This window comes from Arachis ipaensis, chromosome B3 (assembly GCF_059453495.1).
Source record: "Arachis ipaensis isolate K30076 ecotype BB chromosome B3, ASM5945349v1, whole genome shotgun sequence".
NCBI classification, from domain to species: Eukaryota; Viridiplantae; Streptophyta; class Magnoliopsida; order Fabales; family Fabaceae; genus Arachis; species Arachis ipaensis.
Genome location: NC_142438.1, coordinates 116,287,060 through 116,348,007, shown reverse-complemented (window position 1 = coordinate 116,348,007; position 60,948 = coordinate 116,287,060). Strand labels below are relative to the sequence as shown.

Sequence of the window (60,948 nt, the reverse complement as noted above, 5' to 3'; positions counted from 1 at the left end):
AGAGAAGGTCGGCTTGACAGATATCTCATAGAAAGGTCGGACATTCATGGAAAAAGAAAGCGAGATGATATGGATAAAAGAGACCCACCACCACAAACTCTGGAGAGACATATCCATATGATCTCAGGAGGGTTTGCGGGAGGGGGACTCACAAAATCTTCTCGTAAAAGACATCTCAAGAGAGTTTACCAGGTCAGAGAGGAGTCATCCGACCTCCCTACCATTTCATTCACAAAGGAGGATGGGCAAGGAATAATCCCGGGGCACGATGACCCAGTGGTAATTACCATGATCCTGGCAAATGCCCATCTCCACAAAACACTAGTAGACCAAGGAAGTTCAGCGGACATCCTCTTTAAGCCCGCTTTCGACAAACTGGGATTGGATGAGAAAGATTTAAGAGCCTACCCCGACACCTTGTACGGATTAGGCGACACGCCAATAAAGCCACTAGGATTTTTGCCCCTCCACACCACCTTTGGAAAAGGGGAAAAATCAAAGACTCTGAGCGTAGACTTCATAGTCATCGACGTGGGGTCAGCCTATAATGCTTTGATTGGCAGAGCTACCCTTAATCGACTCGGAGCGGTGGTATCGACGCCCCACCTCTGCATGAAATTCCCGACCTCAGCGGGGATAGCAACGGTGAGGGGAGATCAGAAGTTGGCAAGGAAATGCTACAATGAAAGCCTAAACCTGAGAGGAAAGAACAAAGAAATCCACACAATAGAGCTCGGTGGAGCAAGGATTAAAGAAGAGTTGCGACCACAGCCCGGGGGAAAAACCGAGGAGATTCAGGTCGGCGAAGAGGAAGGAAAAACCACCCACATAGGAGCCAACCTAGGGGAAACCCTAAGACAAGGGTTGACTAAGCTCCTAAGAGATAATTCCGATCTCTTCGCCTGGAAGGCCTCCGACATGCCTGGGATAGATCCCGAGCTCATGTCCCACAAACTCTCGGTCTACTCGGGGTCCCGACCTGTGCAACAAAGAAGACACAAGCTCGGCCCAGAGCGAGCCCTAGTAGTGGAAGAGCAAGTACAGGCGCTCCTGGAAGCTGGCTTCATCAGAGAAGTCAAATACCCAACATGGCTAGCCAATGTAGTGCTAGTCAAAAAACAAAATGGCAAATGGAGGATGTGCGTCGACTATACCGACTTAAATAAGGCATGTCCCAAGGACCCTTATCCACTACCAAACATCGATGCCCTAGTAGACTCTAGCTCGGGGTATCAATACTTGTCGTTCATGGACGCCTACTCGGGGTATAACCAAATCCCGATGTACGAGCCAGAACAAGAGAAGACATCATTCATCACACCCAGAGCCAACTTTTGCTACGTGGTCATGCCATTCGGATTAAAAAATGCAGGAGCCACCTACCAGAGGTTGATGAATAAGGTGTTTGCCTCTCACCTAGGGAGCTTAATGGAAGTGTAGGTCGACGATAGGCTGGTAAAGACCAAGAAAGAAGTCGACCTCTTGCCTGACCTTTCACAAGTCTTTGACACCATAAGGTCGCACGGGATGAGACTAAATCCTGCAAAGTGCGCCTTCGCGGTGGGGGCAGGAAAATTTCTGGGATTCATGCTAACGCAAAGGGGGATTGAAGCCAATCCCGATAAGTGTAGAGCTATCCTGGAAATGAGAAGTCCGACTTGTTTAAGAGAAGTCCAACAACTTAACGGCCGACTTGCAGCTCTCTCCAGGTTTTTGGGAGGATCAGCACTAAGATCCTTTCCACTGTTCTCCCTATTGAGAAAGGGACGCCAGTTTGAATGGACTCCCGAATGCGAGGAGGCGTTCAAGGAGTTCAAAAAGTTTTTGAGCCAACCTCCTATTTTGACCCGACCTGTAGCCGGAAAAGACCTCGTCCTATACCTATCCGTGGCAGACAAGGCTGTCTCAGCAGCCTTGATAAGAGAAGACGAGGACGGTCAACACCCAATCTATTTCATCAGTAAAGTTCTACAGGGCCCTGAGCTAAGATACCACAAACTAGAGAAATTTGCCTACTCCTTAGTGGTAGCCTCACGAAGATTACGGCCTTACTTTCAAGCTCACACAATAAGAGTCCGCACGAACCAACCCATGAAGCAAATCCTCCAAAAGACGGATGTTGCAGGAAGAATGGTTCAATGGGCAATAGAGCTCTCCGAGTTCGACTTGAAGTATGAAACTCGGACGGCGATTAAAGCCCAGTACCTCACCGACTTCATTGCAGAATACGCAGGAGATCAAGAGGATAAACCAACTACATGGGAACTCTATGCAGATGGATCCTCCAACAAAACAGGAAGTGGTGCAGGCATAATATTGGTAGATGAAAGGGGAACCCAGATAGAGGTTTCCCTTAAGTTCGAATTCCCAGCTTCAAATAATCAGGCAGAGTATGAAGCCTTGATCGCAGGACTGAAGCTGGCAGAAGAAGTCGGTGCTACAAAGGTGATGATATACAGCGACTCCCAAGTGGTGACCTCCCAAATAAGTGGAAAATATCAGGCAAAGGACCCAAACATGAAGAGGTACTTGGAAAAAACTTTGGAGCACCTTGGGCGCTTTGCAGAAACCGAGGTGAAACACATAACTCGGGATCTAAACAGCAGAGCAGATGCCCTATCCAAGTTAGCAAGTACCAAGCCAGGAGGAAATAATAGAAGCCTGATTCAAGAGACTCTCCAGGACCCTTCAGTGGTAAAAATAGAAGACAAACAAGAAGTCTTCGAAGTGGTCGGATTAAACCTCGGATGGATGAACCCCTTAGTCGAATACCTGAAATTCGACATCCTCCCCAAGGAGGAAAAGGAGGCCAAGAAAATTCGAAGGGAAGCACAATACTACACCTTGGCAAGAAATATCCTCTACAGAAGAGGGATATCAACGCCATTATTAAAATGTGTACCGACCTCCAGAACCACCGAGGTATTAGAGGAACTACATAGTGGAATCTGCGAAAACCATCTCGGAGCAAGGTCATTAGCTAGGAAAGTAATCCGAGCTGGATTCTATTGGCCGACCTTGCAGAAAGATGCCACAGAGTTTGTGAAAAAGTGCCAACCATGTCAAATGCACGCAAATTTCCACGTGGCTCCTCCAGAGGAGCTCATTAGCATCACTTCTCCGTGGCCCTTTGCAAAATGGGGAATGGATTTGTTAGGTCCTTTCCCTCAGGCGCCAGGACAAGTCAGGTACCTAATAGTGGGAATAGATTATTTCACAAAGTGGATAGAAGCAGAACCACTGGCCACTATCACTGCACAAAGAAGTCGGAGGTTCCTTTACAAAAATATCATCACAAGGTATGGGATACCTTATTCCATTACCACAGACAATGGAACCCAGTTCACTGACTCCACCTTTAGAAGCCTAGTAGCCGGTATGAACATCAAACACCAGTTCACCTCGGTGGAACACCCACAAGCCAATGGGCAAGCCGAAGCAGCCAACAAAGTCATACTGGCAGGGTTGAAGAAAAGATTACAAGATGCGAAAGGAGCTTGGGCTGAAGAGCTCCCACAAGTACTATGGGCTTACAGAACAACCCCCCAATCCGCCACTGGAGAAACACCTTTCCGACTAGTTTATGGCGTAGAAGTCATGATCCCAATAGAGGTCAATGAGCAAAGCCCAAGAGTAATCTTCCACGACGAGATCGGGAATATACAGGGGCACAAAGAGGAGCTCGACTTGCTCTCCGAAGTCCGAGAAGAAGCCCAGATATGAGAAGCAGTGTTGAAGCAAAGGATGACCGCAAGATACAACAAAAAAGTCATTCGAAGGAGTTTCACCCCAGATGACTTGGTCCTAATCAGAAACGACATTGGAGTCAACAAATCTGGGGAAGGAAAGCTCGCTGCTAACTGGAAAGGACCATACAAGATCAACGAGGTCTTAGGAAAAGGCTATTATAGGGTAACCGACTTTGACGGCAACGAGTTACCAAGATCATGGCATGCTTGTAATATGAAAAGGTACTACAACTAAAAAGCGAACCCTACTCCCTGATGTACTCTTTTCCTAACTTCATGATTTTTTCCCAAAATCAAAGGGTTTTTTCTGAGAAGGGTTTTTAACGAGGCATCACAGTAGGGGCTAAGGGAAAATAGATTGTCAAAAGCCCTTAGTAGCAATAAGGTACCTCCTCAATTAATAAAGATCTCTTTCATTTTAATATCTCTTTTAAAATTCCCTTTTTTTATTCTCTTTCTACGAAACGCGCCGATTTAAGCTCGACAAAACGTGAAAATCCCATGAACCGACCTAGATGGTCGTCAGGATAAAACGACGAGGTATAAGTCGGCGTAAAGAGGCTATGGAAGTCGATCATGATAAACTCGGGAGCAGTCCGACTCATAAGTCGGAATGCGAAACCGAGTAAAACTAAAATGAATTGCAAAAGTAGCCTAAGTCACGAAAAGCTCAATGAAACGAAATTGAGTACTAGGAATAACAAAAAAAGATAGGAAAAAACTAAGAAAAGATTATAAGGCTGCCCTGAAGATTAAAAAGATTCAGAAAAGCAGACAAGCCCAAAGAAAAGGTTTTTTCCAGAAAAGATCAAAAGTCAAAAAGAACTACGAATAGAAAAGCATGCGCGCACAAGGTAACTCAAAACCCTTATCCAAAAAAAAAAGGGTATTTATTTAATCGTTAAAATTAAACCCTTATCAAAAAGGGTATGATAAAACTATTTTGTTTACGGCCTTAAAAGGCCAAAAATTGTTCAAACATCAACAAATAAATATAAAGAGTTTAAAAAAGGGGGGCCACAGGCCGGACCCCCAATAGCCAACAAATTACTTCTTTGCAAGAGGAGTAGAAGGATCACCACCACCAGGACCAGGAGTTGGAGAGAAAGCCGGAGGAGCGGTAGAAGAGCTCGGAGCGTCCTTAGAGCGAGAAGGGGACTCTATGATCCTCTGCCCCCGAGTCTTCAAATCGGACTCGGACTCCACCACGGGGACAGGAGGATCCACGATGGCACCATCAATAACAATCTTATCAGGGTCTAAAGGAGAAAGGTCCAAGTCAGGAACAATGACTCCGACCTGCTCCTTAAAAACCCTCCAAGCCTCATTAGCACCATCCGCAATAGAATCCTCCAACTCGGTATAGGCCTTCCGGGCATTCAGCAAGTCATTCTTTACAGACACAAGATCATCAAATAAACTGTTGTAGCTGGCTTGCGCTGCCTTCCTCAAATCCACCTCCATGTTGCATTGGGCTTGCAACTTCTTCTCCTTCTCCCGGAGGCTATCCCTCTCCTCCTTCAGCTTGGCGACTTTCCCCTCCAACTCCCTCTCGTGCTCCTGATATATGCGAAGCCTGCCTTCCAGCTCCTCGACCCTCGAGGTCATCCCTAAAGAGCTGAGAGGAGTCTTCTCAAATATATCTAAGAGTTTGCCACAAACTCCCGCCGTCTTGAGACTCTCCTCAACCACAGCAGTGAGGTAGTGCCGAACAGAAACATCATCCATGCTCATACGAGCATGGGATAAATGTTCTTTCGGACGAACGCAAGAGCGTCCGCCTCACCAGAAGCGCCAGACTCTAAGGTCTTACGCTTCCTCTTCTCTGGTTCAGGAGTAGGTCGGACGGAGGGGGGTGGCAGAGAGGAAGCAGAAGAGGAAATCACAATAGGTTGGGAGGGAGTCCCGACGTTCCGAGGAGGAGGAGGAGGAGAGGCAACCGCCCTAGCACCACCAGACCTGGCACGAGACCTCGCCTTGGCCTCCTGAACTCTTTGGTAAGACTCCTGGGCATTTGTTTTTGCCATCTCTGAAAAAAGCAACAATTGATAGATTAGACAAGTCGGAAGAATTAATCAGACAAGTCGGAAAACCAAATGAAAGCTACCTATTTGCGCCTGGATAAAACTCGGAGACCCCTGGAGAAACTTTTTCGTGTCCAAGTATGGAGACCTCCCCCAAGCTTCTCGGAGGAACCCCACAATGGCTGCCTCCACATCATCCAGGTCGTCAAGACCATATTTTTCACAAGGGGAGGCCTCCAACCAGTATAAAGGAAAGTGGGGGGAAGAGTTATCATCCAGGAAAAAGGGGTGGTGACCCTCTACAGCTTGCACTTTGAAAAAATAGTTTTTGAAGTCGTGGAAGGATTCGTCAAAAAGGGTGAAAATTCTCCTACCTTGTATGGCTCGAAACGATACCCACTGTTGTTTATTGTTTAGCCCACTAAAGGGTTTTGTCATATGAAAAAGATGGAAAAAAATCTTTAAAGAAGTCGGGAACTCTAAAGCCTGGCTGATGAATTGATAAATTTTCAAAAAACCCCAAGAGTTGGGGTGAAGCTGGGTAGGAGCGACTCGGCAATGACGTAAAACAGACATCTCAAAGTCTGAAAAAGGAAGAAAAACACCCAAACGAGTGATCATACACTCATACATAAAGAAAAAATAGGAGGCCGCCTCATTAACCCTCCCAAAGCAAATCCGGTCTTCTGGACCCGGGGCCACTAACTCATACTTCGGCTCGTCCTCCTCAGAAGAACAAATTCTGTGGCGAGTACGAAGATGGGTGATAAACTCAGAATCGACTGAGGGTTCCTCCCCTAGGACTGTGACATCAACCCAGTGAGAGAGAGCATCTACAGAAGCCATTTCTTTTTCTAAAAAAGGGGTGACAAAACCTACAAGGGGAAAAGAAAAATCACCAACACGGTCTCTAAAGGGAGGGAGATGCGAAACTAAAGTCTGCAAATCAAATTTATCTACAAATGCATATTAAAGAACTAACCTTTATCTGGAAATAAGGGTTGGAAGCAAAAGCCTTCGAAAGCACAAGAATGCAGTACGAACGAATGCAAGGGAAATTTGAAAGATCGCAGAAACGAAACAATGAAAGAGAGGGAAAGTATTTATAAGAACGTTAGGGGCATAATGGTAAAATAGGGGCAGTCATTAATGAAGATGCACCGTTACCAAGGCTATTGAATCCCTACGCACACCCCTAACGGACACGATGCTTGATTAGACGTAACTGTCAGAACCAAAAGGTCACGAAAGGTCACGTCGGTTTCAAACCATCACGTCGGTCCTCTTACAAATCGGCTACGACCCCGAGTAGAATACTCGAACCCAAATCTTAAAAAGAAATTGGGCTCGAGTAGGGGCACTGTTCATACCCTGACCCAATAATAAAGGCCCAGGATCCAAGCAAAGAAGCCCAACTCAAAGGGTTGGCCCTCACCCAGTATCAGCCTTCATCCCAAGAAGTCGGTACTGAACACGACCTGCTCCAAAGAAGTCGGATACGAGGGTTAGCTGGCAGATAACACTCATTCGAATGAGTAACTGCCCCTAGAAACTCTCTAATCACTTCATAGAGCCATATCTTAACCTCCCTAAGATATGGGAACGGTTATCCACCTAAAAAGGTGGCACTACTTCAGCGGTGGTTATTGGTTCACCACTATAAATACACTGACACCATTCAGGTATCTCTAAGTTCCAATACTCTCTAACCTGCTCACACTCTTGCTAACTTAGGCATCGGAGTGTCTTTGCAGGTACCACCCCCCATTCATTCACACGAACAAGTCGGACGGAGGAACACCGAGTAACGGATTCACTCGAAAGCCACCTCCTTCATACGTTTGGGCCAACCAACGCCATCCAGCCCATTAATCTCCGGTTACCCACCGTAACAACAATAAAGATCAAAATTTAGATTTAAATTTTCGCTTATATCTATTATTGGGTATTAACGTCGAGTAAGGGGAAAAAAAGACGAAAAAAAAAAATTAAAGTGGAAAAAATAGATGCAAGATGGAGAGGGAAAAAGGCAAGTGTTCATTACCAATTTATAAAGCAAACAAAACCCACAGCAAATTCAAGAAATCTGCATAAATACCAAACTGAAAAAGCCACATCGAGTTGAACTTGAACCCTTCCTGGGAAGGAAATTCACATAAACTAGGAAACCACTCACATTTATAACAAATACATGGTCCAAATCATATGTACCTTTCAACTTTATGAATGCCAACCCCAGCAGCGATATAATAAATACACATAACACCACCACCACTTCCTCCTAATTTTCACCATGCCATAACCATAAGCATAACCATATAGAGAGTATACTATAAATTACCATGACAAATTAATGAGCCTTCATGACCTCATTCTTCTCATGCAGCTAGTCCTTCATCTTCATCAAACTCCTCTTCCTCATCATCCATAGCTGCTGCATCTTGATACTGCTGATACTCAGCAACCAAATCATTCATATTGCTCTCAGCCTCGGTGAACTCCATCTCATCCATGCCCTCACCAGTGTACCAATGCAAGAAAGCCTTCCTCTTGAACATGACCGTAAACTGCTCCGAGACGCGCCTAAACATCTCTTGAATGGAAGTGGAATTCCCCATGAACGTTGAGGACATTGACAAACCAGTAGGAGGGATGTCACACACACTGGACTTGACATTGTTTGGTATCCACTCGACAAAGTAGGAGGAGTTCTTGTTCTGCACATTGATCATTTGTTCATCCACTTCTTTAGTGCTCATCTTGCCGCGGAACATGGCGGACGCCGTTAGGTACCTTCCATGTCTGGGATCTGCGGCACACATCATGTTTCTTGCGTCCCACATTTGCTGAGTCAACTCCGGTATGGTGAGTGCTCTGTACTGCTGCGACCCTCGCGACGTCAAAGGCGCGAAACCAACCATGAAGAAGTGGAGCCGCGGGAACGGGATGAGGTTCACCGCCAGTTTTCGCAGATCGGAGTTGAGTTGACCTGGGAACCGGAGGCAGCATGTCACTCCGCTCATCGTTGTTGAGATCAAATGGTTCAGATCGCCAACTGCACCGATTCATATCACGCGTGTTTAATTAATAAATAAACAAATAAGTGAATCAATATGAATACACTTACAGCTAGGGTTAGTGAGCTTGAGGGTGCGGAAGCAGATATCATAGAGTGCCTCATTATCAAGGACCATACACTCGTCGGCATTCTCAACCAATTGATGAACGGAGAGTGTGGCGTTGTAGGGTTCAACCACCGTGTCTGAAACCTTTGGAGATGGGAACACAGAGAATGTCAACATCATCCGATCAGGGTACTCTTCTCTGATCTTCGATATCAGCAACGTCCCCATTCCTGATCCCGTTCCTCCTCCCAGCGAATGACACACTTGGAACCCTGTCATCATCATCAAAGTCAAACAATTTCAGTTTAATTATTGAAGCAATATATATCAACAACAGATAAACACATACCTTGCAAGCAATCGCAATTCTCAGCTTCTTTGCGAACAACATCAAGAACAGAATCAATAAGCTCTGCTCCCTCTGTGTAATGGCCTTTAGCCCAGTTGTTACCAGCACCGTTCTGACCAAACACGAAGTTATCAGGCCTAAAGATCTTTCCAAAAGGACCAGAACGCAAGCTGTCCATGGTTCCTGGCTCAAGGTCCATGAGCACCGCTCGAGGGACATAGCGTCCCCCACTCGCTTCATTGTAGTACACGTTCACCCTTTCAAGTTGAAGATGAGACTTTCCAACATAATTTCCAGTGGCATCTATCCCATGTTCGTCACACATAACCTCCCAAAACTTTCCTCCAATTTGGTTCCCACATTGACCAGCTTGAATGTGCAAGATTTCTCTCATTTTTCAACAAGTGAGAGAACAGATTTCTCAATGGGAAAATACTCAAAAGGATTGCTGAAACACTTGAGAAAGATCAAGTATATGATGCACTGAAGAGGAGGAGAGAAATGGATGGCCTTTTGTAGAAGAAATAAATGCAGAGGGGATATTATATGATAAGACTTGTAAAATTGGTATTTCACTCTCTTTTTCTCCATATATAAAATCATAATTATTAGGTAAAAAACCATATCAACTAGAAACCTGTGTAAAATTATTTTTGTTTTTTACAGATTTTTATGACAATATCTAACTACAAAAAGTTACTTTCATTACAAGTGTTATTAAACGAAGAGAAATATTAAACCTATCTTAAGAGTGAGTATTTTTACCAATGTGTCATCTTTTTAAAAAAATTTATCAAAATTCTACTATTACTTTCGTTTATTAGTGTGACATTGTGCCAGAAGTTTTAAAAACGATGGCACGTTAGTAAAAATGCCCATGTTGATTAAATAAAAATAAATATAAAAGAATTTTATTTTAATGCACTTTCAATGTAAGTGTAAAATAGTATGTGATTGCACAACTGTTAGTGCATCAAAATTAAACTCAAATATAAAATGAGTCATATTATATAAAATTAATGTTAGTGTTCAATTAATAGGTTCATGTGGGTTTGTTGGGGGAGGGGGCCATGTCAAACTCAGCCAAAGAGGGGGGACTAATGAGTAATGAGCTGGATATGGAAGGTGACAAGAAGAGATGTATGATTGTTCTTTTTGGCCATATGATAGAAAGCTATCTGAATATCAGTCCTTCCTACCACTACCACTTGATATCCCATCTGTCAATATGGTTCCCATTTCCCAACTTGTCCACTTCTAGTTTTTCATTTGGTCACCACTCACCACGCAGTCATTAACACAACGAATTTTCACCTTATTTTGCTGTTTCAACCATGAATCATGGGACATACTGATACTGTAATAGTTTGGGATAAAGAGTAGATGCCAATGAATAAATCAAATTTTGGCACTATTCTTAATGGTTTGGAGGTTAATATCACATGTTTACACGCTTTTTGTTTGTGTTTTTGACAAGCATTACAACCCTATCCTTAAACTCAAATACTAACATTCAGTAGTTATTATGTACTTTCTCATGTAAGGCCAAAGACCCTAGCGAATTTGAATCAATTATTAAGGGTATCATAGTTCCCCTGCAACCTGTATCCTTCTCAAGACAACTATTATCACAATACTAACTAAAGCGGTAGTTGGCTATTGGTGAGGGAATCCTCCTCGGGTTCCTTCAAAGAAATTAATTAACTAGTAACATCTCTTTGTTCCCATGAAAAACTTTAATTTTCTTTGGTTGGTGTTTATACAGAAGAAAAGAGCTGTATACACAAATGAACAAGTCTTAATTTAGTAGCAAAGAGATTTGGTCGCATGTGGTTTCTACATAAAAATATTAATATATGTCTAGATACTTAATAGAACGAGACAAAATATAAAAGTGTAGAAAAATCATGAAAGCAGTTGCAAATGTATTATATCATATCATATCACATAATTTCATTTCAGCTAGCTACCATACGATGAGTGATGCTGGTGGATAGATATTTGTTAGGTGTTAGCTATAGAAGAGGAACATAGGTTTAAGGAGGTAATTAACTCATGTTACATGATAGTTTTCAAGTCAGTGTATGGAGTAAATAAGGTCCAACATCAATTCTAATTTAGTAAGAACAAGCTTGAGATAGAATGTTCTATCCATGGCAACCACCCACCTCTCTCAAGCCTATCCAACCAGTTGCATTAAAGATGTTCACGTTCGCATTCAAAATCCACATGAAATGGTTCGCGATCTGTCTCTATAACATTTCAATAAGTGAAAAATTGCTTGAACAAAGAATATACCACTGAGTTGTAATATCAACTAACTCAAAAATCAAATGAAGTTAATGTCTCGGTTGGTTAAGATGTCACCCCTCTCTCCAAAATATTAACGTTACTTTCTATTTCTAATATAACATGGATAACATGGGAAAATTTTTTATTTTTACTCTCTAAAAATAATCCTCATCTTATGAAGCAATTTATATCACTTCGAGCCTAGAACTAGAGGGAAAAACCTCGATTGCCTCTTCTGTTAAATTGATTACGTAGATGAGATTCTCAAATTTGTGACATGAATTAAAGACCAGCTTGGTCACATCACGTTTCCACAGAAGAGTACATGAGAAGCCTCGAGGCAAAAAAATTATATCAGAAATTATTTCCTATATCTAAAAGCAGAGGACAACAAAGATTACCAGGAATACAACCAAAGGTTTTACACACAAGTAACCTCCACTTAAAAAGTGAAAGAGAAGCAAGTATTTATGTGAATACAGCTCAATAAAGCAATTCCTCAAACACATGATCTACAGATTGCCCCCACTTTCCATGATACAATTCCAGAAGCTTCTCAGCTGGAGTGATACCTACCATCACAAAAAATCATTAGAAATTTATTAATGAATTATTACAAAAGCCATGCATAATTTTCAGATAGTACTGTATTTGTTACTAGATTAACTTATTGCCATTTGCTTTGTGATAGAACCCATAAATCAAGTACCTGTTCTAACCACCTCGGCTACCTCGTTCAAAAATCCTGTTTCTTTAAAGCCTCTTCTTTCCAAGCCATCCTGCAAGACAGCATGCTCTAAGCAACTTTGATTTGATGATAATATCAATAGAAATTTAGAAAGAAAAGATAATAGCAGCCAACTTACCCTTGCTAACTGTAGAACTTCTTCAGCAACATGCTTCAGCAGACCGTCTCTAAATGGTGTCTTTAGGCCAGTTATGGGAACCTGCAAAATAGAGCCTATAATAGTCAGTAAACTAACATATCCTACTGGGTCTATGGCACGTATAAGTATAATCCTTAGGAGGAAAACAGAAGAGAACATCTCAGTATCTCACAGACTGAAATCCTATCATGATTATACTGTATATTTGCTTGTGTAATGTCTGTCTGTGCATTACAAGGGTGCGGAACTTCCAATTCTATTCCTAGGAGGGTGAAGATTTACCCACTGCCTTTTCACTATAGTAAAAGGACTAGAGCCGAGGGTAGAATGGGAAAGGGTAGCTGCAAGAAGATTCTCGTAACTAACTCTCCACCCGGCAGAGTGTGAGGGACATGACCCTAGGGGTGCAGAGGAGTGATTTCACATGATTGGAGAGAGAAGAGGAGAGGATATATAAGTAGCAAAGAGGGAGAGAGTGAGGTAGAAAATTGGTGAGAATCTATATTTGGATTTAGGAGAAAGACTGACTCTACCATAACAACCATTGTCATTTTCTATTTCTACCTATTTGTGTTTCTGTTACAATAATAGAGTACAGGGGAGATCATTCTGATCTACTTCATTGTTATTCATTGCTGCTGTAAGTTCCAGTTAAGTGCAGGTACCAGTGTAACAGAAACAGATATTTCTTTTTCCAGATCCCAAATAATGTCTCGAGAATCAACTAGCAGAGCATGAGGACATAAGAAAAAATATTGCCCTCTTTGATCCTTCGTTCAAGGTTTGCACCTAACTTATAACAGATGCAGAAATGATGAACTATTACTTGAGGAATTCAGAGCCACTTTGAAAGTGTGGTTTGAATTCAATCCTCTCTCTCCTTGAGGGAGCTAGTTGCCAATTAAATGGAAAGAAACGTCATTTTTGACACTGTATCTAACAACTTAAGTTTTGGGTTTGAATAGTACATAGGATAATTACCTTGTTCCTTAGCATTTGCCTTTCTTCCGGAGTCCAATCTGCTGTCATATCTAAAATGTTTTGTAGAGAAACCTCATCGTATAATAGCCCTACCTGGCACCATCAGGAAAATTACAATGAGCTTATGATACAGAAAAGCAAATTATAACTTATAAGTGAAGAAATACATTCTGCAGGCAAACAGAAAAGGCTTGAATATCTAAATAAACACGTTAAAAAGCTTTATGGCAATATATTAAAAACATGATTCCTGCTTGTCTAAGCTAATGCTTAAAATATTTTTGTATAGATAATTGGAGTAGTATGTTTAATGCCACTCACCCAAAGTGCTGGTAAGGCACATAACCTTCTCCATGGCCCTCCATCAGCACCTCTCATCTCCAAATACCTCTTCAGCCTGACCTGAAAGGAATAATGGTAAAAACAGTAGCATAACTAGAAAATGCTTTAAAACCACTGCAAAAGCAACAGTACCAACTAAATAGAGAAATCAAAAATTAGTTAAGAACAAACCTCAGGAAATATAGTCGTCAAGTGATTCTCCCAATCATTGAGGGTTGGTAATTCACCAGGAAGACAAGGAAGTTTTCCAGCCAAAAAGTCCTGCAATAATACAATAATTGATTCTCTACACACGTTCCAAAATAAATGATGGCAGGGCATAAATGACAAGAAAAATAAAGATAGATGGGAACCCTAAAGGTCATTCCAGTGCAGTCGACATATTTCTTTTTCCGATAGACAAAATACATTGGAACATCAAGAGCATAATCGACGTACTGCTCAAACCTGAAACCATAGAGTAGGAGAGAAACAAGTGGTGGGAGAAATAAATAAATCAGTGAATGAAATAACAGTACTTTAATATTAATGCCTCCTTTTGAATTAAAAGAAACCATAAAGGGAGAGTCAGAATACTCAGGTATAACAGATTATCACTTAAACCTTCATAATTCAAAAACACTCTTACCCGAACGAGTCATCAAAAACAAAGGGGAGCATGCCTGTGCGATCCTTATCAGTATCGGTCCAAATTTGGCTGTTGAAAGCACATGAAAACCAAATAGGTTACCTTAACATTGCAAAGTGCAAAAAGAGATAACTTCACAAAAAGTTTCAACTTTCGAGTACCTTCTCATACTGACAAAACCATTCGGCTTTCCTTCTGTGAAGGGTGAATTTGCAAAAAGAGCTGTTGCTATCTGTTGTAACAAGAAAAGATATTATATTCCATAGCACTGAATTTTTTCCCAAAGGGGAAAAGATTATATGTCAATATCTCTTAATTCTTACGGGCTGCAAAGCTAGGCCAGCGCGAAATTTCCTGATCATATCAGCTTCAGAACTGAAGTCCAGATTGACCTATAAGAGCAAAAGTTCAAAATTATTACTACCAATACAAGAGCTTTATTTGTCATGAATTGAACTGATTAATTTTCTTTCAGAAGATATTCATTTCACCATGTTCAAATCAGCATTGCTCAAGGATAAATCAGCTCAATGATCGTCACACATCTCACCTGTACAGTACATGTTCTGAACATCATGTCAAGACCAAGGGAACCAACTTTGGGCATGTAATTCCTCATGATATCATATCTTCCCTAAGCCATCAAGATCCAGTCAAAAAGCAAGTAATTAAAGCACTAAACATAAGAAAGAAGCATGGTCACTGTTCAATTACTATATCAAATAGGCCCAACTATTTTGCCTCCCTTAATATGAGTTGCTAAGCTATGAAGAAAAGGCTGGTTATCAATGGTGATTAAGGAATCAATTAGTAATCTCTTGTATAAAGATATTTCAGGAATAAAAGCTTATATGCCCTGAAACTTGAACTAGCAAGGTAAAAGTCATTCTAGCATGTTACACAATGTGAGGTTATGGTGGAACAAGTATATACATTTCCAAATCCACTCACCCAACCAACAACAACCCCCCCCCCCCCCCCGCCCTCTCTCTGGCCCCTGCCCCTCAACACACACAAAAAAGAAAAAGAAAAAAAACCATGTGCAAATTAAGTTATGAAGCCATGTGGGCAAATTCCCCTGAACAAAAATAGCAGTTTACATATTCGAGTCTACATGAATTAAGGTTGTTTCAGTAATTTCATTGCTCAATAAGCTAATGAATATATGCAGCTGCAAAATACGACAGCTATTATATACTAATTACTAAAATGAATAAACCCTACCAAACTCAGTGACAAGTTGACTATGACAGACCCCAGGCCATTCCATTACATAAATTAGCTGGGTCGTTCATGTGCTCAAAAAATGTCATCACAGGAAGGTTTTCATTCTAGAGAAAGCTGAGAAAGTTTTGCATTTTCAGCCAGTTCATGCACTTAAAAAGATGGGGAGAAAGAGAAACTACCTTTGGCATTATAGGTATGTCTTTGATTCCCCACTTTGGCTGGAAGCCAATCCCCAAAAATCCAATGCCCATTTCCTCCGCAACAGCTTTAACCTAGACATACAAGTTTTCAGAAATAATTAACAGACCTGAAAGAAATATCAAGGTCACTTGCCTGATTACAAGAAAATCAAACACAATGAACTAAACAAAACATGTGGCTGTCAATTATGTTACAATAAAAACTATGCATAGTTAAGATGACAACAGCCAAAAAAATATCAGGCCAATTTCTCCAATGAAAATAACAGCAGATTACTTTAGATGTATCCCATAACAAGAATGCACAATTAACCTGATAGAGGTGTGAATTAACTTCAGCACAAGTCTGATGCAAGGTTTCAAGAGGGGCTCCACTAAGCTCAAACTGACCACCTGGCTCCAATGATATGCTCTGCTTCCCCTGATTCACAAACAGCAAACCAAAGCATAGCATCAAGTCTCCAACAGTAAAGAAAAACATTGGGTTGGATGCTTGAATGGATAGCCATGTTAACAAACAAATGACATTTTAAATCTCCCAAAGAGGAAAAACAAGAAGATAGAAGTTTAACATTCTCATTCGCTCAAATAATAGCTTACCTGTTTGAGTCCAATAATTTTATCACCTTCCATTATTTTATCCCACTCAAATCTCTCAGCAATGCCGTTCAACAACTCTGCTATTTGCTCGTACTTCATTGGACGCAAGTTTCCAAACTCAAAGCCGAACTTCTCATGTTCAGTACCTATCCTGCAAGACTACACAAATAAATTATCTCCGATAAAAACACAAACCACTTATCCCATAAGGCTGTAACATACAGTTCACGTTTGGTAACTTCAAGAACTAAAGAAACTTAATAAGGTGCCATAAAAATTGCAAAATGACCAGTTGGGACTCAGCCTCCTAATCCCTACAAGCGAAGAGGCTATTTTCATGATTTGAACATGCGACATTCCGGCCACAATGCGGCAAACTTACCATAGCACTAACCCTCTACAACCACAGTCCACAGAGAAAAAAAGAACTACCTAATATGGCTACTCAAAAAACAAAACAAGATTTTAAATTTAAAAAAAAAAAAAGCCCGAACAAGTACAAATATACACTAACACGGGAAAAAATTAAGTAATGATTGTTCACAACATCTTCGAGAAATGAAAATGAATTCAAATTCAATTCCACATGAATACAAATAAAAATTGGCACCTCCATTTATCCTTGGTCTTGCAACCAGAGGCAAGATAATCCACAAGATCCTTCTTTGTGAGTGGCTCCGCAGCAACCACGGCATCTTCGGTGGGAGGGCTAGCTGCAACAATCATACTACGACCACGCCAAGCCTTCTTAGCAGAATCCCAGGAAGAAGGAGAGACAGCAAAGCAAGGTCTCCTCCTAACATTGGACCCATCGAAGCTGTGCCGAAATATGGTGTCATGGCGAATACAGTATGACGGTGTAGCAGCTCGCGAAACAAAAACCATTGTGCTACCTCTGTTGAAGCAGAAAAAATATAAAGAGTGCGAGGATAGGAATCGGAATTGGAAATTAACGGATTACGAAATGGATGGAATACATATAAATCAGAGGTGAGAAGGAGGTAATTACTTTATGTTATTGTTTGAAGGGAATTAGGGTTCTGTGGATTGGCGTTTGTGTTGTGTGGTAAAGTGGAAACAGAGTAGAAGCAAATGGAAGAGGAAGAAGAAGAAGAAGAAGAAGAATAAAGGAATAAGCGAAAAAGGGTCTTTGTGTGTTGCAGCTCGTGAATTCTGAACTGAAAAGCTTGTGTTTTGTTACTTGATACAAGCTGCACTGATAAAATAGCAATTAAATATATAAGGTAGTATTATTGTGTACGAAAATATAAATATGGGAATCATCCATTGTTTGTAAATTGTAGGATTGAGCGATAAATAAATTTATGAGAATTTATATTTTGGGTAAATTAATTTTAAAAAAAAATATCAACAAAGTTTGTTAAAATGATAGATGTGAATATATTATTTTTAAATTTATTTTTGTAATTAGAATAAAATGTCTTAATTTAAATTAATTTATTTATGTTTGTTATTTTAAAAAATTTTATTAGTATGTTTTTTTTTAAATTAATCTATCTAAATCTAAATTTTTAGGAATTTATTTGTTATTTTATTTTAAATGGTGATAATTGGAAAAATAAAAAAAAAAGTTAATTTTATAGTATAATTACGATTATTTTATACAACTTGAATACTCACAAACATTTTTTTATTATTCTCTTTTTCCTTGTATCAGAGTTATTATATCATTCTTGAGGAGGATAAGTTAATTTTCTTCGGATGAAATCACCATACTTTTCATACTTTTTTTCAGTGTTTTTTTTTTTTCTTATCTTTTGTCAATACTTTGATGCTTTTCTAACCTCACCGATTAGCTCATTCACTACTTACTTATTCTCACGGAGAAACTATATGTTTTTCGTCACCTTCCGATAGTTTGTCATCTCTTCGCATTTTGTCACTTTTCAACAGTTTTCGACAGTTTGCCATCTTTTCAGCAGTTTTTCGGCAGTTGACCACTCTTTCGGCAGTTTCGTCTGTGTTTTCTTCTGACAATTCCGTATGCGTTACCTTTCAACTAGGGGTGTCCGCGGATCGGATTGGATCGGATATGGCCGAAAATTCGATCCGATCCACACAATTTTTATCGGATCGGATCGGATATGATATCCGCACTTTTTAGTGCCGGATCCGATCGGATCGGATATCGGATATCGGATATATCCGCATAATTAAACCTTCTCTTTTTAATCATATTTCTATGTAAAAGAATTCGATAAAAATATTTCTTTCATACTTTTAAACTTATTTATTCCTAAAATATTTTTAATCAAACTCTCTCTAAATAACAAAAATAAAATAATACAATATATGAATAATAATTACTAACTAAAACATACAAACAAGTAAATATAATACCAAACATATATTTATTTATTTATTTATTAATTATTATAGTGCGGATCTGCGGATCCGCGGATGTAGAGCAGATATCTGCGATCCGATCCGCAAAGGGTGCGGATCGGATCGGATCCGATCCGATCAATTTGCGGATCGGGTCGTATCCGCAATTTTCAGATCGGATGCGTATATTTACCGCGGATCTGCGGATACGATCCGATCCATGGACACCCCTACTTTCAACAGTTCCGTCTACACTTTCTTCCAGCAATTCTATCTGCATTTCCTTGTGGCAGTTCCGTCTGCACTTTCTTCAGGCAATTCCATCTACACTCGTTCTATCAGTTTATGCATTTTTTTTTTATTTAGTTGTTTCAAACTCAAGTTGTCACTTGAGTTTGAGGAAGGATGTTAGAGTATAATTAGGATCAATTAGATCAATTAGCATTATTTAACATATCTAAATATTTATTATAGGATATTATATCTTTATTAATTTGATTTTCTTAACACGCGTATAAATACTCTTCTATATTATATCATTAGGCTCACAAATATTTTTCTTATTGCTCTCTCTTTTCTTTCTAACAAGGTGAGTTATATAGTAAAGATGTAAGTTTACAGATTTTTCTTTTAATAGAATGAAAGAGAGATTAATAAAAGTAGGACTCACATTTTAAATAATAATAAAATAATAAAAAATAACTATAAAAGGAATTATATTCTCTCTATACCACTTCAATCTGTACAGTAGAGTGCCCCTTCTAACAATTATCATTTGATGATACAAATGATGTGTTAATAAAAAACTTTTTCTCTTAAATTTTCCTAATCATAGCCAAACGCACTCTTGGAAGAAGAAAATAAATTAAAAAATAATTAATTATAACAGTGAAAGGAGCAAATTGTCTTTAGATTTTATTCAGAATTGTAATACGTATATAATAACCTATTTGTATCGACATTATTAATTCTGATGGAAGTAATGTCATGCATGACAATTGATAAACTTTAACCTATTTGTATCGTCTATCGACATTATTAATTCTGATGGAAGTAATGTCATGCATGACAATTGATAAACTTTCTTCTTGAGCCACCAAGGCACTAAACATCTCAAAAGTGATATATATCATTATTAGCTGCAAGTCGAGAGAGTTTGTTTGGGTGGTTTTCTATGAGAAAAAATTTTTAAATAATTTTTTTAAAATTTTTTTTAAAAAAATAAAAATAATTTTATATTTAATATTTTATGTAAAAATATCTTTTATTTAATAATTATATTTAAGTATAAAATATAAAAATATTTTTATTTATTTATTATGTTAAAAATATTTTTTAAGCATTTTAAATTAAAAAAATTTAAAAAAATATAAATGATAACTTTTAAAAAAAGATATTTTTTATTTTTTTAATATTTTTATTTTTACTATTAAAATTTTGCCACACACTAAAAAAAAATTTATCTTTTTCTATCAACTTAATAACATCTAAACAAATACTTTAGAAACCCCACTTTAATCACGAAACATAATAAATTAAAAATAATGTTAAGTGAATAAATTATTTTATAATTAAGTTCAATTAAATTTTTTTATTCAATAAAATTTTTTTGTTATTAATATTTAAATTATGAACTAATTCAATTAACAAAATAACTTAATCACATAATATTACCAACAACCTCATCCTTGTCATTTTCTTGAGCCAAATTATATAAGCATAATAGTATCAAATTAATAATTTATTAACAGTTCGTATCAAATTAGACAACGTTCTCTTCATAGCAGCCTACTCGTAAAGCAAAAATATTGTCGAAGAGCAGTAGGAACATTTCAACTTAGATTGCAATGCTTTTGGCCGCCGAGTGCTAAGATTAGTAGAATATAGACAGTGCCGGGTTATGAAAAGTTTTTTAGTGCACGTACGTGTCTTCGTGAATAGCCATTCTTTTTTGTTGTTGACAGTGAAGTTAAAGGATAGCGTAGGATTCGCAAATACTTTATTTGGAATTAATTGAAAAAAAAAAATTTTTTTCTTTGGTCGTAAGAATAATAGAATATATTTTATCTGAATTCTGAACACTCTCAACTTGGGCCCTCATGGTCATCAAAATCTCTAACTTTGATTGTATATTAATCAGGTCTGGCTATTCTCTTTGGGTTTCGGCCCTTCTATTGTGGAAAAAAATGGGCTGTGTGTGTCATTACTTTGTGCTTCAGATTCTGTTATGCTAATTCCGCTTCTGCAACAGGAACACTTCTTGATTATCCTCTTCAAACAGCACGAGATATCAGGCATCGGGTCATAAATTGTAGTTTTGTGTTCATCAACAAGTCATTACTAGAGACAAACTTATATTTTACAATACCACTCAAATTGTGTTAAATGCAGCATAGCACCTGTACATGATCCCTGAAAGCCATGCTCCTTCGGAGCATTTTAATAGTATTTGTGTAACCTGAAAACATCTAGGTGAATATGGGAACATCCTAACTAGGTGAAAGTGAAATGATAGAACATCCTAACTAGCGTGCAAAAGAATCTTCCATTGTGAAAGTTTCAACATATGCCATTGTAAGTAGAATTTTGAGTTATGAACATTGTAATCAGCATTAAATTCTGAGTTTTACTAACTTTTAACACGGCAAACAAACATGGCCAGTTAGCTAGGTGATGTACAAGGCGTCGTCTGATACTCGCTGTTAGATATAACATATTACATCTTATTTAACCGTTTCATTGTTCAGCAACAAAATATTAAGAGTGGGGAAATACATCCAAAAAAGAACTTTATATAACAAACGAAGACACAGCAGTATTTTACCCTTTCTAATAATTTGGTCTTTTACCTTATAGAAGAAAGACCACCAAATCAAATTTGAAATTCCATGCATGTATGTAGTAAAGAAAATACAGCAGTAATAACATGATGATGGTTCAATGCATACCACCTATCATTTTTTTTTTTTAGTTTTTCATTTATTCTGTTTTTTCAATATACACAAGTAACTAATCTCTAACTAATATCATCAAGAATAGATGAAGTTCAATCAACTGTACATTTATAGAATTGACCAATTACCAGAAATTTTCATCAACCGATGATATGTCTGAATCTTCTTCCAGCTCCATCTCCATCATAGGTTCGAATTCAGGTGATTCAATGTCAGCAAGATTCTTCAGATCAACAATTGAAAGCTCGTTTAGGCGCTTGACAACCAAGTCTGCAGCCCCCAATTCATAGACAGGATGCTTGCTAGCCACTGCAACACACTTCATCCGAGCATCATGTGCTGCCTCCACTGTTTGATTTGAGTTTCCAAACACAATGCACCTCTCAGGTATGAAATTTAGGAGCTGAGCTGCGTAAACAAACATCTCTGGATCAGGCTTCCCCCTGTGAACATCCTCTGAGGCTACAATCACACTGAAATTGTCTTCAATACCAATTTGCCCCACAGCAGACTCAAGAGTTTTTCTAGGACGCGTTGAAACCAATGCCATTGGTATCTTATGATGCATCAGAACGCTCACAAACTCCTTGGACTCAGGCATTAGACTATATATCCCTCCTTGCAAGGCTTGGTAGATTTCTTCCTTTCTGTTAGCCATTCTTCTCATCTGCGCAGGGTCCCTAGACCAGCAAAGAACCTCGGAAATCGCCTGTTCATTCTTCATGCCTTCAATTCTCTTTAGGATGAATGCAGGAGGCGGGGATTTGCCTTCTTCTTGAGAGAGGACCAGCCAAGCTTGCTTCTCAAGATCAGGGTTGTCTTCAATGAGAACCCCCTCCCACTCAAATATGACACCCAACCAGCCACACCCCATCCTCTCTTGTCGAAGCAACGGATTCCGAAGCGAAGGGTTATCCGCTCTATTTGCAGGAGGCCACAAACCAGGCCTTGGATCAAATCCACTATCAAACTTATAATTATCCTTCTTGGGTAATTTGTCTTCCCTATATGAATATGCTTCTCTTGTGAGCTCCACAGCAAGCGCCCTAATTGATGATGACCAGAATCCATGTCCCTTGGATTTTGGCACAGGCAGAGAAACAGCAATCCTTCCACCAAGAAATTCAGTAGTTGGGAACCTACAAGTACTCAAAGATTTGCGTTTACCAGAAACATCTCTTATCAAATTTCCTCCACAGACAGGAAGGTGGCCAAGGAGTGAAGTGGTAGCAATTGATTCAACCATTTTAGCACTTTCCTCTATTCCCTAACCAATTGGAATTGGGTTCAATGCTGACACAGACCCTCTATGGGTCACAGTGATCTTGCACCAAAAAGGAGCCAACGTGGACCGATTCAACTCCAAAGAAACCTACCAAACCAATTATTCAACGCCGAATTCGACTTCGATTTCCAGAACAAGGAGCAACGAGAAACCCAAACTATAATAACGAAAAATACTCCATCTTGGGAACAAGAAAGTCAAGGAAGAGCAGATTTTCACAGCGAAATCGCAACTTTCTCTTTGTACAAATCCCTTAACAAAAGAAAACCAAGCATATTCATTACTCAAAACACCCAATTAGAAAAGAAAATAACCAAAGGAAAACGGACGTAACAGTAGAAAGTTGAACCAAGAAATAGAACCAAAAAAAAGAACGAAGAAAAAAATGCAAAGAAATGTACAATTATAGATGGAATAGAAGCTTCGGAACCACGAATCAACCAAAGATTGAAAAAGGTGTTGCAAATAGAGAGAAAACTAACCTGAGAACGAAAGGAAGTGGAAAAGGATCAGAAGAAACTTGAGGGCCACGAAGAGATGAATTTTGATATTAATTTGGAGAAGCTTTTTTTCTACGTTTCCTTTTTCTTTATTTTCTCTGGGATTTGTGTTTGTTTATGATTTTTTTTTTTTTTTTTGAGACAAAAGTGTGGCTTGTATATTTTACCGAAAAAAAAAAACAGAAGGGAAGAGAAAATGTATAAGGAAATAGAGAAAGGAGGAGACACGCAAGGTATCAGAAATTGCATACGGAACCGTCCACGATGGCTATATCCAGCGGTCGTTACATACACGTGTCGGTCATACAGTGGGATCATCTTTCCCCATTTTGTGTCACTCCTCCCGGTGCTCTTATCACGGCTTCTTTTTCAGTTATTTTGTTAAGTTAAATAGTTAATAATGGGTTAATGGTTCTAATTATCTTCCAAAAATTAAATAAAATATTTTAAAGAGTTTATTAGAAGGATTTAATTATCGTGTGATTCGTGTCTTTAGAATATATATTTAGATTACTATTAATAAAAATTTTTAAATTGCTTATCTTATACACACTAAATATAGTAAAAACTAAATTTTATACTTTTCCTGAAAATTTTAATTAATAATATTAAAACACATATTAATTAAATCTTTATTAAAAATATTCATGTCACTATATGTATTTTATAATTAAATTTTATATTTTCAGTTATAATTAACTTTTATATAATATAAAATTCACATTAAAATAAAATAATTTTTTGTATTCATTACGTAAATAGTTATCAATTGAATAAATGTAATTAAAAGTGTATTGTGAACATATAAAATCAAAATTTTAATTAGTTTATAAATGAGAAAAGTGATAGATATTATAATTTGGAGTAAGAAAAAAAAATATATATATATACAAGTATTTTTTTGGAATTAGTTTTCTTACCATTTCTGGAAATAGATTATTATTATTATTATTATTATTATTATTATTATTATTATTATTATTATTATTATTATTTCTAAACGACTGATAAAAAATAATCTTTGTCTTAAATGCTACTTTATCATAAATTATTTTGAGAAAACGAGGGAGAAAATCAATTTTTTTTAATTAATCTCTATGTTAAAAAAATACACCCAACCTACTCATAATAATGGATAACACACCGTACTCATTCATTTTTAAAAAAATTACCGAAAATATATATCACTTGTTGACTCTACAGTCTACACTCTACAAATAGATTTATTCAAAGTGGCTAAAAAAACAAATAAATAAAGAGAAAATTTCACTTTTATTTTTGAGAAGTACTAAAATGATTTTTTCTTCTTTATTTATAAAATGTATATTTTTTATAATTTTTTAAAAAATAATTAATTTATTTTAAATTTTTTGTATTAATTAATGTTAACTTTATCTATTTTTTAAAAAAAAAATTATTTTTTACAAAAATATCTTTTAACAAAAATTTATATTTTGTCATTAAATTTTACTTATCAAAATATTCTTTAATAAATTTTTTTATTGATTAAATTATATTTTTTTAAGATACTCTTCAATAATTTTTTAATTATTAAATTGTGATTTTATTAAAATTTTTGTTAACAATTATAGTTATATTTTACTATTAATTTTTTGATATCAATATATATTATTTTAACAATAATAAAAAAAATCTTGGTAAGATTATTTTTCAATACTAATATATATTAATTGTTATACATATTAATAGTGGTGAAAAAATTTTTATTTTAGGAAGTAAAATTTAATGACAAAAAAATAAAATTTTTATTAAAAAATATTTTTATAAAAAATAATTTATTTTTTCTTAAAAAATAGATAAATTTAATATTAGTTAACATAAAAAATTTAAAATAAATTAAAAATAAGATTTTTTTAAAATTATAAAAAATATATATATTTTATAAATAAAAAAAATAAAAATACCATTTTAGAATCTCTTATAAGAGAAAAGTGGAATTTTCTCATAAATAAATAAAGATTATCACATTAGGCACTTGTAATTTAGAATGGCCAAAATGTGCCTTATACAGTTATACCAGAGGTGAGCTGCGATTGTTAGAGCAGTAGAATTTGCAAGTTGCTGTTGGGAATAAGACACCATTCCCCCTTGAGAAAACACCTTTGACAGAGAAATAAAATAGACACAATCACAACACAAGAATTTAACGTGAAAACTCCAATTACCGGAGAAAAACCACGGCCGTTGTCAAATGACAACCAGAGAATATCACTATGTGAAAATTGTTACAACACATAGACTTCTTTCTCTCACCGGCACCCCAGTACACCCACACTCTCTCAAAGCAAATATCTAACTACACCTCACAACACTCTCTAATAAAAGAGTACAGAGGAAAAGAAAAATCAGATACAAGCTTAAAGTGTTTCTGACTGGTGCAAAAACAAATGGAGAACTTAGCCTCATATTTATAGCCTAGGCCACCCACTCCATTTGCTATCTTGAGCAATGTGGGACTAATTCAACCAAATCCTAACAATCTCCACCTTGATTGAAATAGTCACACATCTTCAGCTTCCATTGTCAACACCGACAATTCTTTGCTGCCATTGTCTATACCGACAATCATAGTTCAGAGAACTATCATACTCCACCATGAAAGTATACTCACTTGGAATTAGACCACTCCAAGCATTTCACCTTGGTACAGATCGAAACCTTGCTGAAAATTCATGGTGCAACTTCCAAATTGGCTTTTCCTGGAAGTTCTTCAGCTATCGACCTAACTCCGCCACACACCTTGCATCTCAACGCCAACCAATGCCCGTGTGCAATTGTGGACCCGATTGCCACAACTCATCCTTATCCATGGCAGTGCGGTAATACCATGAGGATACTTCTTGTCTTCTAGAGAACATCATCTTCTCTCATAGAGAGAGCAACCAGAGATCTTCTCCTTCAACGCCTTGTGCAAACCTGATTGTATCAACACATCCTTGACTTGTATTTGCCACAAGCCAAAATTGATTCTTCCATCAAATTTCTCTATTTCAAGCTTCACAGCACTTGAATATCCTAACATTGTTGCAACCGTATACTGGAATAGTATAACTCAACCGTGCACTAGGAAGGGTCCCCAGGAAAGAGAGGTGGGTCACAATGGACACACTTAAATACCAAGTCTTTCCTTAGCCAGAACCTTTCCAAACAGCACTCTCACAGTGTCACACTGCCTTCCAGCAACAACAACAGCAACCAAAGATCAACCTCAAGCCACAGGACAAAATTCTTTTCTAATGTGAAAGGTCAGACTAGGCTGCAACCACAGAGCATACTAAGAATAAATCCCACCAAACCGAAGCTCTTGATACCACTTGTTGGGAATAAGACACCATTCCCCCTTGAGAAAATACCTTTGACAGAGAAATAAAATAGACACAATCACAACACAAGAATTTAACGTGGAAACTCCAATTACCGGAGAAAAAACCACGGCCGTTGTCAAATGACAACCAGAGAATATCACTATGTGAAAATTGTTACAACACATAGACTTCTTTCTCTCACCGGTACTCCAGTACACCCACACTCTCTCAAAGCAAATATCTAACTACACCTCACAACACTCTCTAATCAAAGAGTACAGAGGAAAAGAAAAATCAGATACAAGCTTAAAGTGTTTCTGACTGGTGCAAAAACAAATGGAGAACTTAGCCTCATATTTATAGCCTAGGCCACCCACTCCATTTGCTATCCTGAGCAATGTGGGACTAATTCAACCAAATTCTAACAGTTGCAACTTGGCAACTCATTTCATAATCTTCTCCATTGAAACGTGGAATCAGTGATTAGATGTTAGTTTTGGAAATATCACTGCGTTTGTTTAGTAAATAAGATATAGAATTATATACGGACATTGTATCTAAAAATATTAAATTTGTATATTTTATATTTTTTATTGATAAAATTAATATAAAGACATAAATTTTTTATTATTTTATTAAATTTTTATAATTATATTTTTTATTATTATATATTTTTAAATTTTTTTATATAAAATAAAAAGAAATATTAAATTTTTATAATTTATTTAATTTATTATTAAATAAAATATAATAATATTAATTTTTATATTTTTATTTGTTTTTTTTTTTAATTTTAGTGTCCTATTTTATTCCATTTTTTTTTATCAAATGCAGCCTATATGGAAACGATGATTATTGTATTTGTATTTATATTTATATTTTTATTTTAAAACATCAAACTTATTAAGAAGGGACTCGTTTAGATTTTAAGTTTTTAAATTAGGAGTTGCGACTCTCATAGTCTCATTAGATATTTTTTGTTTTTGTATAGATATATCCTTTTATGTATGTGTCTTAAAAAGTGTTTTTTTATGTATGTGTCTTCTAATAGAAATATCTTTTATAGATGTGTCTTTTAAATGGATATGTTTTTTACGAATATATTTTCTACAAGAGGTATTTTTCTATGATTATATCTTGTATAAAAAGTATCTTTTTGTAATTGTATCTTATATAAGAGGTGTCTTTTTATGCATATGTCTTGTACAATAATGACGGCACTCAAATACACTTCCAAGACTAATGGTTGCTCGCCGATGAAAGCGCGAGCGGCGTTGACTACCGTTAACGTGGCGATGAAAACGCATCCAAGGATGGAGGAGAGAGGTCTAGAAGGGGCAGCCGTCGGGATTGGGGATGAGGCTAGACTTGAACGATGAAAGACAAGGTTAATTGTGTTTACCAGTGATAATTGAGGGTGAATTAAGTTTACAATGGGTGATTGGACATGTATTTTTTTATCTGAAATAGACTCTGGAGTCCAACCCAATAAAAGTTGATAGAGGTTGACAAGATCCATCTTGATTATCTAACAGGATTGTTCTTGTATAGGTAGTTAACTTGAAGCATTTAGGTTTTAGACAAAAAATATGTTAATAGTCAAATTAGTCCTTAAAAAATAATATATTCTTTAAATTCATCCTTGAAATTTTTTTTTAATCAAATTGGTCATTCAAAGATTACAAATTAATCATATCTGTCCTTCAGTTACTTCACTTATAATTTTCGTCAACAATTGATGATGTGAAATGTTAACTGATAGCATACATGACACATAACATGTTTAATTAAACGTTGACTAAATATGTTTACGAAAATCTATCAATTTAGTTACCAGGTCATATTAGAAATAGAATTTTTGTAATTGAAAAAATGACTAAATTAATAAATTTTCATAAACATATTTGATCAATATCCAATTAGACATATAAAGTATTATATATGTTATTAATTAACGTTTTACAATATCAATTTTTGAAGAAAATTGTTAATGAAGTAACTGGATGACAAATATGATTAATTTGAAATCTTTGAAGGACCAATTTAATTAAAAAATCTTTCAGAAATAAATTTAAAAAATGTCTTATCTTTCAGGGACTAATTTAACTATTAATTCGACAAAAAATATTATTTAAAAAATATATGTAAAGAAATAATTATAACTTATATTTCTATATAATTATATTATGATATTTTTATTTTTTATTTAGTCATTTGACAATTTAATTATTTCTGAAGTTTTTGATTGACAATAGCAAAAAAATACGAGAACAATTGTAAATATAATTTAAATATGGCAAAAATGGCGTATCAAAATATAACTGTCAGTTGAGATATAAAAGTTTATAAATAGAATCTTAGGTTAGTTCTTTTAAAAAATACTTAAAAATTTAAAATACTCTTAGACCCAATTTGGATAAATAACTTAATTAAACTCATTTTAAAAAAAAAATAATAAATACTTATATTAAAGTAACTTATAAATAAGTTATTTTGTATTTGATTTTTTAGTTTTAAAAGTGTTTATTTTAAAAGAAAAGTAATAAAAAAATTTTTACTAAGAGAAGTCATATTTTTTAACTTCTCCATAAATACTTAAATAACTTTTTAAAAAATTACAATTTAATTTTAAAAATTACACTAAATATTAATGTTATAACTTTTCATAAATTAAAAGTAAAAAAAATTATTTATGGACCTATCCAAACTGATCTTCAGTCCCTTTGATATTATAAAATAAAAATTAAAAATTTTAAGTAATTTTTCTAAACTAAAATACTTGTAATTTATTTTTCTAATTTTTTTAATAAATTTTTTTTATTTTTTATATATTTTTTATTTTATATTTGTCCTTTCTTCTTTATTTTTTATTTTTTTTAATTTCTACAAATTTAGTTTTACCTCTAGTATCTTCTATTTTTTCTTTTATCTTTTAATTTTAACCTTTTAATTTTTGTTGACGCTACAATTAAGACAATAAAAATTTGAGATACCCATATTTTTTGTTAAAATAAAACATAAATTGTCTTCAATTATTTTTATGAATCCTTTTCCATCGTCATAAGAAAAGAATATGATATTATAACAATATCACTACAAAGAAAAATCAAATATTTTTTCTACATTTTCTTTCGGCTTACATCTTTCATTTACATAATTACATCTTGTACTTTTTCTTTCAATTATCATTTATATCTTCTATTTACATTTTGTAACTTTTTTTTCGTTTTTTTTTTAATTCCTTCTTTTACTTTTCTTTTCTCTTATTCATTTTCATTTATACATTTTTTTATTTCTTTTTTTTCCTTTATTTTCATTGTAATCTTTAATTAAAGTTTATTATTTGTTTATATTTCAATTTTTTCTTTTTTTATCGTATAATTTTTTATTAATATTATTTTTGACTTGAAAACCCACAACATTTGATAGTCGATCATTTTTTTTTTATCAAAGATAGGAGACTCGAATCCGCAACCTCTTAATTGAATATGAGGAGACTATGCCATTTGTGCTATTACTAGGGGTGGCAAAACGGGTCAAGCCTGTCGGGCCGATCCGCTAAACCCGTTAAAAAAGGCGGGTCGGGCTAGGATTTGGAGCCCGCCAAATTTTAAAAACCCGCCAAATCCGCACCGCCAAATTGGCGGGTTTTGGCGGGGCGGGACGGGCCGGTCCGCCGGGCCAAAGATTTTTATTTTTCTTTTTTTTGATTAAATAAAAGAGTGATTACTATTATAAAATTAATAATTATAGAATTTTTAAACACTTTTTTTTCATTTTTTGTTTTTATTCTTCTTTTAGTTATTTACTTTATTTATTTTATTTTACAATTTCGTATATATGCTCAAATTATGTGACTTATTTTTTAAAATAAAAATTATTCTATTGACAAATATTATTTTGAACAATTTTATTGAAGTTAAAAATTAAAAAAAATAATAAAAAATTATATTATAATTTGACTATAATTATTATTTTTTTATTATTATTTTTGGTTAATTTTAATGAATTTTATTTTTCAAAAAATAAAAGAAGCGGGCTAGCCCGCCAACCCGCCAATCCGTCATAAAGCGAGGCGGGCTAGCATTTTGAACCCATTTTAGTTGGCGGGACGGACCGGTCCGCCCCGTTTATGGGGCGGGTTGGGGCGGGCCGGCCCGCTTTACCACCCCTAGCTATTACTCATTGACTTGATAGTCGATCATTTACGTCAACAACTTGCAAAAAATCTATTAAAATCATTTTAATAAAATGGATACAATTGTGTACATGATATATATCAACCCTGAGAAGGAAAGGGAAAGAGAGAAAGATCACGAAAAAGGGAAAAAGAAAAGAAAATAAAGAGGGCAATATGTAAAATGGAAAGTGGCTAGCGACTAGCGGGAGCATCGGGGGAAATGGAGATTCTTCGGTTTGTGAAGTTTTAGTTTTTTTAGACGAATAGCGCAGATTCATCCTACAATTCTCTTCCAATCCAATGGTGAAACTACCCGCCAGGTCGGCATTTATTCACATGTTCATTTGGTTTGCCACGTTCACCCCATGTATCCCAATTGTATTTCTGTGTGTATTTTTTAAGAAAATACTCAATTTCATCTCTAAAGTTACATTTGAATTTTAATGTAATTTTTGAAATTTTAATTGCTTTAATTTAATTTTTAAATTTTTTAAATTTTATTTACGTTAATTTCTGTAATAACTTTTTTTACAAAATCAATTAAAAAATTTAAAAATTAAATTGAGACAATTAAAATTTAAAAATTAAATTAAAATTTGAGTATAACTTTAAGAATCAAACTAAATATTTTTTGTATTTTTTTGGATTAATTTTTTTAAATATTTTTAATATTAGTAAAAAATATCTGACACTGTATTATTTGATTTCACACGAGTTTTATTTGCTACGAAAAAAAACTTTTTACTTTTTAAAAACACAAAGCAACAGTAATGTTTTGTCTAAAGAAATTTTTTTAATTAATTTAAATAAAAATATCATTAAAAATATTTTTTTAATTTAACAATACTAAACGATATTGCTGTTTTGTTTTTTATTTTCTTAAATTATAAAAATAGAAAATGACATCACTGTTTTATTGTTTTAACGAATTTAAAAAAAATTAAAATTACAATCCTTTCATAGTTTAATATAACACATAATGGATCATTTTAAAATAATATTCTTTTGAGTTCAAATATTTTTAAAAAAATGTTTTTTTTAATGCATGTATGTGTTCTTTTACACGTAATATACAGAACATTGATTATCAATTCTAGATTTGACATTATTTAATATACTTTTTCCTCATAAAAATTTGTAACACCTACCATTGACTACGAGGCTTCACTTTAGCTTCTGCAAGACAACAATTATTTGATCTTATGATGATGTGATTATCTCCACAACAATTTATCTAATATCGCAATTTAAAAACTTATTAAAATTAAAACCTCTATTTTGAACATCTTGATCAATATCCTTCTTAAATCCAATAGTATCAGTTAATTATAGTTATGTTGATGCTAGAGACATATAAGCTCCTCCTCCATGGAAAGTTAGGAACCAGCAGCTCCATGTTCCATTAACGGTAGGTAGGCACGTTTATGTCATTGCAAAATACTTACGTGGTGTGAAAGCAAACCTAACGAGTTTCTGTCAAGTTACAATAATGCTCACATGCTACATAGAATGATGCATGTTAATTGTTATTAGCCCTTTATGTATTTATTTAATTATGAGTAAATTAAATAGTCATTTTTATTATAAAAGATTCAAGTTCTAACAAATTAAAATTGATTACGATAAGAATTAAATGAACTTTATACTTATAAAAGATTAATTATGTTTGATAAAAATATCCAATCGTTCAATTTTTATTGACTCTATTTAAAAAATATGTTAAATTCTAAAATTAATTCTACTACTAATTATCTTTAACTTTTAACCTCCAGTTATGTTTTTTTTTTTTTAAATTTCTTCTTCTTCTTTTTTCATTACAAAAAAAATAGAAAATAAAAGAAACCTAAACCTAATTAAAACAAGTAGTCACAACAGCAAAAAAAAAAAAAAAAAAATAGAGGTAATTTAATTTCTGCATTCTTCCTTCAATTTTTAGGATTTATTTCTTTTTTTTCTTTGAAATTGTTTAAAAAAAATCACGCATTCTAATTCGTTTATTTCTTATTCATATTCTATTTTCTTCTCAGCTTTGTAAATATAAAAAATGAGAAAAATAAAATCTAAAACAAGAAAAAAGATGGACATGATATTGAAATTCATATATTTTTCATGCATTCATCTAATTTCTTAAAAAAAGAAAATAAAAAAAAATAAATTCTAAAATTGAAGAAAGAATGCAAAAATTGAACCACATCTTTTTCTTTCTCTTTGTTATTGTGATTACTTGTGCTCTTCTTCAATCTATTAAGGCAAGCGAAAATATTCGTGCTATCTAGAGAGAAGCAAGCACAAAAAAAAAAGTTTTTGGGCTTTCTAATGATGGCAGAAGTTGTAGTAACGAGAAAAGAAATGGCAAAAGGAGGTTACAATGATAACATCAATGTCAGACTTAAATAAAAGAAAAAGTATAAGGAGCTAATAGAATATTTGTACAATGTGTATAATGGAGGTTTAGGGATGTTCAATTCAGTATTAGAGATATAACCATTAGTGTTATCTTTTCCCATCAGCTGAAGCTTTTGGAATGAGTGGTATCATGACATGGTATCAGAGCTCTAGATTTAAAAGGTCAAGACTTCGATTCTTGATGAACCCCAAAATTAACTTAAACTTTTGGGATGAGATGTTTATTATCCCTAGTACCCGGATGGTTATTCTGGATAGTATGAGTGATGTTCATTTTTTAACTCATAGCCCATTGTACACATTGTATAAATATTCCATTGGCTCCCTAGCAGGACTCTAAATAAAAAAAAAGGTTAGATTTAGAAAGAGGAAGGGAGGAAGGTAGACAAATTTGGAAAGAAAGCAAATTTGGACTTTGAATTTTTTTATTTTCCATTTTGTTTCTGTACTGGAAGAAGAAGAAATGAAGAAAAAGCCAAGAAGGCAAAGTAGAAGGTTGAAGATGATTGTTGATAGGGTTTATTTTAAAATTTAACGTATTTTTTAAACAGAGTCAACAAAAATTTAATGATTTGATATTTTTGTTGAACAAAATTCATCTTTCATGAGTATAAAGTTCATTTAGTTCTTCCGTAGTCAATTTTGTTCGCGTCTGAATCTTTCATGGCTAAAAATGGTTATTTACTCTTTAATTATTATATTAGTATCGATGAGCAGACATAAAGATTATTGAGGATTTTTTTTAAATATGCCAATACAATCTAAATCGTATCAAAATGTAAGCAAGTTCGTCAAATGCAATAATTTTTAACTATCAACTTTATATAAAAACAACTGTATATAAGTTTTTACCTTATTTTAACATGTACTAGTGTTATACATGGGATGGTATGTAACACCCTAATTACTCTAAGCCTTACCTCATGCCGTAAAGCAAAGGTTAATCAAAGGTTACGACAATCCTAAAGCTCATACATAAATATACATAGAAAGAAGTAATTATTCTAGAAGCCCGATGAAGAAATAAGCTCAAAAAACAGAGTTTCAAAAGCCCGAAACGTTCACATAAAAGTACACTAATCGAGGCAAAAGATATAGATACAAGATAACAACATATAAGTATATAAGAGGATATAATAGTCATAAGGTACTAGTCTCAGCCTGTGGAATTTAGGCCGACTACTATTATACAGACATACAGAGTTTTGAGAGTTAAAATAGCATATACAGAATATCTCTCTCAAAGTAAGCCTCTAAGGCAAATATAAATACAAAAGTGAGAGAACTAATCAAAATAACCAAAAGACTCCAAAAATTGTGAAAAAGGTCCTCCACTCTGTCACCATCAAGCAACTCACTGAGGTGGGTTGCGACCTGCATCTGAAAAATAACAACAAAATATGGAATGAGAACCGGAGGTTCTCAGTATGGTAACAATGCCCAGTAATGTAAGATATAAGACCCTGGGATGCCAGACGCAATCCTAGAGCTTCATATCAATCATAAGATTCAACTTAAAGCATAACTAAAATTAAAACCATAACTTTAAATCTTTTATGAAACGGGATAACTATCCTAAGAGATTTCTAACTATCAATTCACCGCTGTCCCATAGCCTTCACCAGCCTAACCGCCATGCGATCCCATCGCCACCGCCTTCCGAACCTCATCAATCCCAGTAGAAAACACAAGTAATAACAATGCAAGTAAAGCACAAGTATAGCATGTATATCAAGCAATTCAAGAAGCAATTAATCATGTTATACAATTAGGCAAGCAATTCAAGTCGGCAAAGCAAACAAACAGATAGAAGATGCACATGATGAATGCCTGTCCTATTTGGCTGTGATATCACATTGTCGGTTCAACTGCCAACCCGACACATCTCTATTGAGATGTCGCCTTTCAGTCTCAGAATGGAAACTCCCGAGATATCGTACCCAGAACACGGTCTAGGATATAGTGCTTGCACACTCTAGTGATTCCGAAAAGATGCGAGCGGGATACTCTTGCCACGGACCTCACATCTCAACGTACGCAGGATAAACTAACCGTCCTTATGCCGCTGCCGCGACCTCGACAAGCGGGATTAACCAACCATCCTTGCCAGGTGCATAACGTCTCAACAATCTCAATATAAAACAGTATTATCGTGATTTTCAGAAACCATGTTTAGTACTCAGTCCACTCCGAGTCCTAGACTCATCTCAAAACATTATCAAATCCAGTAATCCACAATTTCATCATGCCAGTCGTCTTTACAATACTCTATACTTCACTCAACTAATCCACCCTCAGTACTCCAGAATTCTAAGTCTCCATTTTTTAAATTCATACAAAAATTTACGAAATCAAATTACTATCCCAAAATCAAATTACTAACTCATCTCTAGAAATATTAGGACCTAAGTAGTATGTAGTATTCCTAAACGGTATTTAAAGAATGTTTGGAAAGTATGATAACCTTTAAAAATGAATAAAAATAATTTTTTAGCAAAACAGGGGTCTCGTGTACGCAAGCCCCTGCCTCACGTACGCATGCTGTTGAAAACAGGGTGGTCGCGTACGCAACCCCTGCTTGCGTACGCAAGGGTTCATTTTTGAATAGCTCACATACACATGCAGTGCCTCACGTACGCGAGATGTCCAACCCGAATGGATTGGTCGCGTCACGTGCGCCATGTCGCGTACGCAACCCTCACCAGACTTAGAAAATTTTCAAATCTGCAGAATTCAGTTTTAAGCACCGAACTTTAAATGTTCATAACTTTCTCTACAAAAATTTATTTTCATCAAACTTTATATTAATTTAAATCCCTTAAAACAAACTTTAATTTAAAATAAATTTCAACCAATTTCGAAAACTGAGGCTCAAGTTATGATCCATCAAAGTTCGGTAAAACAGGATTTTCACAAAATTAGCAAGGTTCTCAATTTTCCAAAATTCATAATCAATACCAAATATCCTACAACCATAACAGTTTCAATGGACATAAATGATGTCTATATACCTTTTAATTTATTCCACAACCTGTTGACATGCAATTTCACCAATCTCATCCAAATATTCTCACTTACCTTCCTCAAATTCTCAATGATTACACTTAAAACACCATTCCTCCATTTCCAACATTTATCAATATCATTAAGCTCATAATTCACTGTCAACACTCCAATCATCATTTTCAAAACTCATTTCAATAATGAATAACAACATCGAAGTACAACATCACAAGTCATCAAATCAACAACACCATCATACATAATCAAATTCAACAATTTCCAACAATCAATTCAATCCTATCCTAAGGTCCACTAGCCTAAGTGTCCAGAAATATTATATATTATATAGAGAAAACCGAAACTATACTTTGACCGATTCCCAATATGTGCAAAACACCAAATTCGAGTCCAACCAAGCTTTCAACCACCAACAAATCACCAATTCAAGAACCAATGCTCCAATAATCACAATTTCAAGCTAGACATACATAATTTATCACAAATCAATACCTAGGGTTCATCAAATTCACAAATTTACAAGGTTAAGAGTTTTCTTACCTTCTACAATGGTGTTTGGGACACAAACCACCAATAGCCCAACCTTAGATACCACCTAATCAATCAAAACACAAAAATTCACTCAAAGCCAAAACCTAAATTTTCAAATTTTTTAGGGCAGAAAATTGGGCAAGAAATTTTAAGAAACTTACCACAATACTTAGCTAGAAGTGATGGACTCATCAAGAGCTTCATATAGCCGCTGACGGCACGTGAATCGGAGTACCGTAGCTCGAGTTATGGTCACTGGAAGAGAGGAGTGAATAGTGACAATGGTGAAAAGCTCTCACCTCTCTCCTCACTTGTGCAGCTGTGTTGTTTGTGTTTATGAGGGTTATGAGGCTGAATTGGCCTCACTTAAGGGTATATATGTGTTGGGCTTAGACCCAACTTGGGCCCAGTCCAACTCGTTAGTGTTTTTGGTCTGTTTGGCCCAATTTTGGGTCAAACCTTTAAAATTAGTGCTCGGTTTTTAACTTTAATTTATTTTCTAATTTTTTCCACTGTTTTTATTATTCTTGCATAGTATCGGACAGACTTAAGCCGGTACTGCCGGTTAATTTACCGGTTCACATTTTTATGCGATTTTTCACGAAAAATTACATTTTCCAACTCAGAAAAATCTACTGAGTCCAAAAATCATATTTATATTTTCTAATTAAAATTCTAAATATTTGGAACCTATTTTGGATAATTTAATTATTTAATTAAATGGTTAATTAATTGCGGTCCTTACATTCTCCCTACCAAATAAGAAATTTTGTCCCTAAAATTTAGTAATTACTTGAGAATAGCTCGGGATAATCCTTCTGCATCTCGGACTCCAATTCCCAAGTATGCTCTTCCACTCCTGTTCTCTTCCAAGAAACTTTAACCAATTGAACTTCCTTTCCTCGCAGTTTCTTCACACTAGTGTCGTCAATCTGCACCGGTGTTACTTGAAAAGTTAAGTTCTCCTTCAGCTCAACCGACTCGGGCTCTAACACATGAGCCGCATGCAACGTGTACTTACAGAGTTGTGACACGTGGAATACGTCATGTAAGTTAGACAAATGCGGTGGCAAAGCTACTTGATATGCCACCGGCACAAATCGTCTCAAAATCTCAAACGACCCTATATGCCTCGGATTCAGCTTCTTAGTTTTAATCGCTCTTCCAATCCTAGTTGTCAGAGTAACCCTCAGAAATACGTGCTCACCCACTTCAAATTCCAATGGTTTTCTCCTATGATCCGCATAACTCTTCTGTTGGCTCTGTGCAGTCAAAATCCTAGCTCGAAACTTTCTAATCTTCTCAATAGTCTTTCCGACCAAATCAGGACCCAACACACTTGCTTCATCGGTTTCATACCAACATAGTAGAGATTGGCACTTCCGTCCATACAAGGCCTCATACGGAGCCATACCAATGCTCGCATGAAAGCTGTTGTTGTACGCAAACTCCACCAATGTCATGTAACGGTCCCAACTTCCTGGTTGATCCAAACACACGCCCTTAGCATATCTTCTAACATCTGAATAGTCCTTTTCGACTGTCCATTCATTTGTGGATTATATACCGTGCTGAGACACAGTCTCGTACCGAAAGCTCTTTGAAAATATCCCCAAAACCTTGATGTGAATTGAGGATCACGGTCCGACACTATGCTCGATGGCACTCCATGCAACCTTATAATCTCCTTGATGTACAACCTCGCCAACTCCTCTATCGAATAGTTCACTCGGATAGGCAGAAAGTGAACAGACTTAGTTAAGCGATCCACGATTACCCAAACCTCATCAAATCCCGACCTAGTCCTCGGTAAATCGGTCACAAAATCTGTTGCAATTCATTCCCACTTCCACTGAAGAATCTCAAGTGGCTATAACATTCCCGACGGTCTTTGGTGTTCTATCTTCACCTTCTGACACGTCAGACACTTAGACACAACTGTAGCTACATTACCTTTCATCCCAGGCCACCAGAACATCTTCTTTAGATCATAGTACATCTTCGTACTTCTTGGATGAATAGAAAACCCGCTGTTATGAGCTTCCGACAATAACTTTTGTCTCAAACTTCAGACATCCGGCACACAAATTCTCCCCTTATACCTCCACAACCCTTCATCATCCTTAGTAAACTCTCGATGCCTCTTCTTGGCAATCGGTTGAAACATCTTCTGAAGTTCTTGTCCGTCTTGCTGAGCCTTCTGAATTTCTGACTGAAACGTATTTGAAATGCACAACTGGTTCAAACAGGCTTGTCCGTCAGCTTCACCGATATCCAGCTTAAGTTCTACAAACTTATCTACTAATTCATTTTCTTTGATCCTCATCCAAGCAACAGTCAAAGACTTTCGACTCAATGCGTCAGCCACAACATTCACCTTTCCAGGGTGATAACTCAATTCAAAGTCATAATCTTTCAGCAGCTCCATCTACCTCCTCTGACGCATATTGAGATCTTTCTGATCAAAGATGTACTTGAGACTCTTGTGATCAGAGAAGACTCTAAACCTCACCCCGTACAAGTGGTGCCTCCAAATCTTCAATGCAAACACAATCACCACCAATTCCAAGTCATGAGTTGTGTAATTTACCTCATGTGGTCTCAGCTGACGCGATGCGTAAGCCACTACGTTCTGGTGTTGCATCAACATGCAACCCAAACCCTTCAAAGAAGCATCACAGTATACTTCAAACGGTTCATGTGGTTCAGGTAGAATTAAAACTGGCACTGAAGTCAACTTTTGTTTCAAAGCCTGAAAACTCTCCTCACACTCCGATGTCCACACAAACGGTACCTCCTTTCGGGTTAACTTAGTCATCGGTAATGCAATTCGAGAAAATCCCTCGATGAATCTTCGGTAATATCCGGCCAAACGCAAGAAACTCCTAACCTCAGTCACCGTAGTCGATCTCTCCTATTTCATCACTGCCTCCACTTCGAAGGATTGATAAACCACTATTTTATGGTATATTTTGGATTGAATTGAGTGGATTTTGTCAACTATTCTCACACTTATCCATGTAAGTTGCATGTTTTTAAGTTTCTTTCCTAATTTTGTGCTATGATTGAAAATATGCTTTCTAGGCCTTAAAATTGCTAATTTTTAATCCTCTTTTATTACCATTCGATGATGTGATATGTGTGTTAAGTAATTTCAGGTTTTATAGGACAAGAATAGCTTAGAGGATGGAAAGGGAGCATGTACAAGTGAAAGAAACACAAAGAATTAAAGATTTGAGGAGCTGGTATCGACGCGTACGCATGGCCAGTGCAGAATTCAAATGACGCGTACGCGTGGTTGACGTGTACGCGTGACAACCGTCACGTGCTGCACTAAAGTGAATACGCTGGAGGCGATTTCTGGGCTGATTTTGGCCCAGTTTCAAGCCTGAAAATGAAGATAAAAGGTTGGGGGATGAAGCAGTGAAGACAACAAGGAGTCATAGTTTAGTTTTACCATGCTTTACGTTAGGTTTTCTAGAGAGAGAAGCTCTATCTTCTCTCTAGAAATTAGGGTAGATTAGTCTTATTTCTCTTTAATTTCTCTCTTTCATTCTTGTTTTAGTGTAGTTTTATTTATGTTTCCATGCTTAATTGTCTTGGGTCTCTTTGTTTACTTGTTAATTTCCCTTTTATGTCATTTTTATGTTTATGAACTCTTGTTACGTTTGATTTCTATTAATGCAATTTATGTTTTCTATATTTATTGTTGTTTTCTTTAATTGTTAGTTATTCATTCTTGCATTTGGTAGTTTAGATTTAATATTTCTTGTTAATTTTCTATGCTTTTATTTTGTGCCTTCCAAGTGTTTGATGAAATACTTGGTTGGGTTTTAAAATAGATTTTTGTATTCTTAGCTTGGATTGAGTAATTTGGAAACTCTTGAATTGTCAAAGTCTCTTGTTGATTGGTGATTGAAAGTTGCTAGTTGGCTTAAGCTTCACTAAATCTAGTGTTTGATTAGGACTTGTGAACTTAAGTTGATTTTGCTCACTTGACTTTCTTTTAATTGTTAGAGGTTAACTAAGTGAGAGCAAAAGGCAATTACCATCACAATTGATGATGATAATGAGGATAGAAATTCCAAATCTCAACCCTTGCTAGGACTTTTCTTAGTTGTTAATTTATTTTCTTGTTATTTACATTTCCTGTTCATCATTCAAAAATCCCAAAAATACTTTTCCTATAACCAATAATAAGTACACTTCCATGCAATTCCTTTGAGAGACGACCCGAGGTTTAAATACTTTGGTTATTTTTATTGGTTTGCATTGTAACAAACAAATTAAACGTTGACTGAGGATTAATTGTCAGTTTATAACTATACTTGCAACACAATTTTATTGAGAAATTCTTGACCGACATTAGTCCTCCGTCAAGGATCCACCGCTATTCCGTCCTTGGTCACCACGTGACTTATGAACTTCACTTCTCCTTTCCAAAACTCACACTTCGACAATTTGGCATACAATTTCCGCTCCATCAGGATTTGCAACACAATCCTCAGGTGCTCTTCATGTTCTTCTGCTATCTTTGAGTAAACTAACATGTCGTCTATGAATACCACCATGAATTTGTCCAAAAAGGGGCGAAACACTCTATTCATGTAATCCATGAATACAGCAGGTGCATTCATCTACCCAAAGGACATCACCACAAACTTGTAGTGTCCATAGCGCGTCCTAAACGTAGTTTTCAAAATGTCATCCTCCTTTACTCTAATCTGATGGTAACCCAATCTCAAATCAATATTGGAAAACACCCCAGCTCCTTGCAACTGATCCATTAAGTCATCCTCCGCAACAGATACTTGTTCTTCACAATCACTTTGTTTAATTGCCGGTAATCCACACAAAGTCACATTCCTCCATCTTTCTTCTTCTCCCTACGGAGATACACTCGGTCGAATGAACCTCTTGTTCAGAAGTTCTTCCCACTGTGTCTTTAGTTCAGCCAGCTCTATCGGAGCCATTCGATACGGTGCAATCGACACTAGTCTGGCTCCCGGCACCAAGTTAATGGCGAATTCAATTTTCCATTGAGGCAGAAATTCAGGAATATCTTCAGGAAACACTTTTGGAAAGTCTCTAACTACTAGAATTTGATCTAGCCTCTGATCATCACCTAACACATTCACATCCAGCAATATATAACCCTGCACTCGAAATAGATTTTCTGACCTCCCTGCACTCGAAATAGATTTTCTGGGGGATGTGATATGTGAACCCAGGATAGTAGGCAGTGTCGTTGTTCACTTGCTCTGGGTATGAGATGAGAAAGGAGAATTATGAAAACTGAGTTTAATTATGGAATTTTGAATGATTGTGAAAGAATTGATATGATAATGAATTTTTGAATGAGAGACCTGGGCAGTAGCAAGGATTGTGGTTCATCCCGCTTGCTTTAGGTCAGTGATTGTGACGCCTGGATAGCAGCAGCAATAGTGGATTATTCCACTTGATCCAAGCTGAGCTTTTAAACACCCGCATAGGTAGTAGCCACAGTAGTGGTTATTCCACTTGCTCTAGGTTAAGCGAGTAGTAGTAAGGGGATTGGAGCTCAAACCCACTTGCTCCACAATGGGTGTTTCTGTCCATGGTTAGCTATAAGGACGTGTTGAGTTGGCTATATAATCGACATATGATATCATCAGCCATAGGACAGGCATACATCATGTGCATATGTGTGTTTTATTTGATTGTGTATTTAATTGGGCTTGTCTATGTGATTACTATGCTTACCTGTTATATTTACTACCTGCTGTAACTGTATCCTATTTGTGTTTGTCCTTATTTGCTTGTTTGTCTGTGTGATTCCATTGGAGTTTGGAGGATTGGAGGAAGGTGGGGGATTGAGGGTTTTAGTTAGAGACTGGCTAAGTCTTAGAACCTTAGAGAACTAACCTACTTATGGTTTACACACTATAATCTTAAAGATTTTAAATATGAGTGTCGGAGTTCTAAGATTGTCTCTGACTTTTCTGGGACATTATATGTTAGTTATGTGGGTACCGTTACATTGCTGAGAACCTCTGGTTCTCACCCTATACAATTTTTGTAGTTTTCAGATGCAGGATGTGAGGCATCTAGAAGTTTTTGAAGCGAAGAACTCTTGCCTTATGGGTTTCTATTTTGTTTTTGATATATATAAGTAAATACATTATATCTCCATTGTATATATTATGTTATGTCCCTTTTAGAGGTTGATTTGGTGAAACAGGTTCTGTAAGCTGTCTTTCGAGCCTTTGGATTTATCTTGCATATACTTATGTAAACATTCTCTGACCAACCTTGGCTTTTCAGGTTGAGTCTGGAGCTTGAATATTTTGTATCTTTTCGCACTCCTTTTTGTTATTATTCACACATATATCTTACGTTTCTTCGTACACAAGTTTTCTATTTTACGTGAGCGTTATGACTTTTGTTTAAAACTTTCCTTTAAAGGCTCCTCGTATAGAATTCCTTTCAATTATTATTATGTATATATTTTACTTTTAGAGGTCGTAATACCTTACTACCTCAACTTTACGACTTAAGCGTAAAGTTTTGTGTGGTAGGGTGTTACAATATACAGGCACAAGTCACCACTATAAACAAAAGATTACAAGCTACAAAATCATACAGGAAAAATTACAAAGTGAAAAGTAATGCAACAAAAGATAACATGATCAAAATAATTAAGCTTGAGTCTTGCACACCTTAAACAACAGCATATTATACCTTCACACTTTATTGTACTCTATTTTTCGTTTACAATTGTACGCGATACATAGTATCATTTTTTACTCCTTTTACATTCAACTCCTTAGCATTGAAAATCTTTATATTTCTTGCAGGCCACAAGCACCAAATTATAGCATAAAAGAGCGATCTTTATATTTCATTAAATTGTCGTGGCACTTTATGATCCATCTAAGATTCAAAGCACTCATTTATATGTCAAGACCACACCCACATCAAATTTTTTTGCTTGGAGAGCTTGACTCCATATGCTCCTCGAGAATGTGCATGAGAAAAACAAATAGAAAGCAGTTTTAATTTCATTATTACAGAATACATACCTCGAATTCTCTTGTGACACAATACCACATCTGAGTAGTCTATTCTTTGTGTTAAGTTTCTCTTAAATTACAAACCACAATAACAATTTTACTCTTGGGAGAGATAACATTACTCTATAACTTCTATTGATTTTTTTCCATGAATCACCAGCATCCATCTCTCTATATTTATATAATTCATGTATCATGAATTTCACTGTGTATACTCCTTAATTATCCAACAATATAATGTACAAAATAATTTTTTATTTTAAAATTGAGTTTGATTATTAGTGAGATAAAATTTAAAATAATTTTTTATTTTATTATTCAAATTTAAATTTAAATTCAAAATTGATTAACAACTCATTTTTTTAATTTTAAATAACAAAAAAAAATTGGTTTAATGCAAAATATTTAATATTTAATGATTTTAATTTTTTAAAATTAATTACCAAAAATTAGATTAAAAGTTAATTATAACTTAATAATCAATAATATATATTATATTTGTAAGTAAATACTATCTAATGCATAATTTATTTATTTTTTTGACATGATTTAATATTTAATTTATTGAGAGTTGATTTGTAATAATTTTTTTTATAAATTTTGTAGTATGGGAAAATAATGATATCATTTTTTATTATTTTTTGAGAAATTATTCATAATTTTGTATTATATAATTAACTTAATTAATAAATTTTATTATTGTTTTTCTACCAAAAAAATATCAATTTATACTATTTGTATATTTTTTTCAATACCAACTAATATACAATAACATCTTATATCTTAAATTCATTTATTTATCCATATTAAGAGAAAAAAATTATATATACATAAATTAAACGTTAGAAAATTTAGTTGATTTAAACATAAATTAACTATATAGTCATTATAAAAAATAAAAAAATTATTTATTATATATAATAATTCTTGATATATATAGTGTCACATGTATATATTAGGATTGTTTATTTTAATTATTTGAGAGATTATTGTTATTTTAATTTTTTCATTACATTCGTAAATAATATTTAAAACTAAAAGAGACAAAAAAGATAATTAGAAAATTTTCTTAATTTGAATTAAAAAATCTCTTATAATTATATCCAACTTTTATATATACTAAATGTTATAATATTTAATAATATAGTATTTGTTTTAGTAATGACTCAAAATATATTAACTCAAGATATACTTGAACCCAATAAAACCCACAAACAAGCAAGATCAACTTAGGCTCATTGTTAGAGTCTCAAATCTAACTTAAGTTTATTACCTTAAGATCTAATACAGATAAAATTCACGTGTCTCCTCTCAAATTGGCTCAGATTAGATATTCGTTGCTAGTTACAGATGGTAATGGTTATTCTAGGGGAGCGACGGGCCCCTTTTCCGTCCCTCACTCACGTTTAAAAAATGTCTGAGATTCTCTTTCTATCTTCATCACAAGTCCCTATTTAATTATTTTTTTAGGAAACTCAGATACCTACGAGTATTTATGAATTGTGAAAATTTTTAAAAAAACTAAAAAAAAAAAGAAAGTATAATATAATAATCATAAAATAATTAATTCAATATAATTCAACACAATTCATTACATATCATTATGAAAAATAAAATTTTAAAAGAAAAAAAATATAAAAGCATCTCATAAGTTAATAACATAACATGATTTTCGGCGAAACTAAATAATGTAGTGACGGACTTGAGAAGTAGAGAAAGTGAGTTAGAGAGGGAGATATACAAAATTGAGGTTAAGGATGGTCTAAAAGAAAAGAAGAAGAATTCGAATTGGAGGCAGGAATTAGGGTTACTAATTTAAGAAATTGATTTATGTATATATGAATTAAGATAAATTAGTAATTTTATATTCGTGTGAATTTAACTTGGTCCATGGACGAATATCCATGTCTCCATCCATGGTCTCCACTCGTGAAAATTCACAGGTCTTCATATAGTCCCAAATTGCGAGTAACCTATTTTAGTTGGTTTTTTTATTATCTTTATTGCTAGCATTTGTTGGTTCGTGATGTAAAGCTACTTCAACCACTTAGTAAATTTTCAAATAAACAAAATTCAAGTTATATTATTCTTGTAAGTCACATGTAATTTTGTTATAGAAGATAAATAGTTAAATACTAAATGAGTCATATTTTTCATATATCACATATTATAACTTGTGAAATCATAATATTTTTGACAAGTGATGTATAAACAACTTAAATGTTGACAAGTTTTGATAATTTTAAAAAAATATTAAAAAATTATAAGTTGATCCATAAGATTTTTTTTAGAAATGTGTCTATAGTTTTTTATTAAAACTTTGGAAGTACATATATGTTATTTATCTTATATATATTTTATTTTAGGGTAAAGTATTAAATTGGTCCCCTATGTTTGGGCCTAATCCTGTTTTGGTTTCTAAAGTTTAAAATGCCTTATTTGAATCCAAAAAAATTTCGTTTAACTTTAATATAGTCCTACCGTGAAGTCAATGTTAAATAATTAATGAAACTCAGTTTTCAAATATAAAAAACTTATATAACCAAACTCTTCGGTTGTCAACGGGAGTTTCCTGTGGTAAAGGTGACGATGACCTTGTCTTTGTTGCCACCGACAAATTTTTTCGCAAAAAGTGAGTCCTCGAAGATATTCTCCATGTGCTTGAAATAAGGCTAGTGGCTCGCGGTGATGCATCCGTTGCTGATCTTGTGCCTCTCAAGTTTGTACCTCTTTTTCAGGGAAGGACATTAAGGTTTGGTGGAATAGTGATGTTAATTATTCAACATTGACTTCACGGTAGCTAAATAAAATTTTTTTGGATTTAAATAGGACACTTTAAATTTTAGGGACCAAAATAGGATTAGACTCAAACATAAAGGACAATTTAGTATTTTATCCTTTATTTTATTTTATTTTATATAGACTTATTTTTTTTATAACGACGATGTTAGCGACTATATATAGACTTTTATCATTAAATAAAATTATAGAAAATAAAATTAGTTGATATTTTTCTAGTAAATCATTCTGTTTTAATTTGAATTAAAATTAAATTATATATTTAATTTATATTTGTTTGTTTATTCTACTGCATGTAGTCAATGGAAAATATATTATAAAAAAATTTAGTATAATCAATGAATATAAAATATGAAAGACAAAAATTAAGATATGTTATTGTTAAAAAAATTCAGGAAAAATATTATAAAGAACCTATTAATCAAGTTCTAAAAAAATATTACAAAAAATTTTGAAACATTAATAAACAAAATAGTAATACCCTTAAGAACTATTAATCAAAATAAAAAAATAATATGAAATAGAATCATGAAAAAAATTGACAAAATAAAGATAAACAAAACAAAAAAAATACAAAAATTATAACTGAAGTACAAAAGATAGAAAGAAAGGATATATAAAATACATTCTGATTTCATATATATAAAAAAAGAGAATAATTGAAATTAAATTTATTTATTTTATTTCTTTATTTATTATTTATTAAATAATTTAATATTTATCTTAATTAAATTAAATAATTAATTAATTATAATTAATATTGTTCATTTCTAGTGGTATAACTAAAATATATTGAAATATTAGGAGTAAAATTAAAACATAATAGCATTTACTATCTTATAAACTTTTTTAAATAAAAATTACATTTATAAACTTTTAAAAATACATCACTTTAAAACAATAATGTTTTTACTAAAAATAAAAATTATGTTAAATATCACATATATTTGTTAGTAAATTATATATAAAATAATTTTTAAAATATATTACTTGTATTATATAAAAATAACTTAAATACTTTTAAATATAATTATGATAATTAATTAAGTATCATATATTTTTTAATAATCTATATTTAATAATTTATCTCTAATAATACATTTAATAATGTGATAGTTTTTCGTATTTATAAAACTTTTAATTATAGTAAAAATAAGAGTAATAACCCATGCCATGCATGTAATAAGATTGAAATTATAATTTTAAGTTGTTTTGTTAAGATTAATTTGAATTATAATAATTTGATTAATAAAAAGGTAACATGTTATGTATTGTTTGTTTCTTCTTAATGTAGTGTTAAGTGTATTAACTCTAATAGTTATTAATTGGTTTTAGTAATCTACTTTCTTCAATAAATTAGACATATATATTCAATATGATCATAAATAACCTAGTAATACTTAGACCCACCAACAAATTTTTATATGTTATTTTATTGTGAAGTAAGGACATATCAAAATCAGCTCAAAATGAACAACAGATTATTAGAGAATTCTAATGCACAAAGTTCTCTAATAAATAATAAATAATTTAAACCCATTAAAAAATAACTCAACACTTTCCTTTGATACATGCAAAACATATACCTGAAACAATATTATATCAATGTTAGTATATAATTTTATGATCATTGACTGTATTTACTATACGTGACTCCTTCTTAAAAGTTATTCTACACACGTGTGTAGTCGGAAGATAAATTCCACTTGATTTCTCAATCAGAAAATTTGAGAAGATATAGACCTTTCTCTCGATCAGTTCATTCTCAAACATCTTTGTCAAATAGATTGAATAATAAATTTTATCACGCTATCTTTGATTCGTGCAAGGATTTACTTATTAAATAAACTTAAAATACGAACAAAATATATTTTTAAACTAGACCTAACATCACTTGAAAGAGTCATGGAAAATAATCAACTAACCTTATCATCAATGAGAATCATTTCTATGTAAGCCGTCTTGCTCTTGTCAAATTTAGATGAAACTTTCCATAATTTTATAATTCTTACCTTTATTTTTCAAACTTTTCATCATATAATCTACCATAGGTAATACTATTGATAGAATCGTAGCTAGTAGCCATTAGGTATGAAGAATAAAAAATAGAAAAAGAATTATGCCTGAATTATGAATTTTCTAAATGAATTATACACGCACACTAATTATACATGGTAATAATTAGTCAATATTTTCAAAAGAGCTACTTGCTATAATTAAGTGAAAATTATGCGATTATATTTTATTAACCTTTTTTATTAATTAAATAAAGATACTTGCTATATATATATATATATATATATATATATATATATATATAATCTACATTAATTATATGCCAATATTTTTAAGAAAGAGCTAAAAGAGAAGATATATAAATACATATAATTAATATTATTGCTATATAAAAATTAGATATAAAAAGATATGTTACTGTAATAGAATATTATACTATAAACAATTATATTTATAAACTAATTTTATTGAAACACTATATCTATAGAATTATCATATGTTTTCACAAAAACTAACTATTAATTAATACTATATATATATATATATATATATATATATATATATTCACAAAAATTACATAAAATTATTTTCTCAAATCTTAATACATAAAAATAAAATCGAGTTATTATCATTGTATACTATAAATATGTAATTTCACAAAAATAACTCATTTAATAATTTTTTTATTCTTTATTATTAATGTCATTGTATGTGTAATTTTCATAAATTACAGTAGTTTCTTCATTTATGTATACATATATATTAATTTTGTTAAATAACCCTAAATATTTTCTCATTTATGCAAACATATATATTAATTATACATAAAAATATTTAAATCACATATATTAATTATTTTTTTGTTATAATTATTTCTTTATATATATATATATATATATATATATATATATATATGATTATTTTTTATTCTACAACCATGCAATAATTTTTTATTTTTTATATCCATGTATATTCCTCAATTCCCATTCATTAACAATTTTTTTTTTTTTAAATAGTGATGTTTTAATTTTTCTTTTCTTTCACGTATCTTCATATGTTAGCTAGAAAAACAAATTCACGTATTGTGACTCTTTTTTTTACCATGTTTTAATCTTAATTAATCAATTTTGTGTCCACACAATATAATTAAACTTTTAATCATTCTAATCTATTGATGAATTACACTTCTCTTAATAATTGCATTACTAATCTGAAATACAAAAAAATAGAAAAAAAAGTGATACATATATGCAAGAAAGAAAATAAACTTAAAGTCGAAAAAAAAAGAAATTTTATATTAAAAAATTTAAAAATAACATATCTAAGAAGAATAGTCGTAATAGATAAAGTGAGGTAATAATTTAAATTTTCTAAAACTAATTTAGTCAAATACCAATATTAGAACTAAATTACTTAAATAATATTTAATTTATTCTAGTCCTTAGACACGTATAGATTAGATTCATTCTCGTAACGACAACCAACTGAAATGACATCATAAGTTCGAACATTTAGAATTCGTGCAAATTCAGACCATCCCCTTGTTAAATAAGTTTCATCATCTGCTATCCATGCAATATAGTAAGGTATAGAATTATCACACTGAGAAACTAAACTGACCTTTATTCCCTTAAATGGCATTGCATTGATGCAAAAGAAGGCCGATAATTTCTGAAAAAAAATTCACAATATGTTATAAAATTATTTTAATTATGAAAAGTTTAAAATAAGAAAATTTGAATATATTACCAATCGTTGAAATTGCATTTTCGAGTTTGACACGAATTTACCAAAACTGAACTTAAATTGAGGGAATTCAATCTCATTATGTGCTCTACTTCGAAGATTTCTGGGCAGACATAGAAAGCATGGACGTGATGGAACTTGAACTTGGCCTACAAAGCTCCGTGGAAACAATTCCTCAATCAAAAATTGAGCTCTTCCCAAAAAAATTAACTTTACCCACATTCCATTAGGTTGGTCATAATATGTGAGTAGATCTAACTATCCTTTGGTAAAATATAGTTTATTGCCCCTTCGTTGGACGCTTATTGTAACACTCTAACTTTTAGCACGTCATGACCGTACCAAAAGTAAGGAGTTATTAACCTATTTTTCTTATTTATTATTTAATATTGAGCCTTTAACTCGACACCGTATCGCTGATTTCTTTTAAAACCGGAAGTAAATACTTCATCTTCAAAAAAAAAAAAAACAAACAAGCATAGATTCATATACAAGACTTCTTACTTAAATAGCTTATAATGTAATATACATATAAAACATACAACTCCTATCCCTCTTATAAAAATTATAATAACAAAGACCAGGGAAGAACAATTATCTAACTAAAACAATATCATATAAATAAAACACAGTAAAACTCTTCATAATGCTCCTTCATCCGATTCCTGAAAAGGTAAAGCTGTAGGGGGTGAGAACTTCGTCCTCACAGGTTCTCAATAGGGACAGAGAATGCAGTAAGAGTAAAAAATTAAGTTACAAATAATCACTTTTCAACTTTAAATAATTACTTTTAAAACTCACTTTAAAGACTTTGATTAGTTCTCAGTAAGTTAAATCATTCAAGAAAATCCCAGTCAGCAGTGGCAACCGAAACCCACAACAAACATACAAACTAAAGCACATAAAGAGAAACAAACACAACACATGCACACACTACAAGAAAAAGGCGCATTTGTAACATAAAATATTGTTACAAAACGTCGAAATTTTGAAACAAAAGTTTTTTGTAACAAAAAAGGGTCCATTGCAGTAAGTCCCGTTACAAAAAGTTTTTGTAACAAAAAATGGACTGTTACAATTCAAAGTAATGTTTTGTAATAAATTTTTTTGCAAAAAACAAAATTTGTTACAAAAGTGGTAACACTTTTTTACTTTTAAAATACTTTTCGTAACAATTTAGATTTTTGTATCGTAATATTTTGTTACAAAATACTACTTGATTTTGTAACATTTTTTATTCTTTTAGTTACAAAATAAAAAATTTATTTTAAAATATTTAATTAAATAATTGATATATAAATTAATTTGCTAATCCCACTAAGTCAACATTTATATAATATATAATCATATAGATAATTAAAACATCTTACATGTCATTAAGATTCTTTTACAATAAAATAAGTTCTACAAATTCAACTAAACACAATTTTTTCCTAACATAAAATTGTTTCATATCGAATTTATAATGATTGACTCTTCTAACATATTTCAGTCAATATAAAATCTAGCATGTTGGTATCAATTTTGTACACCTGCAAATATAAACAATGAAAATCAAAATTAAAAAATAACATATAACACTATCTTCATCCGAGTAAAAATTAAGTTAGAACTTACAAGTTAAAATTAACTAATTCTTTAAGAATCTATTCTCAAAGTTCAAAACTAGCCAATTAAAAATGTAAATTATCAAGAATTATAAATTTAATATATAAACTTGGGCTAATTAATCACAATTCAATCACAACTTAATGAACAAAGTTATTAAATTTACATAAGTATCAACTGTCAAACAATCACTACAAAACACAATTTTCATCGGAATCACCTGATAAACAATTAGAGAGTAGCATGTTGATGATTTCTCCAGTTGAATCTGTTATATAGTATACAATCTATAACATATATTTCAATAAAACTGATTATGACACTTCACTGAAATCCTGATTAGCAGAGCCTAGTTCCATATTAGATTCATTATTAACACAATTACAGCGACAATATGAACTTGCCTTTATCACAAGCTTGTCAAGTGTAGTGTTCAAAGAAGCTTGATCCATGTTAGGTAGTGATTGTTCTCCACTTAGAATAGACAAAATTCTTAAAGCAAGTTCAGTTGTAATAAGCTCCCTTCCATGCTGCCCAAAACTCTGGAAGACAAGGAATCATCTGTCAAAAATACAGAATAACTAATGATGGAGAAAATTTACAAGAAGTATACGGAACTTTGATCTCTCATCTGCCTCTTTCTTTCGCTCCGAATAAGTAACCACGGTAATCTCAGCACCATAGCCTTTGTTCCCGGCTTTAATGGTCTCCATCTATTTAGAACCATCATATATTGGAATTAAGTTATAGCTTTATAAGTATTCTCGGATTAACTAACAGACAACAGATATATAAACAATCTAGACAGACTCACAGCGAGCATAGCCTCGGATTACCTTTCCTTGTAATCTTCCACCTCTATGCAGCTGAGGGAACAAATGTGATCATGAATATGCTAAAAATTCTTTAAGTTTAACAAAGAGTAAGTTTCAATAATAAAAAATACTTGCTTCAACTGATTGACTTTGTTTCTTTAATAGCAATTTGGAAGCCATTGATAAAATTGTTTAACCTACATTAAGCAATTATGCAAATAAGCAATATCACTAATGCAAACTAATATATTATAGAAATCCAAACTCTCAAAGTAAAGCTAGATACTCCTATTTGATATGAACCTGTGGTTTAGGAAAAAGAACAAACACGTGGTGTGCAAAAATTAGAAAGAAAAAAAATGAAGGATTAGAAGTCAAATTAAATAAAACATAAAATGAATAGAAGTCTGAAACAGAACAAACAATAGCATTGCATCACCAATTCTACCACCATTACAATATATTTAATAACCAACTCAATAGTAATCAACCAATATAATCCATCAAATCTAGCATTCACAACAAATATTTGTCAAATAATTCACAATCCACATAATCAATCAATAACACTGAATCAACAATTGCAATCATATTTCACAGTCCTAATTTAACATCCATATAATCAATTAATTACTCATGATAATTAAACCTATTTCCAGTTATTCAATAAACTTTATGGGCATTCTAAAATTATTTAAGTTAAAGCCCTTACCTCGATGTCGCAATCGCATAATTTAACCCCTTTTATTTTCATGTAGCAGCGGTGACTCCCATGCAACCGGAACTGCAGAGGCATAGTCTTCACAGCAGTGACCGGGATTGTAGCAAAACAGAGGATTCATATTGGATGGAAATTAAGAGCAATCACAACCCATAATCAAAGTAGCAGTCTCAGACTCAGACTCATCACGGCAGCTCCAGCATTAACTCTCGGCAGTAGAAGGTTGGCGGCACATTCTCTAGTGGCAATCGACAATGGCAGTAGCTTCAAAGGGGACGGAATTGCAAACCCTAATAATCAGAACGAAAACTAGAAGCAAGAACAGAACAAAAACCAAAAGCAAAACAGAATGGAAACCAAGAGCAAGAATGCTTGCCTCGGTTCATCTTCACAGTGGTGGCGAGCTCCCACGGCGGCGGCGAGGAGAACACCCACCAACGCATCCTTCGACTCCCCCCTCTCTCTTGGCCAATCGCGGATCTTCCCTTCTCTCTCCCCTCTGCGTGCGATGGCGATGGCTACGACGATAGTGACGAGCCCTAGCGACGGCAGCGATGAAGCACGACGGCGACAGCCCAGGCGACGACGATGGAGATGGCTTCGTGCAGCTCCAATGGTAACGACAGCTTTGGGCAACAACCCCATTCACGAGCTCTCCCTCTCACCCACACGACGGAAGCGGCGGCGACAGTGGCACCCTTCCCGGCGCCATCCCTTCCCTCTCTTCTCCTTCCTCTTCTTCTCTGATTCCCCCCTTTTCCCTTATGTCTTCACCCTGTTTCCCGTTTCCTTTCTTTCCCCCTTTCAGAACATAGGTTTAGGGATTTGGTAATAGATTTAGGAATATAGTAAAAGTAGGATTTTATTTGGTAATTCTAGAGTTAAAGATAAAATATATACAAGTAATATAATAATTATATAAAATATTTGAAATAGAATGATAATTTATGGTTTAAATATAATACTGTAAAAATTAATTTCAGAACACATAATTTTATTAATTTATTAATGAGTTTAAATAATTATTTTTAATTTAAATCATAAAATAAATATTTTAGTGATTTTATAAAACACAGGTTAAACCTGAAATATCTATTGCCTAAATTAAATTATATGACATTTTATTATTTTTTTATTACCAAAATTTTATTTTATTTTTTGTATAAAATAATTAATTATAAAAAAATTGTACATAATTATTAATTGTCTTAAACTTAAAGTATTTATAAAAGTGTGATCTCTCATTTTTAAATAATTTTTTAGATATATTCTCTTTTATTTATATCTATAAAATAAATAATGTCTAAAATAAAATTCAAAAGTTAAAAAATTCAAATTCATTTTGTTAATCTTAAAAATTTGATTATTAATAAAAATTATATATTAATTTTTAAAAAAAATATAAAAAAATATTTACTATTTTTAAAAATTAATGAATACAAACAGTATGTAAAAAATTTTATTTTTTGAAACAAAATAAAATTATTTTAAAAAAAATATATACACAATTTTTTTATTCTTAAAGTGTTTAATATTTTAAAAAAATTATTATAAAATATACTTATATTTTGTGAAAAATAATTAACTTGTAAATAATATTGAATTTTGTGACAAATTAATTTTTTGTTACAAAACAATTGGAGTTTTTGAAACAAAAAAATATTTTGTTACAAAATATTTCGAATTTTTGCAACTTCTTTTTTTTTGTTACAAAATATTATAATATTTTGTAACAAAACACCATCTCGTTACAAAAACTAACATAATTTGTAACAAAAAAAATCAGGTTGTTACAAAATATTATCATGTTTTGTAACAACTTGTAATGTTGTTACAAAATATTATTGTTTTGTAACAAATACTAATTATTATTACAAAAAATTATTTTTTTGTAAAAATTTTAAATTTGATACAAAATTTTTGTTACAAATGTTTCATTTTCTTGTAGTGACAATCACAGAAAAAATAAGCAAACACAATCAAAAAAATAAATGCGCAAACAATATGATACATGTCTATTCCTAGCGCAGGTAATGAGCTCATTTGTCAGTTTCGACCCGCACCCGCCGCAATCTGACTTGCAAGGCAGATAAGGCATTCCAGCAGCATAACCTCTGCAAGTTTTTGCTTCTTGCAGGCGCTAATTTTCCAGCTGAAGTATGCCGAACATGACCTCTGCAAGTACTTGCAGGCGCTGATTCTCCAGCTGAAGCATGTGCCCCTTTCTCCTGGAAGCCATTTCATACACACGGGTGTCCCCGCACAATCATTCACATATAAAGCCCACGGCTTAACATTTTTCCATCGGCACCATAACCATTTACTTTCCATCACCTTCTCGTGACCTTTTAAACATTTCATAATCACACGTGCCATGTTCTCTTTTCTCTTTCTTTTTCTTAACAAACCGAATTCATATCATAACTTAAAACAAAATCTCTTCTCAAAAGATTAAATTTAAAAGATTATATTTTTCTTAATAAATAGGATTAGAAATAAGACTCTTTTTTTAATGAGGAGTGCTAGGGGGCCAGCAGATTTTGTGAGTTGTAGCCATCAATTAGCCATCAATAGTGTATTTAATGGTGTGAGATTTCATCTAACGGGGGAGAATCACTCATTTTTCTTTTGCTGGCTAAGTGCTGGCCAGATTTTAATAAATCTGCTGGCCCCTAAACTTTCTCTTTTATAATAATTCAAAATCAAACAATATTCATAAATCAGATTGGCGTTTAAATAACGCCTTAAACAAAGTCTTACAGTTTTATAAAAATTTTGGCAATATTTCTTCTAAAATTCGGACTATGCCACCCTTCCAGGGTCCCTACCCAACCATTTTCAATTTTCAAAAATCATTGATAAATTCAACAGACCATATCCATTATCAAAGCATTTATAAAACTGAAAACTAACTAGTTTCAATATCAAATTATTTTCAACTCTTCATTTGTTACCAGTAAATCAACTAACGCTTTCTCAAACTCTTTCCAACAGTTTTAAACCCAAGTCATACCTTACTTTAGAGGTATAAATCAAACATTTCAATATTAAACTATTTTCTCGATATGTGTAAATATGTAAACCTATTCTTTTTCCAACATAGAAACATTTCTCAAAATAAGCTTATAAGTCAAATTTTCAAATCAAAATCAATTTTTTGTATATCTTTATAAAAACTCGGATAGAACATCCCTTAACATTCGAATTCACCACCTTACGGGCTTCTTCATTCTCTCAACAATTCCAGAATCATTGCAATAGTACTCACTATTATCAAACAAATCTCAAATTGTCAATCAAACTAAGAAGTTAACATGACTAGAAATTCCAGCAACATTCACAGCCTCAATCCAAACACAATTCATATCTCAGTTTAACAAACAACACCAATTAAATATCATTCACAACCACAATTCAACAAATTCACATCAATTAGTAATACTAGACCCTCGTGAATTATTTGTAATTATTCAATAAGCTTTTTAGGCATTCTTAAATTAAAATATTTAATTTTAAAACAAACCCTAACCTCGATGTCTCAATAGCAGGATTTGATGCAAGAATCCTCTTTATCCCCAATTCGTGGCAACAGCAGCGATTCTAATAATATTCTTGCAGCAGAAACATTCAATAGCTCTAGACAAGTGCGGCAACGCCGAACAATGACAATAATGACTCTGAAAAACTAAATGAATTAGAAACAATTGCGGAGCAAGGTGATACAGGGCAGAAATAGAGCAATTTCTTCATAAGCTTACCAAAGCGAAAGGTAATAGAAACAATGTCTCCAATTTGGTCATAGCTTGGTGGCTGGCTGGTGATGGAGGAACGCCTCCTTCCTCCTCTGGTTCGTGATTCTAGTGACGATGAGGGACTTGGGCAGAATCAGAATCGGCAACGTCATCTTCTCCTCTCACATGCAACGGTGACGGTAGGGGCTCTGGTGGCTAGGGCTCCGATCAGAGGCAGCAGTGGTGGCAGGACACTGTGGTGGTGAAACCTTTTTCCCTTCCCTTCGTTGATTGCGTCTCCCTCTCTCACACGCCTCTAGTTCTCGCGACTGAGTCTTTCTCAGCTTCTCCTTATAAAACCCGGTCAAACCGTAATTAATTAAATAATAAATTAAATAAGAGCGAATATGGTTAAAAAATATAGTAATCAGAATTTGATAATTTAAATATGATATTTGGACTCGACTTTTCTGAGTCGGAAAACATAGTTTTCTGCGTAAAAACGCGCACTGGAGTCTTGATCGGCAGTACCGACTGAGATCTGTCTGGTACTGCAGCTGAGAAAATTAATTATAAGTAAATAAGACTAAGAAATTAGGATTTATAATTAGGACAGGTAAAAATATTTAAAATGCGATTTAGAGCGCTAATCTTAAAAATTTTGGCCCAAAATTGGGCCAACGGACTAAATCAAGTGAACCGAGCCTAAGTGGATCCAAGCCCACACTATATACAGACTCATTTCAGAACAAAACAAATCATTTTCCCCCATTTTGAGAAGGAGGTTCGGTGGTGAAGAGAGAAGAGAGAAACCCTAACTCTCTTTGATCTTCAAATCACCATAACTTGAGCTACGAAGCTCCGATTGACGAGCCGTTTGTGGCCACGCATTGCTCTTTTCCTCCTCTTCGATTATATCTAAGTTTTGTGGTGAGTATTTAACTCTCCTCTGTCCAGTTTCATTTTTATCCTTGTATTTCGAATTTGGTTTGGGTTTTGAGGAAATCTTGTGATTTTGGTTATTTAGGGGTGCTCTAGTATGAGCCACTGGTGATATTTATCACAAAATTTCGTGGGTTAAGGTAAGAAACCCTCCAAATCTTGTGATTTATCATTTTTATGAACCCTAGGTTAGTGTATATTTGTGAAATTGGTTATGTTAGTGTATTTGGTGATTTTGGTGCACAATTGGGAGGTTGGTGTGGCTTGAGGAGCTTTGGTGAGGCTTGGAGCTAAGGGTTGGTAGAGACTTCCAAGAAGAAGCTCAATTACTTTGGCTACAAGAGGTACGATTTAAGTTTCATTTAAGTACCGTGTGGTGTGATGAGAATTCCTAGGCTAGATGCCCCTAGGATTAAGTTTGGATTGTGCAAATGGTTGGTACTAATATGTATAGTTGTTATGTAATGAGAATTGATGATTGAGTTGAGAATTTGATGAATTGAATAATGAATATTGGTTTGTGGAATATGCATTTAAATTGTGAATTTGGGCTGGAGGCCGTGAATTTTAGGCCGGAGGTCGGAAAGAGGTAAGGAAGGTAAGTTGATATGTGTATTGTGTGATGATATAAGAGATTGGATGGATTTTAGATATTGAATATGTGAATAATTGGTTTGGTTATTGAATAATAAGGTTTGAGAAATTGAGGTATGGAATTTGATAGGTTTGGGTAAAATTGGGTAGAGGAGGTAGGTTTGGTTTGGTTGAGTGTAATTATGTGAATGTGGTTGGGTTGTGGTCATTTGGATGAGTGCAAATGAATTTGGCTTGTGAACATTAGAAAAATTGGTGATTTCTATTTTTGGGGTAAGAATTAATTTTTGACCAACTTTGGTGGTCCGTAACTCGGTCCACGGAGTTTGGAATTCTTCAAAATTGGAGTTTTATAAAAGTTTATTCAATGATCTTTCTAACGGTTCAGAAATGGTTGAAAAAAGAATTTTGTAGGAGAAGTTATGCGTGTTGGAAGTTTGGAGTTTGAAAATGTAATTCTGCAGCTTTTTAACTTAGTAAAATTTTTGGCAGATTGTACTCCCACGCGTACGCATGGCCGACGCGCACGTGTCACTTTCAAATTTTTCACTCCCCCACGCGTGTGCCTGGCCGACGTGTACGCATCGATGTACTGATTCAAGTGTCCAGCCAAAGTTCCGAGAGTTGTGCGGTTATTGTGCTGGTTTTGTGCGTGCGGAACAAACCGCACCCACGCGTATGCGTGGCTGACGCACAGGCGTCACTTTAATTTTCTCCCATCCACGCGTGCGCATGGGCGACGCGCACGCGTGACCCCATTTTCACCTCAAAGCTGATTTTGAGTTTTCAAGCCAAATTTCGGACTCCTAAGTCTCCATCCTCACCCTTTATTCCCTCAATACTTATAGTATGCCTAGCGATGGGAAGAGGCTAGGAGATGTGGTAACTTGTGGACAAAGTAAGGGGAGAATTAATGATGAATTATGATTAATGATGACTGTATGAGTTGCTGAGGGTGATGATGGAAGTGCGGTGTAGGCCGTGAGTCAAAGGGTTGTATTTGATAATGATTATTGGCTGGTTATGGGTTATCTCATGAGCCAGATGGCTATGTGAAATATTGATTTATGGCTAGAAATGAAAATATGGCTTTGAATGCTTGTTTTATCTTGAGCTCTCTTTCTCGGAAGTGCGACCCCAGAGAGATGGAGGAAGGTGAGGATCCCCTTCCTTGTTCTTCCTGGTATTGTAAAATCGTCCCCAGCGAGATGGTGGGAGGTTAGGATCCTCTCCTTGGTTCCTCCTGGGAATATTAGAACGTACCTCCTATGTAGATGCAAGGGTTGTAGTTGCGCCCCACTTGCTCCGGATTGGTTAGTATAGAGGCTCCCCGGATGGACACAAGGGTTGTGGTTTCGCCCTACTTGCCCCAGATTATGATGAGTGATGTATAAAATGTGCAATCATGTGATGTATAAATAACGATATGGTCATGATGAATGATTATGGAATGTTATGAATGAATGTGAAATGATTATCTGAGATACGAGTTTTCCTGGATGAAAGCAGTGACTAGCCACCACGTGCTCCAGGTTGAGACTTGATACTCTGCTGACCCTATGTCGTGTAGCCGGACACTGTGAAAGTTCCGGATGAGCTCACCCCCGTGGAAAAACACCAGTGTGGGTGTTGTATGGATAAACACCAGTGTGGGTGTTGTATGATTATGATTATGATCATGTTTATGATTGAGAATGACTTAAGTTGGGGATACACGACAGAGGGACAGTCCAATGGTTAGCTACCAGGACTTGTTGGATTGGCTTTATAACCGACAGATGAGACTCATCAGCCATATGGCAGACATACATCATTTGCATATGTTTGAATTGTTTGGGTTTGCCTATTTATTTTGGTTGCTATATCATATATGCTATGTTACCTGATTATGTGCTACTTGTTCTACTTGTACTTTAATTGTGTATTAATTTTCTGTATTGCTTGTGTTTGTACAACTGAGAAGTCCCTTAT

At 34.0% G+C, this 60,948-nt stretch overlaps 3 protein-coding genes across 6 annotated transcripts; all 3 read right to left on the bottom strand.

Annotated features, from left to right (window-relative positions):
* Window positions 1-7,789: 7,789 nt before the first annotated feature.
* On the bottom strand, window positions 7,790-9,838 carry LOC107630797 (tubulin beta-1 chain). Its single transcript, XM_016334041.3, has 3 exons — window positions 9,248-9,838; window positions 8,901-9,170; window positions 7,790-8,828 (listed from the first exon to the last, which is right to left on the bottom strand). The coding sequence occupies exons 1-3, from the start codon at window positions 9,639-9,641 to the stop codon at window positions 8,152-8,154; spliced, it is 1,341 nt and encodes a 446-aa protein (XP_016189527.1). The 5' UTR covers window positions 9,642-9,838; the 3' UTR covers window positions 7,790-8,151.
* A 1,962-nt stretch (window positions 9,839-11,800) lies between these two features.
* On the bottom strand, window positions 11,801-17,681 carry LOC107630795 (glutamate--cysteine ligase, chloroplastic). Of its 4 annotated transcripts, XM_016334039.3 has the most exons (16): window positions 17,414-17,681; window positions 17,015-17,299; window positions 16,405-16,555; window positions 16,118-16,225; window positions 15,784-15,876; window positions 14,928-15,011; window positions 14,701-14,769; window positions 14,539-14,609; window positions 14,378-14,446; window positions 14,103-14,196; window positions 13,921-14,010; window positions 13,729-13,809; window positions 13,408-13,500; window positions 12,406-12,486; window positions 12,249-12,318; window positions 11,801-12,111 (listed from the first exon to the last, which is right to left on the bottom strand). In XM_016334039.3, exons 2-16 carry the CDS (start codon window positions 17,287-17,289, stop codon window positions 12,023-12,025), a joined length of 1,518 nt encoding a protein of 505 aa, XP_016189525.1. In that variant the 5' UTR covers window positions 17,290-17,299; window positions 17,414-17,681; the 3' UTR covers window positions 11,801-12,022. The 4 variants fall into 4 exon arrangements, with proteins under 4 accessions (XP_016189525.1, XP_016189524.1, XP_088363700.1 ...); XM_016334038.3 differs by having other exon boundaries at window positions 17,015-17,645; XM_088507574.1 differs by having other exon boundaries at window positions 12,249-12,486; window positions 17,414-17,617.
* Window positions 17,682-21,661: 3,980 nt separating this feature from the next.
* On the bottom strand, window positions 21,662-23,692 carry LOC107630798 (Haloacid dehalogenase-like hydrolase (HAD) superfamily protein). The gene is made up of 2 exons (XM_016334042.3): window positions 23,472-23,692; window positions 21,662-23,241 (listed from the first exon to the last, which is right to left on the bottom strand). Exon 2 carries the CDS (start codon window positions 22,948-22,950, stop codon window positions 21,829-21,831), a length of 1,122 nt encoding a protein of 373 aa, XP_016189528.1. The 5' UTR covers window positions 22,951-23,241; window positions 23,472-23,692; the 3' UTR covers window positions 21,662-21,828.
* Between the last annotated feature and the right edge of the window lie 37,256 nt (window positions 23,693-60,948).

Excerpts from the sequence above, each read along its gene's own strand:
- LOC107630797 (XM_016334041.3), bottom strand. The coding sequence starts at position 9,641 with ATGAGAGAAATCTTGCACATTCAAGCTGGTCAATGTGGGAACCAAATT. Across the intron at positions 9,171-9,247 it reads GAATTGCGATTGCTTGCAAG|GGTTCCAAGTGTGTCATTCG; the intron begins GTATGTGTTTAT and ends TGATGATGACAG. Across the intron at positions 8,829-8,900 it reads CAAGCTCACTAACCCTAGCT|TTGGCGATCTGAACCATTTG; the intron begins GTAAGTGTATTC and ends GAATCGGTGCAG.
- LOC107630795 (XM_088507573.1), bottom strand. The coding sequence starts at position 17,289 with ATGGTTTTTGTTTCGCGAGCTGCTACACCGTCATACTGTATTCGCCAT. Across the intron at positions 14,197-14,377 it reads GTTTTTGATGACTCGTTCGG|GTTTGAGCAGTACGTCGATT; the intron begins GTAAGAGTGTTT and ends CTATGGTTTCAG. Across the intron at positions 13,501-13,728 it reads GTGCCTTACCAGCACTTTGG|GTAGGGCTATTATACGATGA; the intron begins GTGAGTGGCATT and ends TGATGGTGCCAG.
- LOC107630798 (XM_016334042.3), bottom strand. The coding sequence starts at position 22,950 with ATGGTTGAATCAATTGCTACCACTTCACTCCTTGGCCACCTTCCTGTC.